At 43.8% G+C, this 72089-nt stretch overlaps 1 long non-coding RNA gene and 1 pseudogene across 1 annotated transcript; both read right to left on the bottom strand.

The window, feature by feature from the left end:
* Positions 1-484: 484 nt before the first annotated feature.
* LOC142852216 (uncharacterized) lies at positions 485-46099 on the bottom strand. The gene is made up of 4 exons (XR_012910941.1): positions 45795-46099; positions 19548-19657; positions 14592-14717; positions 485-2122 (listed from the first exon to the last, which is right to left on the bottom strand). It is a non-coding gene; the product is annotated as an uncharacterized LOC142852216 (long non-coding RNA).
* Positions 24025-25702, bottom strand: LOC142852208 (dnaJ homolog subfamily C member 7 pseudogene; annotated as a pseudogene).
* Positions 46100-72089: the final 25990 nt, after the last annotated feature.

Below are 72089 nucleotides of genomic sequence, written 5' to 3' on the forward strand. Positions count from 1 at the left end.
AACTTCCAGGCTCTGGGCTTTGATTCTGCTCCAGGAATCAGCAGGCTCCCTAGATGTCTTTTAGGAAGGTACATGGAACTCTACAGGTGACATCCTTTCTGGTCTCCTCCAGGTATGGAAACTCTGTCCTGACTGCGAGGAGGATGAAGAAGTGAAGAAGTAAGTGGGCTTGACAACAAGAGAAAGATCCTGGCTCTCCAGAGTGGATGAGTGGGCTCATTTGGGTTCTAAGGGTAAGGGATGGCCGATGCTTGGGTCTTACACTCCTGATTTCTATACTATACTGAGGTCTAAGCATTGCCTGGAGGGTAACAAGAACTGCATGGGCCGGGTCCTTAGAAGTGGGGATATGGTGAAAGCCTGTGGCATCCGGTGCCCCTGTGAGACTCTCCCCTCATCTCAGTCCATGTCATGAAGGTGGTGGACCCTCAAGTCCAACTACCAGGAGGAGTCACCCCAAGAGACCGTCTCTCACACCACAGTTGATGTAAAAGCATGAGGATTTTTATTAATTTTGCCTTGACAGGGTCTTTCAGCATTCAAGAAGCCAGAAAGACCCAAAATAGCTGGTACAGGTTACTTTTAAAGCAAAAAGCCACAGAAACAAGGGGGAAGTCTGGGAATTGTTCTTCAACTATCATGATTGGATTATTTAAAGGGCTATTACCAATAATTGGCTGGAGAGTGGTTGCTAGACCAGTTGAGGTAAGAGGGAAACATCTGAGGGTTACTTTGCCCCTTTCCCAGGGACTAAGTTGAAACACCAGGAACTGAGTCAACACCTAAGGGTTATCTTGCCCCAATTCCAATAACTGAGTTCTATTTGGAGAACATTCACAAGGACTCAGGGAGATGGAAAATCTCCAACATTCTAGTACGTGCATGTGTAGTTGTTAGGTCTCAGAGTTTTACAAAGGCTTGGTCAGCTGTGCTCCATTAGAGCCTGAGCAAGGGGTGTGTGGATCTCCCTGCTCCCATGGAACTCACAGCCCTGCACACTGTACTCATATGAGTAAGGGCTGGATATCTTCTTCCTGCAATCTCACATGAACGGAGTCTGGAAAGGGTGGCAAAGGAAAGTCCAGGCCACCGACTGTACTGTCTGTGCCTTTCCTCCAGCACCATCTGTATGCTCCTGGACGCCTGGATTGATGAGTTCCCTGAGGATTCTTTCAAGACCTCAGACCTGTCCATTCTGAACAAGGGAAAACCTACGTGATTTTGAACAAGCCCTACTAGATCTTCTTGTTCATGTCCATGAGCTTCATTCAAGTTGCAGGCAGAAGTGGCTGGTGATTCAGAGGAAAGTGGATGAGGAAGCCCCAGGTAGGTGACTGACACTCTGTGAGGAGGATTCAGGACCTGAAGTGATCGGGGGATCCTTGAGAGGCTCCCCCTTGCAGAAGCAGTCACTGGACCCTAGCCTGGGCACATGTCTTGTTGTACGATGGGATCTGGGAATTCAGGTGGACATGGTCTCCCCTGTGTTTGGAAAGACTGAGAAAGAGGCCTCATCCTGGGCACGTTGTTTCCTCCTGTCCCTCCACTGCCACTTCCCCTCCTAGAGATGCTCGCATCAGCAGCACATCTGCCTCCATCCTTAGATCTGGAGAGCTGTAGACAGAGTTGTACATCGGCAGATCTAGAGCTCCAAGTCTGTTAAGCAGCAGTGAAGATGGCTACGCTCGAACGAGAATCAGCTTGTGCACTAAGCCAGACAGATGTGTGTGCAGCTGGAGCTCAGACACAGTGCAATTTTGTCTGGGGGGGGTCCTACATCCCCAGAGAATGGCCTGGACCCCTTGCTTCTCTCAGTGTCCCCTATATTTCCATTCTACAGACAGCACCAGTTCTGTTGTTCCCCACAGAATCACCCCTGAATTCAACCCAGAGGCATTCCCAGACCCACAGCCAGCTTCCCCTCCCCAGAGGAACAGCCTTTTTATTCTTCTGGATGTTTTGATGTTGTGTTAGTTTAAATATTGGTTTTAATAAAAGGTTCTTGTTTGTTCTTCATTGTGTAAGCTGTGGTTATGGTGTTCAATCAGCATGCTTGTACAGGGCCTAGCAGCTTCCCCAAGAAGATCACACTGGTTCTGGGAGAGGCTATCTGGAGACAGACCTGGAGAAAGATATGTGTCCAATGAGTAAAGTGTGAGGTTGGTAAATAAAGCATGAACTCTTCCTCATGCACCCCACAAAATGAAACTCAACAATAAGTGGGGTGCTTGAGCACCCTCACTCCTATAGACTGATGCCACTCTTGACAGCCTGTTTCCTTCTGATCAGAGCTATCACTTGGCTTTTAGTAAAGGATCTCCACTCTTGCAATTTCTGCGTGCCTTTATTTCATTTTTGAAGAACCTGAAAACAGCGGTCCAGATTCCTGAACTCTGGTAGCACTAATATTGTCTGAAGCTTATGGTTTACATTGGATTGCACTTGGGGTCATTTATTCCACAGGTTTGCACAAGTGTTTAATGGCAGTCTAACACAGAATGCTTCCAATGGTCTAGTTCCTCCTTTTTATCATAGTCTGAGAAATCTCATAATATCTTGCTTACTGTGCTTTGATTGGATGTGCAGAGATCCTAAATGGAAAATTCAGTGTAAACTAATAAGAAGGTAGAGGTGCCCGTGATTCACACCTGTAATCTCCTTACCTGGGAGGCATGATGTAGGGGGATTGCCTGGGTTGGAGGCCACCCTAGGCTACTGTGTTAGTCACTGTTCTCTAAAGAAACAGAGTTGATGTAACAAATAGATCCATATGAGTACACAAGGGATTGGTTAGAGCAGCTTATAGGATGTGGTCTGACTATCCCAACAATGGTTATCGCCCAATAAATCCAAGAATCTAATAGCTGTCTGGCTTACAAGGCTGACTAGCCTAGCTGCTCTTCAGCGTATTCTGGAATCCTGAAGAAGTAAGCTCTAATACCAGTGAAGGAATGAACTGGTCAGTGAGAGCGAGAGTAAGCAGGCAAAGAGCAAAGCCTCCTTCTTCCTGCCCTTTGCATAGGCTAAGGAAGGGAAGTCTTCACACCTCAAGTACCCAATCAAGAGAAACCATATTTAGGAATACACATACCTTTGGTTTTCGACTTTTCAGATATAGTCAACTTGACAACCAAGAGTATCCAAGGGAGCTACTCAGTGAAACTGTCTCAAAAGGGAGGAGCTGGAAGAAGCAGTCGTTTTATGTTGACTGTCATTTTCAGACCTTTAAAGAAAGTCCTTACCAGCAGCACCGATGCTTGAACCTTGAGGTTTTGTGTTTTGTTCTTGTCTCTTTAACATATTTAATGTTTTTTTAATATGTATGGGTGTTTTGCCTGTGTACCACCTGCATGCCTGCTGTCCATGGAAGCCAGAAGAGGGCTCAGGTCCCCTGGGATTTGTGAACTATCAGGTGAGTTTGAAGAATTAAACCTGGGACTTCCGAAAGAGCAGCAAGTACTCTTAACCACTGAACCATTTATTTAGCCCCCACCTGTACTTTTATAACGAACATATTTAGATATAAGAGAAGGGTCTGGGCCAGAAGATCTTTCACACAAATGGTACGTGACAGGGAACGACAGGAAAACTGTAATTACAAGTCCGACCATGCCGATCTTGCAGGTGTGTCTTATCCCCACCTTGTTTCTTCACAACTTTATGTTTTCTGGCTAATGTGCCACACTCTGTTCAGGGATCACACCACTCTCTATTTTACTAGTGAAAAGGTGCGTGTGGAACAGGATTGATGGGGTGAAAGTGCTAGCCTGATAAGCCAGCGAAGCTGAGTTCTACCCTGGTGCCCAGGGTGGATGGAGAGAACTCAGCTCCTGAAAGCCGTCCTCTTGATTCCACAAACACACGCTGTGACACGTGCATGCACACACACACTCTCACACGCACCTACACATGATAATTTCACATATAAAAACTTGAATCGAATGTAGACTATATTGTTATGGTGTGTCCTCCAGAGAAGACCACTTAGATACAGGCTCAAGTCTACAGGAAGTCTTTATTAGCTGGCTGCGACCACACTGGGTAGTCAGAGTCACTCACAACCCCAGTCTTTCTCAGGGTGAGTTTTTGAGCACAAAACACATATCATGGGTTGACATACTTCAGGTACAAGAACAGTTAGCCAGATGTGGAACTCCAGAATCCAAATAGCAAGTTAGGACAGTTAGCCAGATGTGGAACTCCAGAATCCAAATAGCAAGTTAGGACAGTTAGAGACTTCCCCAGAACTATGTACTTTGATGGATTAGGTGGTGAGTACTGTGTAATGTACTGAGATTATGGCCCGAATTGTACTTCCATCGTGGAGTCAGTTGTGCTAAGGTCTGGGCCCTATTACAGTGTTGGATGATTTTACCCCAGTCTACTCTAATGAAAGTGTCCTGCAGCGATTGAAGGCAGGACAGAGTTAGAGATAGTGCCCACGAGATTAGATGGATCCAGTGCTATTTCAACTTACACTACTTCATGTTGTGATGGATTTGTCATGATGCACTTTTCTCCAAAGTCAAATAACAGTCTTACTCTGATATTTTGTCAAATCCGTGACGCTGCAGTGGGTACCTGCTCATATTGTGACCAAACAACCCTCAGGGTAATGGCTCCTAAGCATGAATTTTTATATCTAGTTATAGCATTAAAGGTGCAGGGCCAATGTAATCATAAGGAACGGAGGTCTAGAGGTCCTGCAACAGCTAACAGTACAGATTCCAGCTAAGAGAAACCTGATTATGAAAATGGAATCCCTGGACTGCCTCCATGCGGTCTTTCCTGCTTCTATGAGTTGTTCATGCAGTACCCTCCATGGTCTGTATGCAGTAGGTTAAGAGTTCTACCATGTTCCAAGACGACCTCAGCTGAAGAGCCCACCTATTCCTCTGACTTTGCAGTAGACTTTTCCAATGCAAGTAAATCCTGGGTTTCCTGGCATCCTAAGGTCCTGGAGTTAGAGCCAGCCATGCTGTGCTGGTTGCACCAAGAGTGTCTACAGATGTTCCGAATCCTAAACTACTGTGAGGGCTATAGGCATCGGAGGGAGTACAAGGGTTTTCCATTTTGAATCCCAAAACATTAAAGGCGACAACATAATCAGACATAATTGCATATAGCATAATCAGACACAATTACATATAGCATAATCAGACACAATTACATATAGCATAATCAGACACAATTACATATAGCATAATCAGACACAATTACATATAGCATAATCAGACACAATTACATATAGCATAAGCATTAACACATAATAGAATGAAAACCGAGTCTGTCTTCTCTTTAGTTGGCCTTTCCATGTCTGCGGATGGTCCACCTCTCCGGAGCTGGATTGAAGGCTTCCCCTGCAACTGGGCCTTCTTGTCCCTCTGTGATGCCCTTGATTAAATCAGGGAGTGGTGTATCTAGGTGTGGATACCATCGACCTTGACAGCAGTTGAGGTAGTAGTAAGCATGACCAGGTAGGACCCTTCCTGCAATGTCCTAAATCCTCACTTCCATGTCTCTTGATCCACACCTCACCTCCCGTCTAGAAGGGGTGGAGATGAAGTATTGGACTCTGGAGGGTAGCATTAACTGAGGAGACCACAACCTGAGATTGCTGCAAAGCCTGCACACATTGAAGCAATTGATTAGTAATGCCAACAGCTAGTTCCAATTCTATCTGCGGGTGGATAAGAGGAAGCCTCTCAGAAAAGGAGTTCAAATAAAGTCAGTCCTTTTACACGAGGAGTACAGGGATGCCTAGGGAGGGCAATGGGAAGAAGCCCCACCCAACTTTCACCAGTCTCTAAGGTTAATTTAGTTAAGGTCTCCTTTAGGGTCCAATTTATCCTTTACTGTCCTGCACTTTGGGGATGAGATGCACAATGTAATTTCCAATTGATCCCCACAACATCAGAAATACTTTCACTGACCTTGTGTAGAAAGGCTAGCTTGTTATCTGACCCTATGGGCAAGGGTAGTCTCGACCTAGACATTGGCTCACTTAAATGTTCCCTAGCTGTATTCTAAGCAGTCTTGGTGGGAAATCTCTCTACCCATCAAAAAAGGTATCCACAAGAACAAGCGAATATGTGTATGCATATTATTCTGGCCTGACTTCTGTAAATCTACTACCTAGAATCTGCCTGCTCTTGAATGATATCTAACCCCTGGAGGTGGCACCATTCCTGAGGAAGCATTTGTTTGTTGACAGGCTTGTCATCTGGAAACAACTTCTCCTATCATCTGGTCCATTCTTGTGAAAATGAATCCTACCTTCCTAAGTTCAGTTAACCTGGCTTTTCCCAGGTGAGTCCCCTCATGGATTCCATCAGTCAAGTGTCTTCCAAAGCAATGGAACAATTTTTGTTTCACCAGTGTGTTTAAGCCAACCTTGAGGGGCCATGTTCTTTTGTATCCAGGTTGACTTCTTTTGGGCGATGTGGCATCTCAGGCTGTCTGGGTTCTGGGATACAAGGAGGCATTCTACCACTTTTACGATAGTCTCTTCTGTTGCCTTGTCAACCATTCTATTGCTAGTTTCCTCTAGGAATCTCCTTCATGTTGATCAGGATGGTGTATGTTAACAACCTGTCTTATGGTTGAAATTGTAGATTCCCAGGTCCAGTATCACTGTCTTATTTTTGATACCATTTTCCTCTGTTCCTACGCGGCCCCTCTGCAGGTAGGCAGCCCATGCGCATGTGCAGTGGCAAACGCACACCTACTGTCCGCACACGTATTTATAATCTTTCTTCTTCTCAACTGCACACCAAATTCTCCGTTCTGAGATGAAGTCCCTGGGGAAAGAATCTCTGTCCAAACAGTGTGATCTGTCACGTCACCTGCCCCGGGAGACCTTGTTCTTTCCTAGATGAAACTGTTACCACCTGAAAACATTACCTAGGGTGATTGATGAGAAGGGACATCTGTCAGGTCGTCCTCAGTTCCTGAATTGTGGTGATGACCTCTAAGCAATCACATTGGATGGCAGCATCTTCAGTTCTGGAAGTAAAGTGCCTGGACCCAGGGCAGTTGACTGATCAAGTTTGATTCTTGGTTGGGCTTGGATAAGAACTGATAAAGGGTTATAGGATAAGGACTGATAAAGGGTTAAGGAGAGCTGGTCCTACATTTGTGTGGCATCTTCCTCAAGTGACCTTCCCACTCATGTGGGGACATGATCAAGACAGCTTACCCCAGAGTCAGGTTGTTCACTTCCTGTGTTAGGAGAGCCTTGGTGGCTACAGCCCACAGACATCCTGGTCATTCTGCTGCTACTGGATCCAATTTCTTAGAGAACTTGCCAACAGGACATTGCCATGATCTTAGTTTTTGTGTTAGGAGCCGCGACAATGCATTTCCTCTCATTCACAAGCAGCTGAAATTCCTTCCTTGGCAATGTCAGGCAGGGCTGATGTTGAAACCAAAGCCAGAGGCTGCTTTAACTCTCAAAGGCCTGTCTCTCTGCTGGAGACCAGACTAAGCTTCTCCAGTGCCCCGAGTGGAAGAGTGGAACGTATAATGGCTTGGCCAACTCAGCAAACCTGAGTATCCAGAGCCAGCAAAATCCTCCAGTCCGAGGAACTCCCAGATTGTCTCTGTGTCTCAGGGGCCTGCGATCTGAGTAATTTCCTGGATTCTGTGAGGGGGAAGCAATCTCTTCCCTTCCTGCTGTTCTTCCCCAGGTATGCTGCCTTAGGGATACGTGCAAAGACCCGATACCCCTGGAGTTGCTGCGTTTCCGGTACTTGCTCTGCATTGTGGAGACAGTCCTCCTCAGTCTCTGCTGACAGCAGGAGGTCCTCCATGGATTGCAGGAGTGTGACATTTTCAGTGTTGGACCGGAGTGTTTGCAAGTCTCTGTGGCGGCGTCATCAAACAAAGTTGAAGAAGTTTTTAAACCCGGAGGTAATCTAGTTCATTATCCATTCAGAGCCCAATATCAGTTAGCTCCACTTAGCCAGAGGAAAACGGAAGAAGTCATCCTTCAGATCTAGCAGAGCTGACCTGCCTTTCAGGGTGGAGGAGGTGAGAAGGGAGCGAAGAGAAGATTATACATGCATTAGGAATCGTTGGCTGAATGTCCTGTGCTCTCTTGTTCATCACCTGAAGATCTTGGAGTAGCCTATAACTCCCTGTTCCTCGTTTTCTGACATGTGGGAAAGGAGTTTTCCAAGGGAAGTGGCAAGGGACCAATGTGCCTGTTTCACACCCCCTGTTATTGTGGACTTTGATTCCACGATTATCTTCCCAAGTCACAGGGTATTGCTTTACCCTGAGAGGACTGGCATTGCTTTCCAGTTCCACTTTCACAGGGGTTTGGTGGCATGCTAGTCCTGGTGGGTGTCTTTCTGCCCAGAAAGAAGGGATTTTTAAAAAATTTTTTTATTGTAAGACTTTTAATAGGTCTGACCCTTAATCCAGAGTGGTTGTTTAATAGGATGTATTTGTCCACCAGTGGCTTGATTAGCAGAACTCTGTTAATTTAGGATCCTTCCAGACGAGTAGAACCTCATTCTTTTCGCAATTTGTTTCTGCCCTTAGTTTATGACGCAGATCACTTCTCGGAGAGTGTATGGACATTTAGGCATTACCAGGAAAGAGTGGCTGTCTTCTTTTGCAAATCTGTAGATTTTGGTGATCCAGGGGGCAGATCTTTGAACTAGTAGCTGCTCATATTATTGTTTTTCTGTTATTATTGGCTTGCCTGTCCATTTTAGAACTGAGCAGGTGACTCCCATGTCTTCAAGAAATTTAACAGGAGCACTCACTCACACACACACACACACACACACACACACACACACACAACACACCATCAGACTAATACTGGGATCCAGGGGTGGCGGTGTCTGGACGCCATCAGTCTGTTTTGGCTGGAACCCAGATGCAGCCCTGTGTTCTCAGGTCAGACAACCATTTCTCCAATTGCCCACTTCTTGGCAGGATGCACACCAGCAGCATCATGGGTACTTGTCTTCCCAACGGTCTGCTTCCTAGCACTGTGCACATTGGTTTTCCCTAAAAATGGTTATTTCTTTCATGTCTGTTTCCTTCGATCTTTGCCCTTCCCTTGCAGATTCTCAAAGTCAGGATACTTGTACTTGATAGGTGGCCACCATAATCTTGATAGTTTCCTAGTCTGTCTGCCCTCTGCGCTATTTTTCTTATTGAATACTCTCAGCTAACTCTGGCAATACTTTTCCTTCAAACCTTTCTATGGCCTGAATTAACTCCCTAGTTTCTGTCTGGTGCTGACTGGGAAACAGAAGCCATATCACTAGCCCTCTGGTTTCCTGCGGCCTCCAGGTCAATTGGATTGAAGTCTGAAAGCTCTCTAGGAGGCACTCCAGAAAAGCAAATGGGACTCATCTGAGCCCTGAGTTATCTAGCTTCCTTTAGTTAAATTTGTGGGCTTCTGCGTGTTGCCCAGAGACCCCCTTACAAAGTCTGGTGAAAGTGGTTGAGAGACTTCCTACCTTCACCAGAACTTAGGTCCCAATCCAGCTGTACGACAGGGAAAACATCTTCAATAATCACAGGGTCATTTCCAAAGACATATTTCTCGGTTTCTAAATTATTTTCCTCTCCTTGGCTGTGAAGAGGGCACGAAGCAGCTGCTGACACGATGCCCAAGTTGGCTTGTGTCTGAAAAACATCATCTCTTGTAGAGTATTCAAGCTTTGGGGATTTTACTGGGGAAGAGAGTATTTTGAGATTTCCAATTATATAGATCTCTAGTAGAGAAAGGATCGTGTATAATAAAATGACTGGCGACTTTTCTCATCCGGTCCCCCTCCCTCTGGGTTCCATCCATGATGGCAACTTTTCTCATCCGGTCCCCCTCCTTCTGGGTTCCATCCACGAGAAGGCTTCTCTCAATGAGACAATGCCTGGAGCAAGGAACTAAGGAGAAGTCTGCTGGGGAAAAGCTAGGGAAGCACATCCTGCTGCAACCAACCTGGGGGCAGTGGATCATGTCTCTCAAGGGGGAGCACTGGGAAAATCTATTATGACTATGAGTGTGGGTGGGGATGGGTTTCTGACAAAAAATTGGAGGGACACTGGGAACCAGAGTCAGATAGAAGTGAATGATCAGGACACTGGGGCTCATAGTGGAATCTGTCCAGGTGTGCACAGGACACGGTATTGACTCTGATTGTAAATCTCTCCACCTGTTCAGCCTTGGGGCATAGGATAACTTAACACGTGACTGGGGGAAGTGAGAAGGGCCTGGGAGCCTCTCCGTTGGTTGGCTTCACTTTATGACCTGTACTTAAGGTACATAGGGTGGTAGCACACTTCTTTCTCTTCTGGCTGTACTGACATATTACGGTCAAGACTTTGTTCTACCCTCTGAGTTCATTTATTTCTTCTGAAATTAAAGGTTGGCATTGGAAATACTTTGGATTCTCCTTCTTTATCAAGGATAGGGAGTTCTCTTCGGGAATATCCAGGCCAGAATGTAGGGCAGTTTGACCACACGCCCTAGTTAACTAAACTCTACATGTTGTACCCTCTAAATAAGACAAGGCTAAAGGAGCCTTCAGCCGGAGAGCCCACATAGAATGAAGGACAACCAGAGGAACAAAAGTCAACTGGTTTCTTACAAAAACGTGTTCTCCAGACGCCTGCACTTTCCTCTGGAAGTCCTTCAGGTGAGATTTCATCAAGTTCAGAGGGATCTCCTGAGTGAGCTCTTTTGACCCATCACTTCAGATTTTTTCTCGAAAATAAGTAACACACAAAAAAGCAGAGTACCACACAAAACAAGACAAGGAACCGAAATGTGGAGGCTGCCGCCTCTTCCAGATTTGGTCCTCTGGACTCCCACGAGTCCCCAGAGTCCCCCGAGTCCCTCTGGTTATGGAAATAACGCTGCTTTCAGCTTTTCCACGAGACTCAGGACTGTGTGCGACTACAGGCCGGTCACTACCCAGCACTCCAGAGACTTCCAGGTGCCTCCTTTTTCCTTTTCTGTTGTTGGAAACTTGCTGATGCCCCCTGCAAACACATGGCCTCTCGTATTCTCTGCCCCCACGCCAGGAACTCATCAGTGACATCCACAACACTGGGCCTCTCTCATCTAGGTTTTGGCCTGAGACTGTCAGCCCTCAAGAACTGAAGGGCTTTGAAGTTTAGGCATTGGGTACTTGCCTGAGTCCCCCAGTGACTAAGCCTTTCTGATTTGTCAGTCACCAGGCTGAGAGTACCCCGACAACAAGACCCGTCAGAAAAAGCTGGCAGCTACTATCTGAATGCACAGATCTTTCGGGGTCCTCTAAATGTTTTAGATCTTGGGTCATTCAGAGATTCACCAGTGTGGCTGAAGTTTTGATTTTTCTAAATTAGAGACTTTTAATAAAAATGAGACTGGGTAGGACAAAGCCAGAAAACATTTGCTAGATAAGGCCTTAGCTATTCTTAGTCCACAGACTATAAAGGTAAAACCTGGGCTGGAGAGCTGACTCAGCAGTTGACGGCACTGTCTGTTCTTCCAATGAACCCAGACTCAATTCCTTGCACCCATGTGGCTGCTCACATCTGTCTGCAACTCCAGTTTCAGGGTATCCTCTTACCCCACACAGATAAACACACAGAAAAAAACATCAATGCTTGTAAAGTAAAAATGAGATTATTTTAAAACGGAAAAACCCTCAAAGACAGAATTTTGTGGAGCCATATTAAATTGTATGCTTTCAGGGTATGGGCAAAGATTGACTTTGGGACAGATGTCCAGCAGAGGACTCAGCCATCCAAGCAAGCCAGCCAGCAAGCCAGCCAGCCAGCCAGCCAGCCAGCCAGCTAGCCAGCAAGCAAGCAAGCAAGCAAGCACTTCACACAAAAGCAGTACTTGGCAGTTAGCCTCTTTAATCGTGTGACCCTGTAGGAGTGGCTGAGGCAATTAAATCATTTGTTAACAGTTAGCAATTTTGTTTGTTTTTGTTTTTCGAGACAGGGAAGTCAGCAATTTTTTTTTCTTTTTTTTTCTTTTTTTCTTTTTTTTGAAGTCAGCAATTTTTAAGACCACAAGAAAAGTATCTATTTTCTATAAAAGACAACAACAAAAGGAAAAGAAAGAAAGAAAAATGTATCTCTGTGTATAATTCTCTGTTCAGCAGAGGGGAAGGGACATGTGTATAAATCCTTCCAAGGATACACACCTCTTTCCTAGATTACATGTCAGAAAAATCAAATGAAGTGTATCAGCTGCTCTTCCAACATTTTCTCCCTTTCTGGAGACGGAGCTCCACTTTTGCCCCCGTGAGTTCTGATTGAGCTTGGGTTTTCTTCAGTCTTGGGGACAGGTACAGACCAACAGAAACTCCAGGGGTGGAAAAAAGTTTTAAGACCCTTGACATAGATGATGGTGACAGTGCCTCACCTACCATAAAATTTTATCATGAATTAGGAAACTACACCAAAACCAGCTATGAAACCTGCAAGCCTATAGCCAGGGCAAGAACTGGGGCACAGAGCAGCTGGTCCTTGGCGGGTACTGGCTCAATGTGATTTGACAATAATGGGGTCTACAAAGGCTCACTGTGCCCTGGAGTCCCACTTCTCCAAAACAGTGCCTGACTTCCATGGAGCATTCTACAATGGGCCTGCTCAAATCGATAGATACACCAACTGAGAAGTACTCATTGATGTTGTCAAGAAATGCAAACTCCACTGATAAAGAGGAAATCTGAGCTCTTCACCCAGTGGTTCCTGACACTGAGCTAAGATGTCCAGAAAGCATAAGACATCTCCTATTGGATTAAGTGATGCTCCAGCCATCTAGAGGACAACACAAGCACACCCATCGAAGAGTCCTGCTGGCTGGGACATTGACTTGGAAATCAGAAAGCTGTACCTCAGCCAGCACCTGAGGAGAGCAATCCAAGAACCACATGGCAACCTCACCAGCAGCAGGAATCACAAGCCCTGAAAAGCCAGGGAAAGCTCAAAAGAGGAAATGGCAGGAAGAGAGAGTCATCTATGTGTACTCTGAGGAGCCAGCCAAGCTTTGGAAGAGGTTGAAACAGAGACACGATGAAAAAGAGATTGGGTATGAAGACCCTAGTAGTGGCCAGATACGGAATCCCCAGGAGAAGTGTTGATGACTGTTCAAGAGGCAAGAGTGTGCCAAAGATTCTCAGGAAGAAGCTGTGATGAGGTGACATTTGAGCATGGTCTTAGTGGGCACAAGCTCACCTACGGAAACACAGGGGAAGGTGTTCAGAAACACCACAAGGAAAAGTAACTAGTGTCTCGGAAGACCTTCTAACTGGCGATCATGTAGATTCTGACCCTCACAGAGCTCACACAAGACCTGTGGACACCTGTAAGAAGACCAAAGACTGTGTGGCCTTTCCAATTTAAGTCAAAAGAATCTCCCTGCACTGTCAGAACAACACTAGTGAGTCAAAAGTGAAAAGAGGTTTCAGAGGCCAAAACTTTGGATACATAAAAGAGCAATGATCAGAAGGGACCACCACTCCATGCCTGAATTTCTGGGAGGAACCTATTGCCCAATCTGCATAGACAGTGTCGGCAATGGCATCCTCAACTCCAGCATCTCACTACCAGTTGCCGCCATGAAAAAGACTTCTGAGGACCAACCAACCAAACACCAAAGCCCTGAGGTAACAGCAAATGTGGAAAAGGAAATTAGAGTTGCACTAGGCCCAGGGGAGGGCCATAAAATGAGATTTTAGGCCATGATTTGGACCTGTGAATTATTAGAGGAGTCTTGTAGACACTAAAGGACAACCAATGGCTCAAAGTGAAGTCATCAATTATGTGAATTTTCAGATGTCAAGCAATCAAAATGAAAGGTACCCAATTCATGCATTTAGAACTTTCCTTTACGCCAACTTATAGTCAGTCAGAGATGAACCCAGGAAGTAAACCTCTTTGCAAAGGAACTTACACTAATTCATCTAGATGTAAACTGGAGATTGATAGTAAAAGACCACCCCCAATGAGTATTGTCTACCTGGATTCCTAGGTACAGAAAATACCTGATACTGTTTAGATGAGCCTGCAAGTTCCACTGAAACACCTGGGAGACAGAAGGTGGAGGTGAAAGGTTTTTAACAGCAGACAGGAAGCCAATAGGATGAACTTGTGACGAGCCACCCTTTTCTAAAGAAGGACAGATATTTAGAGGTTTTGGTGAAGTGGACCTCTGGTGACGGTCCAGACCCCAGGCATCCACTCTGACATTGGACTATAGACATCAACTCAGACCCTGGCTGACGCAGGGCTTTGGACCCAATCATGACCCCTGGCAGCAGTTTGAACCAGATGTCATCGTGTCTCACAGTAGCAGCACAGTCTACTCAGGTCAGCACGGTCCCAATACCGGCAATGCAGTCTGACACCAGAATGACCACAGTTTGTGAAACAGACCTCAGGCCTCCCCATGGCCTTAGAGGCAACGTGGGTCATAGACATCAACAGAGGCCCCAGTTACAGCAGGACCATGGACCCAGACATAGCCTTAGGCAACATGGGAAAGGTCATAGGGAGGAGAGGATGAGGATGTAAGTATATGTTAATTGAAACTAAATTAATTTTTCAAAAGAAGAGAGTACCACCTGAGCAAGTGCTGTTCCACAGCCATTCTTGTTCCGCTCTGTTGTAGAGCAAGACAGCAAGCCGCAGCCCCGCTCAGCTCCTGCTCTCGGGTCCTCGCTTGGTTTCACTGGATGACTGAATGCCACCTGTAACCCAAATAAAAGATCTCCTTCTAGTTGCATTTGGTCAGTGTATTATCACAGCACCAGAGAAAAAATTAACACAACTTGCTTCTGTGTACATCCTGTCACTGACACAGAGAAGCAAGCATTACACCATATGAAAAATATCATTTGTTACAAGACGGGGAAACAGAGGCAGGCACATGGAACAGGTCCTTTTCCCCCATCCTCTATGTGTTTACATATCATATCAGAGCTATCTACAGAAAAGCTAAGTGAGGTTTTGGTGGGGATAGGCACTGTTGTGTTTCTCCTCTAGCTCCGAGCACTATGACAATAGGAAACGTTGCAATTGAGTCATAACAAAACTACACTCTGGTTTACATGTAGTGGCGCAGACATCTAATCCCAGCTCTCTGGGGTGGAGGCAGAAATGTCACTAATGTGGGGTCAGTCTGAGATGTTATGAACAATTTGTCTTAAAACTAAGATTCTGACCCTTCCCACCCCAAACCATCTTTCCCTCTGTTGTGGCAACTCCACAGCATCTTCCAGTCACCAAGGAAGGAGTCCCTCGGAACTGGTTACACAGCATCCATGGATTTCCTGCAGACATTGACCCAGTAGAGCTGGTATGGCTCTATGCTTGTATCCTTGGCTTACTGACTCAAAGTAGCATAGCATTCTAAATATTTGGGTGAGTTTTCAAGGAAACAAGTACAGTGACTAACTTACTTGCTGTATATAAAACTGATTGGAACTCGATATCTAATTCATTGTCACCTATTCATGGAGGATTTAGAAATTTAGACAGTATGCTAAACATCATGGTTGGGGAGCTATGAAATTTTAACCCATATTCTAGACCAAATAATTTATCTGACAAATAAGACCTTCTACACCGTAACTTGTAGTTTCTTTAACTGAGAATTAATTTTATGACATCCCCTGTTTTCTGCAGAAGAAATTTGCTATTCCGTGAGAAAGTCTCTTTACTGTTTTAAAAGCTGAGAAAGTAAAATATGAATTAAAAATAAGACTATATCAATATGGATACATGAAGGGTAACCAAAAGAGAGGACACTCTCCACATTTCCTGGTTTGGGTATCAGGCAGACTCAGAAGTGTGGATTCATAGTTTCATTCTAGTACAGGACTGAAGTTGAATATATATTGTTAATTTACATAATAATTTTTAGTGTGATCCTGTGTGTGATTTTGTGTGTGTGTGTATGTGTATGTGTGTGTGCAAGTTACAGTTAAGAGCCCACAAGTGGAGGTCAGATGAGGACTCACAGGAGTGGATTTTTTTCCTTCTCCTTAGGTGTCCAGTGACTGAACTCAAGTAGTCGGGCAATAGGCCTGAGTGTGTCTAAAAGTCCGAGGTTGGGGCCTGAAAAAGGCAACGTGGTGTTGAGCCTGGCCTGAGAGAAGGTGCTTGGCCATGGCAGGGGTAATGAGGCAGGGCCTGAGTAAGGATGGAGGTGGGGCCTGAGTGATGCTTTATTCCTGGGAGCTGGCCAGCACTGGAACTGAGTGTTGAGGCATGACTCAGGTCCAGGCTCCCATGATGCACGGTGTATCATCAACCTCCTTGACTTATCCTGAACTCAGATTCCCAGGCTACTTCTTACCATGCAGAGAATCCACAAACTCCCCAAACCTGGGACAAAGCCGCCATTGATAAGTTAATGAAAAGAACAAACCATGCAAAAGCAAAGTAAAATCTACTATGCTAGCACCAAGTTCAGAGGAGTATAGTCACCAGTGTAGAAGGAAGGCATCTTAACAGTATTCAAGTTTAGATAGTATTTCTTTTTCCTTTCCAGTAGACAGACATTGTGCAATGGCAACCCCTCTTGTGTTGCTCAGCTGATTTATTGGTATGTAAAGGGTAGACTACGTTAACATCATTATATTATTGAAACACATGTGCCACCTGGATTTCCTCAGTCTGTGTAATAAACTGTTCTCGATGCTCATGTACAAGATGTGTCTTCCGTTCTTAACGGCCAAACAAGTTTCTGAAGTGCTGAACACAGCAGTGCTAAGCCACATTCCTCAGTACAGGACCTTCTCACATGTTTTAGCATGCTAGTATCCAATGTGAGTGTGAGATGAGGGGATACAGTATATAGCTGACAAATTTGATCACCAGGTGGGGTGTATGATGATGCTAGGAACATTGATGTTCAATAACCTGCAAATGATCCCATCTAATCAATAAATATGTCTTGGCTAATATTCTGTTACTATGATAAAGGCAGCTTTTAAAGGAAGCATTTCAATGGATGTTTGCTTACAGTTTCAGAGAATTAGTTTCATCATGGTGAAATTGTGGAAATAGTGGCAGGGAGGCATGCATGGCACTGAAATAGCAACTGAGGGCTCATAGCTGACATGCAGGATAAAGAGAGACAGAGACAGAAAGAGACAAAGAGACAGAGACAGAGAGAGACAAAAAGAGACTAGGCCTGCCTTGAGCATTTGTAATCTCAAAGCTCACTCACAATAACACACTTCCGTCAACAATGCCACGATTTCAAATCCTTCCCAAAGAGTTGTACTAATTGGGAACCAAGTATTTAAGCCCATAAGTTGACTGAGGCTTTTTGCATCAAATCACCGGAAATGTATTATAAATATAAACACAATCCACATTTGAAAGTACATGCCTGTAACACCAGCACTTGAGGGAGGTGCAGAAAGAAGGATTATGGTGAGTGAAAGGTTGGTTTGAGCTACTTTGTGAGTTTGAGACCAGCATGTGAGACTTGGCCTACAAATACATAAATACAAATGTTGTGATTTGGAATGATATATTCCAAAACAGTCATGCTAGTTATCTTTGTGGAGAAGAGAACTTCCTTTCTGATTTACCCAGTTCTGTGTTTGTAGGATGCAGGATGCTTTCATATGACACCTTGAAACACCTTTCTTCACCTATTCCAAGATGGCTAGTCAGAGAAACTACACGCCTCTTCTGACAGGATTAATCAGGAAGGATTGCCCTTCTATATAGAAATTTATAACTATGAGGAGATGAAATGCCTTAAAAACCTGTATGTGCCAAAGAGCCCCTCTCTCTGACTCTCCCTTTCCTGACTAGAAGGCCCACTCATAGTAAAAAGAGACAGGAGTCTGACTATGGTTCAGGTAGAAACAGACATAGACTTCCTGGAGCCTTCATGGGAGCTGCAAATGTCTTTGTTGCCTCTGCCCGTTCCCTGCCAACACCTCCCTTGCCCTTGAAGACTGAGCCCCATCCATCTGTTTAGCTCATGTGGGGTTCAGCACCTTGCTCCTTGCTGGTTATCATGCTGAATGTGCATGTCTCATGTATGTTCTTTGTTGCTGTTATTCTGCCAATTGTTTTCTATTAAACTCTCAATTACCAAAATTTCATGGTACAGAAGTTTAAGGTTTCCCTTCACTGAGTTTTAATAACCTTGGAACTGGGGGCTGGAGAGATGGCTCAGCGGTTAAGAGCATTGCCTGCTCTTCCAGAGGTCCTGAGTTCAATTCCCAGCAACCACATGGTGGCTCACAACCATCTGTAATGGGGTCTGGTGCTCTCTTCTGTCCTGCAGGCAGACACACAGGCAGAATATTGTATACATAATAAATAAATAAATATTAAAAAAAATAACCTTGGAAGTTATATGAGTGAAGCCAAGTGTTACACAGTCCACGTCCGCAGGAGGTGGGGGAAAGAAGTTCAGTAATTCAAGGTAAGCAAAATACATATGCCTCTCTCTCTATATGTATATACATGTATATATGTTTTGCATGTATGTATGAACATATGTATTGAGTTCGGCTATGATGGGATCATAGTAAAGAATAAAAAGAAAGAAAGAAAAAGAAAAGAAATATAGAAAGAAAGAGAGGAGGCTAGGGAGGAGAGACGAAGGAAGGGAGCAGGAAGAAATAAAGAGAAGGAAAAGAGAAGTTAAAAAATGTTACATGTGAGGGACATTTGGAAACAGACGTCACATTTCTTCAGTTTAAGTATTTCTGTAACTCAGGCTAACTCTTCATTGGAGTCCCTCAGGTTGTTCCTGCTCCAGGATCCTGTCTAGGACACAGGATACACTGGGTCCTCTCAGTGTGTTCCCCTGCCACAGTCTAGTGTAACCTTAAGACTTCTGGGACCAGAGGTCACTAGCTTGGTAAGGCACTCAATAGTTTGTGCAATTAACCAGTGTGTTAGTTAACAATCCATTTTCCCAACAATACTCTGAGGTAGGTATGATTTTCATGTTTTTATCAGTCAAGATCAGATTATGGAAATTACACAATCTTAAACTGCTGGAAAGGGAGGGGGCAGGATTCCCACTCTAGCAATGTTGCTCTGAGGCTGTGCTCTGAGCTCCTGTCCTCTACACAACAGGTATAAATCTTGGGACGTTTCCTTCTTGTAGAGAGTCCTACCATGTCGGAACATAGTATCCACTCTTCAGAAAATGCCAGAAACATCCAAAACATGAATGGTCACAGAGACAAAAGGAACTAATGTGTAACATAGCACAAAACATTCTCAGTCAAAGGAACTTCAGCAGAAATGAAATGCCCAACCCAAACTATGATATACTCCTGGCCTAATCATAGAAATTTTACATCATGTATTTGAGAAGAAATCTAGGATTCTTTCAAGTAGAGATTAGTGTGGAGGAGGAGGAGCTACTTGTTGGTCCCAGCTGCCTGGCTAGCTTAGACCCTAAATAATCACACAGAAACTGTATTGATTAAATCACTGCCTGGCCCATTAGCTCTAGCTTCTTATCAGCTAACTCTTATATTAATTTAGCCCATTTCTATTAATCTGTTTATTGCCATGTGGCAGTGGCTTACCGGCAAAGTTTCAGCATGTCTGACTCTGGCGGTGGCTCCATTGCTTCTCTCTCTCCTTCTTCCTTCTCCCAGCATTCGGTCCAGTTTTCTCCGCCTACCTAAGTTCTGCCCTATCAACAGGCCAAGACAGGTCTTTATTCATTAACCAATAAAAGAAACACATAGACAGAAGGACCTCCCACACAGTTAGTGGAAATACATTTGGAAGTACCCCTGAACACTACAAGAGCGATTGCAGCCGAAGCTCAGGGAGCCATGCACCGACAATCTGAAAGCATTCATTAACTCCCCCTCATCTACCACTACAGTATGACACTGTCCTTCAAAGGGGGAGAAAAACTTAGGAGTCTCTGTTCCACATCTGCAAACACACCACTTTCTGTACCACATTGCCAGTAAGGAGCCACCCACTGTCTGCAATGCCGAAGAAGGAAAGGAAAAGAGTCAAATCTAAGCAATGAACAGAGTCTCCACCAACCCTTGCATGAGAAATCGTGTGAGCTGCATAATTGAGCACCCTAAATGAGAAGGGTGAGCCCTGTGTGGGTGTGTGGAGAGGTGGTAGAACTGAGAACTAGTGCAAGGTCACTGGAGCCTTTACACGGGACCGACCTTGGGTTAGTGCCTGAGAGAGGCTATGACAAAAGGGAAAATCATCTTCCATTTCCGCTTTCTTATCTAGCAGTGATTTCTTCTTACTGTACACAATCCTCTGCTCCTCACAGTGAGGCCTTCCTCATGAGCTCCTCTGTAGAGGAGACTTGAGACTTCAGGACTGTGAGCTCAATAAATCTTCTTTCTTCCTGTAGAAGGCATTCTGAGGCATTTCATTATAGGTACATAAAATTGATACAATTGTGATAGAATTATTTACACTTGCTATTTCTTCAAGTGCTTGTAAGAGTTATAATATTGTAGGAATATGTCCATTTTGTTTAAGTATATTTTATAATATCATATTCTCCTATAGTAAAAATACAGACCACTATGCATTGAGTATGAGCAGATTGTATGAACAAAGACATCCACAGTAACAGATAGGAATAAGGGGTGGGAATGTGTAAGGTAACCACAAGCTATGAGACTGATGAAGAAAGGAATACAGAGCTGAACAAATACTGTCTTCTAATGCAGACCAACCTCTTAGGAAGTCCTCAGAAGACCAGATGAAAAGTCTGGATGGGTGCCTGAGAGGACAGCTGTTCAGCTTCTGTCTGCAAAGCCAGTCTTGCCTGGCTAAGGGGAGTCCATCATAATTACCCCAGGGAGAATCTTCTCTGAGTCAAAAGGCCTTTCTCTGTCCTTGGAAAAGGAAGATCACCAGAACCCAAAGTAGCTATTCTATGGTGCTTGGGATATCATTACGACCCCCAGCGAAATGGCCACAGACTGACAGAATAGCCAGACATAAGGTCAATAAATCAGCGTTGACTTCCTCCCTTCCTTTTCTTTTCCTCCTTGGTGTGGGTGATCTTGAAATGTGGCCCAGGATGGTTTAAAGCTCAAAAAAAATCTGACTTAGCCTCCCAATGCTGACATTACAGCTGTGCACCTCATCTGGTTAGAATTCAAATCTCTGGGACAGAAACAACCTTCAAAGAAATCAGATGAACACTAGTGAGAAAGACTGGGTCAAGAAGTCACTTTAACACAAGCATATGGAATGTTCAAATGTAAAGTGAAATATTTTAAATAACTGAAACATTTCTAACCTCAGCACCACAGAGACCTCGGGAAGAAGACAGTTGGGATTTCAAGACCAACATAGGCTATGACATGACTTCTAGACCCTCCTGAGCAACAGTGAGACTGTCTCAAAATAATAATAATAATAATGACAGTTATGATGATAATAATCATAACAGAAACCTGTATTTTAGGTCACTTTTTATTATTGCTATTACTATTAATACTACTAATATTACATACAATATTGTTATTTAGGTTTGTGGAGATTTGTGGGGGTTTTTTGTGTTTAGTTTTTTTTTTTTTAACACAGGGTCCCTCATGCACACTTGGCTATCCTGGAACTTGCTATGTAGACGAGGCTGGCCTTCAAACTCACAGAGTTCTGTCTGCCTCTACCTCTCCACTGCTGAGATTTAAGGTCTGCACCATCTCATCTAGCTTTCTTTCTCCATAGTATAACAGTATATCCTGTGCATTAACTAGTATATTAGTCAGTTCTATGTGTTTTTCATAATCGTTTTGGTATTCTCATTCTCCACTGGTAAGAACATAAATACTGTAAATTAGCAGACACTTATAGCATTTGGTAGGTTATTGTTACTCGGGACAGCAAAACTAAAAGCAGCTCAAATTTAATATGCAAGACAAAGTAGCTTCTGGTAGTTTCTTGCACTGGAATACTATATATCAGAGAATATTAGTGCAGTAATAAAGTTCAGGCTACTGATATTATTTTAAATAAAAAATAGAAGAGGGAAAATACATATTTATTTTTTTCCCATGCTAGAGGTAGAAACTGTGTGATTGGCCATGTCAGACACACCCTTTACCACTGACCTATAGTCACACCACCTTTAAAATTTATCTCATCATAATTACAAATATATATATATATATATGCCCAGAAAATATATTCAACAAAATTATAGAAGAAAATTTTCCTAACCTAAAGAAGGATATTCCTATGAAGGCACAAGAAGCTTACAGAACACCAAATAGACTGGATCACAAAAAATCCCATCGCCATATAATAATCAAAACACAAAACATACAGAATAAAGAAAGAATATTGAGAGCTGCAAAGGAAAAAGGTCAAGTAGCATATAAAGGTAAACCTATCAGAATTACACCTGATTTCTCAATGGAAACCATGAAAGCCAGAGGGTCTTGGATAGATGTGCTGCAGACACCAAGAGACCATGGATGCAAGCCCAGACTACCATACTCAGCAAAGCTTTCATTCACCATTGATGGAGAAAACAAGATATTCCATGACAAAAACAGATTTAAACAATATGTATCCACAAAACCCAGCCTTACAGAAAGTACTAGAAGGAAAACCTCAACCCAAGGAAGCAACAACACCTATAATAGCACAGACATTTGACATCATAATTCCAAACTGGTGTGGGATTGTTTTGTGACTTATGCCTTCACCTATCTTCTCCTATCTTAGCTATTTCTCATTTGGCTCTTTGTTAAACCAATTAGAAAGTACCTTAGGAGCATGAGGTAAAACCTAGACATCTTCACATAGTGTGAACACAGTTAGTTGAGCAAGAACATATTTCTACTGAGGCATGCAATAGTATCTTTCTGATCTCAACACTGCAGAGGCTGAGGGAGGAAGACAGCTGTGAGTCCAAGACCAGCATTGGCTACCGTGTGAGTTCTAAGCCCTCCCAAGCTACAATGAGAGTGTTCAAAACAACAATGTAACTGAGATTGAAAATGGTAATAATAATATAAACATCTTAATTAAGATATCTTCTTCCCTGCTCCCATATCTGCCCTTTTAGGGTTGGCAAGAAGCTTGGCTCTAGAGGGGTTCCTAGGTGTCCAAGGGGATGTCCCCAGCTAGGTCCTTGGGCAAGTTCTTGGTCCCCTCAGTATGATAGCCAGCTCTCAGCTCTTAGGCAGGATGTGGTTAGTAGCATGGGTGGGGTACAGTGGATGGGCTTGCACTTTGGGGGACCTAGCTGCAGAAAACTCCCTGCTGGCTGGCTAGAAAAGTTGGGAGTTGGGGAAGGGCTCCTGAGTTTTGTTCCACTGGGAGGTCATAGAGAGAGGGGAGTCCAGCGGTGTGGCTGTTCACTCACCTCTTAAGTCCCCTCAGATTTGGAGCAAGCAGAATTTCAGAGTTCCACGGGAGATTTCAGGAGAGTAGGCGGGTTTGGGGGTGTGGTGTAGGTAGTAGTTTGAATGGGCTGGATGGGGTGGGGGGAGAGCCAGCCACAGGAAACTCTCTCTGCTTGGCTAGAAAAGCCAAGGGAGTTGGGGAAGGAGTCCAGGGTTGTGTCCTACTGGGAAGGTCCTAGAGAGTGGGGTGTCCCCGCGTGTGGCTGTTTACTTACATCTTAGGTCCCCTCAGTATTGGAGCCTCTGAAATTTTTTTCTCAGTCCCCTAAGGAATGTCCTAGCAAGCTTCTTCTATTTTGTGCCGACAAAGGAAACATTTCACCCAAGACTCTTCTACTTTTTATTTCATTTTATTGTATTTTATTACTTTAAAAAACTATGACATTTTAAAGTAACAAAATATTTTCCAGTACAGTCAGTAATTGTATAATACACAGGGGCCTGATGATCAAGTTCCTGCTTTTCTTATTCTCTTGGGTCCAGAAAAAAAATCATTATATTTTTCCTGCCCTTTTATTTATTCCCATGTGTTGTATATAGCCATATATAGGCCTATAGGAATTTTTCTTCAGAATGTATAAAGATTTCTTTTTTTATTTCCTTTTTTAATAAAGTTAAACAATACAACAAAAATCCGCAAGCTGCTTCAATGTCTACCCCTGGCTTCCCTCCCCTCCCCAGTCCTCAGTGCCGGCTCCCTTTCCTTCACCCCACTCATACAGACACAGGGCACCCAACTGAGAAAACGAAACTGCTCTAAGTACATGGGGACATGATGGAGGAGGTGAACCGTCCACATTCATGGTTAAACTGAGCGAGTCTGCATTTTCTGAGTTCTGAGTAGTTGCCCTTCATTAGCCAAATTGAAAGAAGAAATTCCCCGGGCCAGACGCTTCAAAGCTGAGGCCCCTGGGACCACCGAAGAATGCGGTGAAAATGTTGTTTGCATCAAAATCGCCCATATTCATGGCCTCCTCATCCAGGTCCTGTCCACTGTCATAACGAATCTTTTTCTTGGGGTCAGAGAGGATGGTGAAGGCCTCTCCCACTTCCTTGAATTTCTTTTCCTCCTCCTTCTGAACCTCAGCACTGGCCCCACTGTGCCCATTTGGATGGTGCGTCAAGGCCCGTTTCCAGTAAGCTTTCTGGATCTCAAGCTTTCTTGATCTCGTCCTCAGAGGCATTCTTGTCGACCCCCAGGATCTTGTAGAAATCTTTCCTCTTCTTCAGCTCCAGCTGCGCATTCTTTAGGAGCTGTTTGTGTTCTTTTGTTTTCTCCGTCTGATACACTTTTTTAGAGTCCCGCACAGCTTCTTCAAACTGCTCTGTGTCCGTGTAACACTGAGCTCTTCTCAAGTAGGCCTTTATGTAGGTCTCATCAAGTTTCACCGCATTCGTGCAGTCCTCTGTGACGTCATCTAGCTTCCTAAGCTTGGAATTAACCGTACCCCAATTACAGGAGAGTTTAGCATTTGTTTTTATGTTGTTGGGGTCTATCCCCAAGGCTTCCGTGTACAGTTCATATGCTAGCTTGTAATTTCCTTCCTTAAATGCTTTATTCCCATCTTCTTTCTTGGCTTTAAGGGCTTTGGCATTTCTACAAGCAATACAAGCCTTCTCGTGGTCAGGAGCCATCCTGAGAGCCTGCACAAAAAACTGAACTGCTTTTTCAATACAGTCTTCATAATAAAGGCAAAGATCCCGGACATACAGAGCATCAGCATCGGTGGAATCCATTCGTAAAATGTCACTGGCCACAAACTGTGCTTCTGGGTATCGACCCAGCATTGCTAAACATTCTGCTTTGAGGATTTTGAAGCGATGGCAGGCAGGGGCAAATTCTAGGGCACGGTCCATGCAGATAACTGCCTTCCGGAAATCTCATTTTTCAAAATCCATTTCCGCTATTTTCTCATACTCCATGACTGCATTGGGGTTCTTGAACTCCTGTTGTGCCTGGGCATTTTTATGATCCAGTTCTAGGGCTCTTTGGAAACTGCGACATGCTGCCATTGCATTCCCCAGTGAGAGGTGGCACCACCTTCTCGGAGGTGTCCCCGGACAAAACTGTCATCCAATCTCACTGCTGCGCGTCCCCAAGAGCTTCCCGGACCGCCCAAGCATCATCAGTGTAGCCGCTCGATCACCGTAATAGCTGGCATTTTTAGGACACATATCTATGGCTTTTGTATAATAGTTGTAAGCCTCGTTGTAGTCCTTCTTAGCATAGTATGCATTCACTTGTTCCTTGAAGGATTCCGCTTCCCTCTTGGAGTCTTCGGCTTGGTCCCCGCCATTACCACATCGCACTCCGCGGTAGCCGCCATCTTACCGCCGGGACCAGAGAGCCGGGTGGGAGGCAGGCGCTGAAGTAAAGATTTCTTATAACTCAACACTAAAACGACACCCCAGTGACACAGAGGGCAATGGATCTCATCAGATATTTTGTTAGTATTCAGGCACACCCTGGCACAGCATGTCACACCCTATGCCTGCCTGCATAGCAAATGACACCCTGTCCCTTTTAGAGATGCTCTGCCCATTCCCAGTCTCTCTAGTGCGTGCTCTCTCTCTGTCTCTCTCTGTCTCTGTCTCTCTCTGTCTTTCTCTCCCTCTCTCCTTCCCTCCCTCCCCTGGCACATTACTGCTGGAATTGTAGGTTAAGATAGTGCAGCCACTAGCACCTGAGCATTTATAAAAGAAAAAAAAAAGGAAGAAACCCCAATTACCTACTGCTTGGTGAGTGGGTAAACAAAGGGTAGTGTGTTAATACTGTTGTCTAGTTTCTAGCCATGGAAAGGGGTAGAGAACTGATACATCCCATGACATGAATAAATATCACAAACATTAAGCTCAGTTGAAAGTAGCCAAAGGACTGAAGAATGAGACACTTCTTTATTAGATGATTTAATTTCTATTAAATGCCCAGAATGAGACACTTGAAGCAGAAAGTTAGATTGGTAACTGATAGGGGATGAGGTCTGGAGGAATGAAGAGTAATGAATACTACTAATGAATAAAGGTGTTTTTTCCCAAATGACAAAAATATTTAAAAAATAAATAGGGTGATGGTTACATAATTTTAAGAACATACTAAAAAATACTTACTGGGTTGTACACTTTAAAAGAGTGAACTTACTACATAAATGTATGACTTCTCAATATTTATAGATCACATTTATTTCATGTCTATGTATGTTTTGTCTGCATGTATGTATGCTCACTGTGTGCATGTCTGGTGACTGCAAAGACATAAGAAGGTGCTGGATCCCCTAGAAATGAATTTACACATGTCCAAAAGCTTCCTTCCACGTGGGTGTGGTTGTAGGATGAAGGGTTTGTGCTGAGAGGTATTGAGGACTACTTTTCTCCTCCAGGAGCATGCAGAGTACCTTCCAGTACCGTGAACTCTGGTCAGTAGGTGAATAATCTAGTTAGACACCAGCACAACCTCTCCATGTTTAATGACAGAAGTGTGACCTCCAGAAACAAGACCTTAACATCAGGTTGTGTGAGCAACAAGAGCCTGTTCTATTGGGTGGTGTCCATGAGTCCCTTTTATAATAACTCAACAGGCTGTAACCTGTTCCTGGCACTGGAGGTTTAATTTGGTGGCACAAGATGCCTACTTGAAGCCTTCTCTCCTCAGTTTTTTTGTCTCCCTGTGGGTTTCTTTCACATATGTATAGGAAGCTCCTAACGTAGTCTGTTCCCATAGAGTTTTTCAAAGGACCTTTAGTATTGATCGTCCCTTCCCGTTTTCCCGCCTTTACCTGTCTGTTCCATCCCCCTTTCATTAAACCAACCAACTCTAGTTTTCCTTTATAGCTACATAACACTATAGACTATTTCCTTTCCTTGAGAGATACTCTGCTCCCTCCTGGTCCCTTAGTAGGTACCAAACCTCTGTGGTTATTCAGATTGTAGTTCCCATATCAGAACCTTAACAGGGAACATCCTTAAAAGAGAAAACATACCATCTTTGTCCACACGTGCTGAGCACTGTAGGCTTTTGTCACTGGAGTCTGACATGGGCATGCGCAGAGCACACAGGGTGCAGTCGCTGAGAACCGTGTGTGCTCACAGCACATCACTATGCCCATGGAACGGGGCTGCTAAGGATGAAGCAGAGTTCAGCTCACACTGAACCAAGGAGCTGCCCTGGCAGGACGTTCTTTTGGATCAGTGGGGAGACTTAACCAGTGTTTTGAACATTTACTGTTGAGTTTGGGAGGGTGGAGGGTTGCAGTGTCTAAACAGGAAGGCAGGAAGGGCCGGGAAGGCCTGTGGAGCCTTGAGGCTCAACATGCAAGAGGACCTTGATTACGATGCCCATACTATTAGAGCTCCTCAGCGGGCTGGTATACCCGCCTCTGGCCCTCATGCCTGGGTCATAGGTGCTTGGGTCGTAAAAAGCAGGATTTTCCCCTCTATTTAATCCAGAATGACTCCATGGGACAGCTCCACCGTGCGGCCAGTGTAGGTAATATGGCTTCCAACACTGGAAAAAACTCATCAACTTCAGTCAATACCACGTGAACGAATATGACAGGAGTGGCAGGTAATGGGGCCTGGGGAGGGGCAGGAGGAGCAGAAACTCTTGGGGACAGCCAGGGTCTACCACGGAGAAACACACCCTTCCAGAGCTGCCCGAGGGAGGGCAGGGGTCATGCTTAAGCCTCTTCTTTCATGGAGACCACTGGGTTTTGTGCTTGCTTTAGGCTCCTAGGCATCTGAAACCTGCACACCTTGGAAGGGCAGCTCCTAGGCTTTCTTTAAGAGAAGCAAAACAAAGAACTTCAGTTAGTTTACAAATCCTTTTACACTGTCTCCTTTAGAGCAGTTTATTGGGTGCTTTAAAGGGATTTAGCTAATAAAACCAAATACATTTTTGAGTGTTTTGCCCGCATGCATTTTCAGTGTACCACACACGCATCAGAAGAGGGCATTGTATCTTCTGGAACTGGAGTCATGGACAGTTGTGATCTGCTTTGTGGGTGCTAGAAGTCAAACCCAGGTCCCCTACAGGAAAAACTAGAGTTCGCAAATGCCAAGCCATCTCTCCAGCCCTCAATGCATATTTTTTAATGCTATGTTATATGCAACACAAAAAATATATCATGAGTTAAATTTTTACATAAAATGACAAGTTGAAGCCAAAAGAAGAATCACCAAGAAATCTTACGTCTATGTGTTTCATGTTTGCTGAGGAATTTCATAAGGAAATTTTCAACATGAACTATAACTCAGTCTTCAGCCCCTTATATCCATGTTCTGTGTGCTTTGGTGCACACATGAAGGCTAGAGGTCGACAATTTATTCGTCAATTTCTTTTCCTCTCATTAAAAATATCGTGTGTGTGTGCACATGTGCCCCACACCTGCCAAGTAAGTGTGTGAAGGTCAGAAGAGAACAATATTTGACAGCTGTGTTCTGCCACGTTGTGTGTTCTGGTGATTGAACTCAGGCCATTGGTCTGCCAGTGGGTGCCCTAATCTGATGAACCACCGTATGGTCCCTATACCTCAGCTTTTGAGACATTCTCTCACCCAAATCCCCACTGTGTTTTACTGATTGTCTTGGAGTATACTGATTCACCTAGACGTTCAGGCAAGCAAGCTTTGGGGATCCTCCTGTATCCACTTCTCCAAGTTTGTCAGGGTGCTGGGGGCTCTGAACTCGGGTCTCAGGCTTGCAGGGCGAGTGCTTTATCAACTGAGTTTTAACAGTCACTGCAGCCCTCTTTCCTAGTCCTTGTTTCTTATTTCTCACTAGATCATAGGCAGGAAACCAAGACCCTCAACAGTAGATTCTCCATAGCTCACATGCTCCTTGATCATTCAAGTTCATTCGCAATGTACTTCCAGCAATGACACTCTGATCATTTTCCACATTCTGAAGCTCAAGCAGTCTCACTGAATCTGTTCAGAGTCAAACATTTTTTTTTCCAAATCTGTTTTTCATAGATTTTAGAGGTAACTTAAAGGAACTCAGCACAGCACATTTTGTTTCAGATGTGGGCTTTACTTTCAAATTGAACAAGTAAAGGATTTGGACACACACATAATTCATATGTTCACAAGCAATAAAAAATTATTTTGAGGTAATAAATGTCTGTAGACAAAACCAGAAATCTGTGCAATTAAGAAGCTATTGATGTGGTTTGTCTCTCAGAGATGAGGCTAGAGTAAAGGTCACAGGCACACAGGCAAATGCGGAAATTTGATCATTGAAGAAAACATACTAAAAGGACATTTTTTAATTTACTTTTTCAAATTTTCTGTGTACATAGTGAAGGGGCCAAAATGTGACTCCATCTTAGACAAGGAGCAACTTCATTGTAATTAATGACCTAAGCCTGAATCCAGGGAGTTCCCCAGTCAGGTTTAGTCAATCGGCTAAACAGTTCCAAACCTGTCCTTAAAAGGCTGGGAGACCCAGAGTTGCTGGATCTGGCTGCTACTGACCATGTGACAGAAAAATCCCACAATGGATGAAAATGTTACTAGCCCTGTCCAATCAACATGCGCCCCATGTAACTGCTCCCCGACTGCCCGATTATCACAAAGATACTTAGAATTCCCCAAATTCCCTTTAAAAAGGCCTGCATGTCTTTGTCCCTGGTCCTCATTAGCATTTTATATAGGTGATGGACTGTTGCATCCTGGCTATTTCTGAAGAACAAGCACGCTTTGTGTTACATACCATTAGAGTCTGGGGTCTACCTCCAGCATTTTTTGGAGCACTAAAACAGGAAATGATGTTTGGTTTGGGAGATAATTTTTAGTTTAGGGAAAAAATAGTTTTGAAAAACAGATGGAGAAACTGCTCCAGAGATGCCACTTGAGTTCAGTCATTCAACAGAAGCACACCAAACCTAACTGCATGTTTTAGGGTTGGGCCAATGGAGTCATATATTTGTGGAGCTAAGAAGACTGGAACCAGCGAGTGTTTGTGGAGATGAGTGGTGTTCACGGGCAATGTTGGGCAGGGGAAGGTGTATCAAAGGGAATGGAACCCTTGTGTATGTAAATCTGTAGCAAGGGCTGAAGGAAAATCTATTCTTTTGTGACTCTTTTTGTTTACAAAATCTGTGATAAAATTTCAGTTGAGAAGCATGTCAATTTATGAAATGAAATTTCTTTCTTTACAGCCTGGGTTGACACCATATAAATTTGCCTTATATGAAAACCAACACGAGATAGCAGAGTTTTAATTTTTTTTATTTTATTTTTTTTGATAGCAGAGTTTTTTTTAAATATTTATTTATTATTTATTATGTATACAATAGTCTGTCTGTGTGTATGCTTGCAGGCCAGAAGAGGGCACCAGACCTCATTACAGATGGTTGTGAGCCACCATGTGGTTGCTGGGAATTGAACTCAGGACCTTTGGAAGAGCAGGCAATGCTCTTAACTGCTGAGCCATCTCTCCAGCCCCGATAGCAGAGTTTTTAGTACAGAATGGTGCAGACGAACATTCAGAGCTTAAGCCAAATAGCTCCTGTTTCTTTTTTACACTCTTAGCACTGTTTTTGTGGGTGACAATGCTTAAGTAATGAATACTAAAATGGTAGATAGAATATGGCTTCAACTCAGAAGCTCATATTGAGAAAGCCTAGCACAGAGGGTTTGTGAGCTGGAAAAGAGACTGTTCCAACATAAACAAAAGAACAGTGTGTAGCAGGGCTCAGCTTCCCATTTAAAAACAACAGTTTGTCATTCCTAATCTGATTGATTGGCAATTTTCTACAAGTTAAGTCAACTTCACATTAATGTTGCTTTTTGCAAAGTCTCAGCTTTCTTTTCTACAGTGAAATTTATAATAATTTTAGTACTTTTGTTCTGTTTCTTATATATTTTTCAAAGTACTATGTTGAACATAAGCAGTTTTTTAAAAACATGTTGTCTCCTTAATCACTCACTCTGCTTTAAGTGATTTCTGAACAATCGAATACGTTAGGTTGTCCATCATGACAATGAAATGATATTACCAGATGTTATTTTTTTTCCTGTTCTGTCTGTAATGTCTTGACAATGTGTTGGTCAGATGTGAATCTGTGCACCCAAAGTCCTGAAACAGCTAATCTGGTTAGGGACAGTTGTCCATGATGAGTACAAAGAACTAAGACTCCATAAGAAAATGCCTCCTTCACAAGATGTAGTTGTAAGGCATTTTCTTAATCAGTGATTGAAGGAAGCAAGCCAGTAACAGCTCCCCTCCATGGCCTCTGTATCAGCTCCTGCCTCCAGGTTCCTTCCCTGTTTGGGTTCCTGCCCCGACGTCCACTAATCATGGACTATGATATGGACACATAAGCCAAATGAATCCTCTGTCCCCAAGTTGATTTGGGTCATGGAGTTTCTTCACAGTGAGAGCAGCTCTACATAGGACACTTGGTATTCAAGATGAGTTCAGCTTTCAACAGCAAATGATTCCTATCTTTTTGTCCATTCATGTAGGTTTAAAGTCAGATGAATTAAAAAGTAAAACGTGTGTGTGTACTTTATTTTTATTGAAAGTACACTTTTGTACATTCCATATATTCTAAACATGGTCTAGCATCCCTCACCTTCACGTACTTGTTTTTGTGTCAGAGGACATGCATGCCATGATATTCCCATCCCAGACACAGAACAACCCTGTGTGATTACTTTGCCTTATTTCTATTTTTACTTGGCACTTGGCCACTTACTCCAGGTGAGCAGGCTGGGAAACCTCTTTGGGATTTTACTATCTCCACCTCCCATGAACTATAAAAGTGCTGGGATTATCGACACATTACACAGTGTCTGACTTTTTCCTTATTTCCAGGTAATCAATTTTCTGCCCTAAAACACACAATTTTAAAAGAAGACTTTGAGCCTAAATTAAAGAAGTTGTTATAAGCAGATTGCTCTTAATTATGGAACTAAGGCTTCTGTGTGAAGAGCACATTCAATTAGACTTGTAATCTAGTTAGAGGGCCTGTGGTTTTCTCTAATGAGAGCCAGTTAATGTCATTTATTCCTCCCTTAATACAAGACAAACTGAAATTTGTAAGCTGACACTTCTGAAGCATACAGAGAAAGTATGCTTGTGACTTTGACATGGTATAGCACAGTCTTAGGAAATCACGACTAGGAACATGTCTCAGGAGTAAAGTACTTATCACACAAGCCCATGAATTCAGAGTTCAACTCCTCAGAACACAGAAAGGGCCTCATGTGCTAGTGGGCATCTTTAATCTCAGGGAACTTGGAGGAACCTGGGAGTGGAGACAAGAGACTGTCTAGAATGTTAGACTTTAGTTAGCCTGGCTTTTACAGCTGTTAATGACAAGAAACTCTGCCTCAAAACCAAGTTAGGAGGAAAGGACTGACAGTCAAGGATGTCCTCTGACCTAAGAGCATGCACCGGATCAACTGACAAATGTGAACAGGAACGCATATCAAATATGGAGATAAAAAATAAGTTTGTTTAGATCTTTGATCTAATAAGACTGGGGATACTTATCTGCTAAAAAGACATTGAACACAGTGGTAAAGGTTGAAGGTTTTCCTACAGTTTGTTGGAGATCACTTCAGCAGCAGTGCTATTTTGGACAAGGTTCACACTGCAGGTGAAAAGTCCCAACAACAAGTTCCAAGACCGTGATGACAGCCAAAGCAGAAACTAGGAACATAGAACTGCTGGTCCAGAGTATACTGTCAATAGTCCCTGAAGTACAGGAGTCTTAGCTGTGACCTGGGAAGAATAAAGCTGACAAAGGCGTGTTGCTTTCTTTGAGGTTTGAAGTCAGTTGTGAGTTATAAAGACTCAGGATTACACAAAGAGGTTTACTGAAAAAAGTAACAGCCAGGCAGTGGTTTCACCATTCACACATGAATGAACTGTTAAAACTATCTGACAGTATCACAAACGTCATGGCTTCTGAGAATGTGGCAGAGGAATGCTTAGAAGCAAAAAAAAGTTCCTCATATACTGACCACTGAGAGCATAGCACTCAAAGAAAGGCCTCCAAAGTTTCCAGTCTCAAACTATATCATCTGAAACATGTTAACGTGAGCCTCTGATGCGCATGGTATTTTTGTATAAATAAAAAGACCTCTAACTAGTCCACAGTATGTGTCCTCTATAGTCATATAACAGCAAGTTTGCTTGCTAGAAAATGGAATTTTTATAATAAACACATTATATTTATGCTATGCATTATTATATACATCTATATCAATAAGGTGATCATGTTAAAAAACCCAAAAATATAGTACTCAATTACTTTAAGATTTTGAGGACTAATGTAACTAGGTTTTTCTGGGTTTCCTTCCTTTTTCTAATTTCTCAATTTAGACATATTAAACAATTCACATATGGTTTTATGTTTATCTTTAATTATGCCAATTAATCTGAATATATCTTGACAAAATTCTTGACATAAGAAATTAAGGCTTGTTCAATTATTTAAAAAAATGAATTGATTTTGAGTCCTGTAGGCAGTGCTGGGGATTGAACACTGCCATTATAAGCATTCTAGGCTAGCTCTCACCCTACTGGCTATACCGCCAGCATCTTTCTTCATTGTTTTTATTTGTTAGTGTAGGATATGGTGATACTTGGTTTACATGCGAATAGACATACTTTCCAGAACAATTTTCCACAGTAGGAGAAGGCTGAGAAAAGAGCATCATTCTGCAGTGGGCGGCACTGACTGGTCCATTGAGTCTGGATAAGATTCTCAGGGAGAGAGGAACACTGCAGAGTTTGGGCTTTCAGTAGCCGTCGCCCCAGTGTCTTTCACACCGACCTCGCCTATGGAGGGCACAGCATCAAGTGAATAGGAGTACATGGAGTGTAGAGGAATCTGGAAGACCCTCTTCCCATAAGAGATGGGGTGAAAAGAGTCAGTATTATTGTAACGTGGGTGACTGTCCTTTACATTATTTCTTTGTGGTGAAGAGGGTTGTTTCCTCATTATCTGAGAAATAGCCACACTGACATCCAACAGGGCTGTATCAGCTTGCATTCCCACTAGCAATGTCTATCACAGTGTTAAATGGAAATTTGGTCAGAGAAAAGGTGGTATTTGTGAACCATTTTTTCTATAAATTCCATTGAGCAGTAAGTCCTTGCAGCTAGCATGGCCCAATAAGAGCACGAGCTGGAAACACAGGGAGTGGAAGATTGAGTGCAGTTCTCATATCATAGAAGGGGCCTGGTGCTTGACCAAGGATGGTTTGCAGAAGTAAATACATATTAGACTGATTTTAAAATGACTGTGGCAATGCACCTGAATACATTTGAAAGGGTCCAGTTATTGCAGTGGTCCAGGCATCACCCAGGTGCCTTTTCCTTCAGCATAATTGCAGGTAGATTTACTCTTCCCTGGGAAATCCCTATTTCAGGATCACATAGAAGAGCATCTCTTCTGTTTGTCTTTTTGCTCCTGTGTTTACACTAACAAATTTAGCTATTTGTAATCTCTTCAACCAAGTTTTCATTGTGAAGAGAATGTGTGTTCTATTTGATTCCACTAAGAGGACATTGAAAACTCTCCCTTCAGTTACAAAGAAAGTATTTTTCCCCAATTAGCCAACAGTTGTTGACATTAAGATTTAATTACCGTTTAGTAACACTTCGATTTATGGATATTTGTTCTGTATTTGACAATAATATACACTCTGATTCTTTGTGACATGTTCACACATTTACAATATTTTAGGGTTGTAATTAGATATTAATCTATTCATAGTAAAGGCGACCTCATCACCGTGAGCTGCTGGAGGTTAGGAAACCTGTTTGTAACCTGGAGCCCTAGAGTAAGGGTTGGTGTGAATCAGAAGTCGAATATTAATGACTTTTGAATGTGACTCAGTGGAGAAATGGGTTTCTATAAAGCACTTTCACAGATACTATGATATGGAGGACACTAGTAACTGAGAGTTTATTTATAAATGGAAAATAATATGCATTTTGCCTCCCAATCATAGAAGACAAACACTGATGATGGGGGGCTATAAAATTAATAATCATCTCATATATAAGGTTTAGAAATTTTAAAATATAGCGAGTTCAGTTTAGTCTCAGTCACAGAGAAAGGCCAAATTTCTCAGTTCATGATTTTCTCAATCTAGATAGGAAAAATATTTTTTACTTCTTGATGATATCATAGTGATTTGTAACTAGATAAGCTCATTAGAAGATATTTTACTTTTAAGTAATGGTTTCTACTTTTCATGTTTAAACACTCTGTGCCTGGTAAGTAATAAAGTAGTTTTGAAATTGTGTACTCCAAAACAAAAGAGTTCATTTCATAATCAAACCAGGAAAGTTAATCCTCTGTCTTTTCATTGCAGAACATATGGAAACAATTTTTATAGTCTGACAAGATCTCCACAGTGAAGAAGAGGGACCAAGCAGTTCTTAGAAAATCGGTGATGAACCTAAGTTCTCTGGGAGAGACGATGCCTGAATACTGTGGAAAAAGTCATGCTTGATGGTGATTCCCACTAATGTGAAAAGTAACATATTTGCTTGTGAGGGGAGTGATGCCTTTGTGTTTCTGTATCTGTATAGTTGCAAACAGTGTCAGAGAAGAGGATGCCAGCCTCAAACATATCCTCCACCTCCTTCATACCCTCACTCCTGGGATAGCCATGCTAGCTAGTCACCTTGTAATGCAGTAATTCTCAATCTTCCTTATGTTGTGACCAGTGAACTGACTATTTTCACATGATGCGCTTGAGCAGTTTGGACATACATGTAGGATGTCTACTTCCTCATCTTTTTCCTTTGACAAGCATTGCTTCTTAAGCTATTTTGTTTAATCATCTCCACGTTACATTGTTTGATGATGTTGGGTAAGCTTTGGAATGTTTTGAGTTTTTCACATAAGTAGCACAAAGTCTCCTCAAACCTGGTACAGAAAGGTAAACATAGACTGTTAAGTTAGGAGGCTCCCTGAGATGTCATGAATGACAACGGCCTAAAGTCATTATTTGTAACTGGAATAAAAGTTGATGAGGCTCCCTTCCTGACAAACAGCATCAAATGCATTTTCAAAACTGACACTTCCTAAATGTATCTCATTAAATCAGTTGGTGTTCTATGTATCCAATCTAAGCAAACATTATGAAATTGTTTCAACTCTTTTGGCATAATCCACTATGAAACACCCTTTTAGCACATCAAATGAGGCCTTCAGGCTTTGTCCATGTTACTCAGACTGTGATTGGATCATGGTTATATTATTTTCTATTGCTGTAATAAAACACCATTCCCAAGGCAACTTCTAGAAGGAAGGGTTTGTTTGGAGTGGGGCCTGTGGTTCCAATGGGATACACACAATTTCATCACCACCATGGTTCAGGCAGGCAGTCATGGTGCCCAGGTGAGAGCTACGTTTAACTCATAAAAGAAACCAAGAGCTCACTGGATATGGTACCAGTCTTCTGAAACCCAAGGCCACACAACTCCTACAACAAAGCCACACCTCCTAACACTCCCCCAAGTAGTTCCACTACCTGGAGACCAAGCATTCAAATACATGAGCCCATGAGTCTGCTCTCATTTAACCTGCCACAGAGATGCTGGAACAGGTGATTAGCAAGCATCCATCAGCCACAGAGATGCTGGAACAGACCATTACATCCATCAGCCATGTATAAGAACAGTCACTGCTAGGGAGTGAGAATTTAGAAGGCATCTCCCAGAACCCTTACTTCAGCTCCACAGCTCCCCTCTGCTGTGGGTAGTGGCACAGTTTATTCATGCATTTCAAAAGTCACCCTCACTGTTCTGTTATCCCAGGAACCTAATGGGCAATTGTGAAAGCCATGGGAAAGCTTTAGTGGGGTGCAGAAGAGAGAGGTTCTTTTGTTCCCAAAGCCCCTGATTGTCACATTCAACTAATCTGGCTGGAATGTAAAATCCCGGTCATAAAAACAGGAGAGGACACATTGTATCCTTTTCTTTTTACATCTTCCCATTACAGAGAGGATGACAATGTCAGGTAGCAAAGAGCAGTAGAAAAGAAGGCAAAGGGCTGAGCAGGTCCCCTTTTAAGATTTTCAAACTCAGGGCTTTGACTCAAACAGAAAGGAAGCAGAAGTTACAGGATATCAGTGGTTAGAGTGATAAAATTACCCTGGACGAACAAACATTTGGGGACTATATCTCAAGACCCTCACATTAACAGATAAGTTCTAAAATGAATAAAAATCAGCAAAAGTTTTAATGAAAACTAACATCTCAAAGTTTCCTTAAAGGTTGAAGAAAAGACGGCAGAATGTTTCCTTCATGCTCCTGAGAAGCATGGCATTGTGCCCCAGCCTACTGCTACACTGACTTGACATCATCTTCACGTGCAGGCGACAGAGGTGACACTCTTCAGCATCTGAGGAAATGACAAATCACAACACCACCCTATATCACACATGTTCTTTAGGTACTTACACTGGACATGCAATGAGGAGACCACATGATGACCCTGAGCCTGCTTGTGGTAACCACACTGGTGACACCATGGACCCTTTGCAAAATGCTGACCCTGTTCTTGAAACTTGCTTAGAAGAGAACAGAGGTGTGGTAAATTCACTATTGATCAGGAATCTGCTCTTGTTTGTGTCCCAGGTGACGCTTTGGACCCTCCTGAGAACGCTAATGTAAGTGTTCATGCTGCAAATCCAGCTTACTACACCTGCTATACAATGAATACTAACTCCAAGTTTCTTCTACTTTGGGCAGCAACTATGTCAAGGTTACTGCTAAAATCCTCAATATGGTTTCTGAAATTCATGTCATCAGTGATGATATGGGTATTTAATGTAATTTGGCACTTTGGGCAGCAACTATGTCAAGGTTACTGCTAAAATCCTCAATATGGTTTCTGAAATTCATGTCATCAGTGATGATATGGGTATTTAATGTAATTTGGCACTTTGGGCAGCAACTATGTCAAGGTTACTGCTAAAATCCTCAATATGGTTTCTGAAATTATTGTCATCAGTGATGATATGGGTATTTAATGTAATTTGGCACTTTGGGCAGCAACTATGTCAATGGTACTGCTAACATCTTAAATATGGTTTCTGAAATTATTGTCATCAGTGATGATATGGGTATTTAATGTAATTTGGCAAGTGCTGTGCAGTTAAAAGTACCATGAGCTTAAGAAGGTAAGTTAGACAGTAGCAATAGTTTAAAATAGATGAAGATTTTTGCACTAGAAATACAGTTCTCTTTGGTACTAATATGTACGATAGATAAATTTTGTGCTGTGTTTAGGACCCTTTGGGCATTATCTAAAACTAGAAAAAATGCTCATATTTTCCAATCATACTGAAAATACATCACATTAAAGTAACAAAATCAGTTTAGTCCAACCAAACCGGTCAAGTGAAGTTGGTAGATTGACAGTTGTCTCCTATGCTGGAATGGGGGAATAATTTTCACTTCTAATGTGAAAATTGTGTCTTCTAAATGGCTAAGCAGAGAAATGTAATTGTTAGGCATTAGTTTCTATTTTTCTGTGTCCATACACTGTGACTTATGTGGATAGCATCATTTTGGAACCAAACACCCCCAAAGAAGCAGCATCTGAAAATAAAACCAATGAACTAAGACTCCACATTCTTAGCACTTCTCAAAGACAAAGATATTCATTGTGACATGACACTACATAAGAGTCTACTGATGATGCCTCTGTTTACTGCTCATCCTGACGATGCCATCAATGATCTTAGTACTGCTGATAGTCATTCTTGTTTTTCTTTTTGGTTGCTGCTGAAGCACTTATGAGAAGCTACTGACATCAAGTGACAATCTGTCAAGAATATTTTACAAAATATAGAAAATTTAATGTTAAATATTTCTCTGAAAATTGACACAGTATATATTGAATTCTGTATATAAGTTTATAATAGTTTTCCATTAAAATGTGTTATGAAAATATTTTAAACTGTTTCTTGGTATTGTGCAAACTGAAGACATGACCTTTTGGTGATGTGTTTAAAGAACAATGTTCTGTTATAGCTATCAGAGATAGAAGAGATAGAGACACATCGAATCACCAGAGCAGAAAGAGATGTTGACTGAACATAGCCAACCACTCCTGACTATGAAAGAAGCAGAAACAGAGCAGCGAGGCAGAGGGAAAGACAGAGGAGAAGACACACAGAGAGGGAGAGGAACATAGAGACAGGAGGAGACAGAGCTAGGTTTAGAAAGAGAATGAGAACCTGGGGGAGGGAGGCTTCTGAACTAAAGGGAGTTTAGGGTAGAGGAGGAGGGTAGAGGCCCTACAACACCAGCATGGACGTTCACAGGTACAGCATGTACTTGTGCTGCTGAAGAAGTCTAGAGGCGAGTCTAGTCTGTACCTTATTACGGTAATAGACACCTCAGGTAGCCAGTTTTCCTACTGCCAGTGATAAGAGGAATGACACCTTTGGGTAGAGGAACTAGCTTCACAAGTGTTTAAGGAATGTTGGCTTTTATTCACCCTCCCGAAATCCTCTGAAGTCCAGGTTGAGCCCATTTCTGGCTATCTGGGCCATTGCAGTTTTAGAAACTGGAGCTCAGTAACAAGCACCAATGAATGTTAGTGGATTTTCCACGTCACAAACCAGCCTTGTTGAGATTTTCATACTTACACTGCTCTCACATGGGTAAAAACACCACCCGAACTGCTCTATTGGCCTCAGCATCCACAGAGTTAAAGTGTGGCTGCCTACCTGCATTTCCTTTTCCTTTCATTTTTATGACGTCCCATGCCCCAGCACACATTAACTGGACAAAGTCCCTCACTGAGGGTGGGGCCTTATGAGCCCCTTCCTGTGTATGATGATCACTGTGTCCTGGACACCACTTCACAGAACCTATCTACAACCTCCGCCTCTCTCCTCCAAAGTAGTCCCTGAGCCTTGGAGGGTGTTGTGGTTCAGATGTCCTGCTGTGGTCTGAGAACTGCACAGTTATGCATTCTCTAAACTTTGGCCAGGTGTGAGTCTGTGCATTCACCAGAGCCCACTGCCTAAGGAAGCCTCTCTCATTGGGGATCGCAGTTGCTCAATGTCAGCATGAGTACATAGAAGGCAGTTTTAACAAGACACAACAGAGGGCCTATTGTGTGTATTCAACAATCAGTGATTAGCTCAGAGTCACCAATACTGCTTCAGTGTGGCATTAAGGAAAGAAATAAAAGCACTTCCATTGGGAGTCATTTCCAGGTTTGCATTTTCTACATGTTTCCTGTCTTCCCTTCTCTGTCTGTTGCATGAATCTGAATCCATGCCTTTCTGAAGAAGTCTGTCCCTGTGTCTGTTTTTGTGTCGGAGTCTGTGTCTGTCCCCATGTCTGTCTGTCTCTACATCTGTCCCTGTGTGTGAATTCCTGCCCCTTTTGTTGCTCTCTCTTTTATTGAATTTCCCCATAAGAATCACGTGGAGATGGGAGTGGGATACTTTATAGAAATCATTCATGGAGTCTTACAAGGGATTAAGGTAATGACTGCAACTGACCCCAACTCACCCAGACAACAGAAAGCATTTCAAACACCATGTTTGCCCAGTAATGCAGCTGTGTTCAACTTGGTGGATATTTATTTGAGAGTGTTTTCAACCTCTATATTTGCTATTTTATACAAATGATATACATTTGTTCTGAATCAGTGAGCACAGAAGAGAACGTAATTTAAGACTACTGTTAAGTTTTAGTTCAGTTTGTAGAAGATGGCTATGTAGGAAGACCAGAGAAAGTAGTAGTAATTGTTACGTACTCTTAAAAGTGAGCTAAACAATCAGTTTGAGTACACAGTAGGGCAGCAGCCTTATGTCTTAGTGACCTCAATGTATGTTATGAACTCTGGCTGTGATGTCCAGCAAAGTTTTTAGTCTCTAGAATCAGAGAAATTTCCATATTACATTACCCGGGCCTCAGTCACTGGGCTCTGAACCAGGTTTACAGAACCAGCCAAGAGTTTCCTACTGTGTGGTAGATCTAAAATCAAATCACAAAGTTCATTGTTCCTATAATAGTCAACACACCTTGCCAGGCAAGTTGTAACATGCAGGGTCTACAGATGGGTAAAATCATTGCCAACTTTCCTCATCCAGTAGCTTGCATAGAAGCTTCTAGTACTACAAAAGCTAGTTAGCATGGATACAACATGGCTTCTAAATGTTCTATATGCCAAGTGTATAGTGTGTTCAGAATAGTTCTACAATCTAATTCTCATGTGTAAATGAGGACATTGGCAGCAGCCTGTAATGTCTGACTGGAGACCCCTTGCTTCACAGCTCAGAGGGATCTAATCTCACAGTATTGGGGTCTTTGTTAGTCAACTTAGTCTTCTGGGAGGAACGTTATCCATGCATGCAGGGCTCCTTCATTCAGTTGTTTTACTTAGACTTTCAAGGTTGCAGCTCCATTCATTAGACTTGGTGGCAAACCACGGTCCATGTGGGGAGGTCAGAGCATCATTTTCTGGATCATTTTCTTACCTTCCACCCTGTGGTTTCCCAACATCAAACTCAACAAAATATGGTTGGCATCAAGCATCTTTACATGCTAAACTATTTAACCAGCCCCTCAAATGGTTTTAAATGACTTAAAATGTAATATTTTTTCCAAAAGGATTTTTCCCTCCATGCTTAGCTTTGGTTAACCCTCCCCCCCCACATACTTCTCCTATCCCTGATTAAACCTTTCCATTGCAAGACTTCCTTACCCTTCCCACAATGAATTTCTTCTGCCTTCCCACTTCCCTCCATGCCCGTTCTCTTCTTCTCCTCTAATGGTCCACTTTATGCTTTCTGGCTTTCACAGGCACTCTAAACTAAAAACATCAATCTGAGAATTCAAAGCTTGGAAACACGTGTAAGACAGAAGGGGCACAGAAACATTCAGTCCATACAAAGAGCCAGCTTTTCTTCTGACTCCCAGGCCCTAGGTCATTGGTCCTCCAGGTAGAGCTGCTCATAGTTCCTAGAAAGGAACAGAGGGTCTGTTGCTCCAGAGTCTTTGCTGGTGAATAGAGGTTTTATTTATTTATTTTCAATTTTTTAAAAAGATTTATTTAGTATGTATACAACATTTGGCCTCCATATATACCTTAAGTGCAGTATTATTTTTTTGTATTGGGGATCCAATGGGTTTTGAACATTTGACTAGTATTCTCACATGGAACTACATCCCAAGGCTCTCACATGTACTTAGGGGTAGGTGTAGGGATAGTCCAGGACACCCTGGCCCAATGATTGCCTTCTCATCTATAGCAAAAGTATTACCGAACCAACCATACTGTGATGACCATGGGTTCAGACTTCCAGTATGAGAATGCCAACATGTGGTTCAAAAACATGGACAAGCTTATCCGCCTGGTCAATGAACAGGTCAGTGTGCCCCTGTGTGGCAATCAGCTTTCTATCACTGCAGTCAAATGCCTGAGGTAAGTGATAAAGGGAAGAGAGCCATGCATAGTGGTGCATCCCACTACTGGGGATGCTGAAGACCAGCCTGGGACACACACACACACACACACACACACACACACACACACACACACGAGACCCTGTCTCAAAAACAAAATCATACACAAAACCAAAATAGAGAAAAGTTATTTTTAGTTTTAGTTTCCTTTTGATTTTTCTTTGAGACAGGGTTTCTGGTCTAGTCCTAGCTGTCCTGGAACTCACTCTGTAGACCAGGCTGGCCTCAACTCACAGAGATCCCTCTGCCTCTGCCTCTTGGGTGTTGGGACTGAAGGCATGTGCTACCACACCCAGTATAGTTTCAGTTTTGTAAAATTGTAAATTGTGTATTGCATGTGTATGCATGTGTGTGTATGTATGTGTGCATGTGTGTAGGTGCACATGACCACGTTTGTTCTTGGAGGCCAGGGGAGGATATTCAGTGTCCTGCTTTATTGGTCTCTGTCTCATTCCGCTGAGAACTGAACCTGAAGCTAGCGAGGCGGCAGCCAACAAAGCTGCACGGTCCTCTTGTCTGGGCCCTCCGCAGTGCTGGAGTACAGGCTCATAGGTGCTAGTCCGAGTGTTTTATGTGTGTTCTGCAGATTGAACTCAGGCCATTACACTTGTATAGCAAGCATTTTTACCTGCTGAGTCATTTCCACAGCCACTTTAGGTTTTTTTTTAAATTCTTTTATTTATTTATTTATTTATTTATTTATTTATTTATTTATTATGTATACAACATTCTGTGTGTATGTCCGCAGGCCAGAAGAAGGCACCAGACCTCATTACATGGTGGTTGTGAGCCACCATGTGGTTGCTGGGAATTGAACTCAGGACCTTTGGAAGAACAGTCAGTGCTCTTAACCTCTGAGCCATCTCTCCAGCACTGAATAGAGGTTTTAAAGAGAGTTTTTTTTCCTGCTTTGTCCCTCATTGTTTCTTCCTTTTATTATTTTGAGACAAGGTCTACTGATGCCCAGGCCAGCCTCAAATTCCCCATGGAGCCAAGGAGAGACCTTGAGCTCCGAAGCTTTGTGCCTTCCACTCCTCTAAGTTCTGGGATGACTGGAATGGACCATCAGTTTAATTTCAAGTCTGTGAACAATAATCTATCTTCATAATTCTCATGAAAACCCTCTCTACAAGGGAGACAGAACCATCCATATCATGGTCCTAATGGAGCCAAGTACTCACATTAATGATCAAATAAAATGACATACCTAAATATAAAGAAGTGTTCAATTGCACCTGGACTTATCTTCAATCATTTTTCGCCAAGATAGACTCTGTTTAATATAAACCATGAAATCATACACAAGGCTTTCTAATCTGGCTGCTAAGTGATCACTATGAAAGGCTCGGTTGCTTCTTGTCCACCAAGAAGATGGGGCCAAACTTCAAGTGTGTTTTGGCCACACCCTCTACTTATCCTCTCCAAGTCACAGTTTCAATTCAAAGAAGCCAGAACCAAATCAAGGCCTTCATGGTGTCTGCACCACAAATGACTGTACCAAACCTGGGCAGCCTTTGGCCTGAAGAAGATGTGAGGTCACCCCCTTGTCTTGTGTGATTATGTGCTATATTTACTTCAAGCGATGCAAGGCAAGATGAAGACCATTATGAGTTAGCCAACCCCAAATCCTCTAACAAAGATGAACTAACTGTACCAACAAAGTTTGGTGATCCGATGAATTAAATCCAATATATTATTTTCACAATAATATAGTGGAGGTTACATATCATTTTCATCCTACATGGTCAACATTCTCAAATCAGGGGAGTCAAGACCACATCACAGTCTTCATGTTCCCTGGGTCACAACTGGATATTGAGTACCTTGGAATCAGGATGTGTAGGGTGCACCCAGGAACACCCTAGGCCTAGGTATTTTTTGGACAGCCACAGATCAAGAACAGTAATGTAATGTCAAGTGTGACCCAGGCCATAGACACAGCTGCAGGATGACAGGATGCACTTTACCTCAGGAGGAGGTGGTCTGATGAGTAACCTAAGTGAAAGGCCATAAAGGGACATTATTGGCAGCGTGGCAGCTCCCTGATTACCAAGGAGTCTGGGGCAAGCTTAACTTCAAGGGCGTATGAGCCTCACAGTCATTTCACTCGACCCAGGAAAATCCTAACCTCAAAGGATCCAGGACCACACCATGGCATGCAGCAAGACAAAGACTCATTTTAATGACCAAACAACATGGCCATGACTTAATATAAAGAATGCATAGACAGCTCCAGACCTTGTCCTGACATCAGATGATATATATATATATATATATATATATATATATATATATATATATATATATATATTGCCATGTCAGATCCTATATAGTTTGAAAAAATTTTGTGGGCATCTAACACGTGAAGAACAAAGAAACTTTGGAGCATCAGAGGAAAACACCATGAAAGAAGGAGTTACAACGGGCTAGGAGGATAATATCATGGATGAGAGAATTAGAAGGGAAACATCACGAGTAAAGACAGTGTTAGAATGAGAGATGGGGGAGGGTAACAAAGGAGCATCAGGAAAGCACCACGAGAGAATAAAGAAGGAATCATCGGAATAGGTCCGAGTGTTCACCTCCAGTTGGGGAAGACATCAAGCTCCACACTGAACTCCAGGAGCACGAAACAAGCAGGCAGCTGCTCCCTTCCTTACCCTTGCCTTGACTTTCATGCTTGGCTTTGATCTCCTTGTGGTTTTTATACCTGCCAATGGTGGACATTCTCTGGCTGCTCCACGCTTGCTTTCTAGGGGTAAATTTTGTCCTGCAGTCACCAGCAAATCTCCTTGGAGAGGCTGAGATTGACTCTGCTTGGCCCAGAAGGCAGAGGCATTAGCCCCTGGAGGGACCGGAGGACCTAGGGGAATAGATGGGTGGGAGACCGCAAAGGAGTAGAGAGGGAAGCAAAAAGAGAATCAAACGCTTGCCCCGAGATCTGGCTTAAGCTACCTTGGGAGTCTTCAGGCTGCTTCCTCCGCAGCCTTGGGGTGGACGCGGGATCGCGCCGGTGCTGCACACCGCTGTTGAGACTCAGGCAGCGATAGCGGCCAGCCAGTATCCAGTGCCTCCCGACCTGCCTGTGCCCTGACTGGGGTCTGCAGCCGCGGCCGAAAGAAATCCGTTAGCTCTGAAGAATGGCAGTTATCCCACGAGTCCCTTTGGAGAGTCTCGAGTGCATCTGCGGTTGCGCTCTGAAGGGCCCGGTTCAATCCAGTCAGTGTTCTCTAAAGTTAGGCTCCGCGAGGGTTCTCTGCAGCCCTGACTGCCAGGCGCCTAAGAATTTACAGGTCTCCCACTGCCGCTGCTGACCCCTGGCGGCCATGAGGAGAAGCGCACCAGGAGCTTTCTCCCCACCCTGTGGCGATCAGTGCCGGGCATAGCACAGCCTCTCTGGCAAGTGAAGAACTGCTATAGCCTGCCTGTTAATAAAAAAATCAAAGGATGAAGCTCTACAATTGCGGCAGGGAGAAAACCTTCTTGCACACCATCAAGCTCTCTATGCCAGACCCAGCTCACGTACTAGGATAACAGGGAAACCATGGTTTATTAGGGTTCAGTCACACTAGGATGTTGCTAGCATTCCCCCAGCTTTGTTAAAATGTTAGGCACCTTTCTTGGATCCTCTCAACTTTCTCAAATGCTGTGGTCCTGATTTATCAAAGTGATATGGCAAGGCCATATCTGATGCCAAAGTATTTACACTGCAAGAGCTGAAGACTGCAAAGATTTTTAACTCTGAGCATTTACGCCCATGTCAGGGACTTAGTGCTGATCAAACACAAGCTGAGAGCAAAGGGAAGTAACAACAGGAAACTATCCAGAACGACCTCTCCATATAGTGCAGACATGAGTAGTTAAAGGCAGTGTGATAATTCTGTAGATAAAAAACACTCCTGCAGGTACAGGGCTTGCGGAGGTGGAGGGAAGGAGAAAAGGACTGTGTGCGTGAGGCGGTTTGGTGAGTGATAAGTCACAGAAGAATAGGATTTCAACAATGGATTGTTAGTTTGCAGGGATGGGCAATTAACATATGGCCTCATAGGTGCGAGACTGCCCCCAGCTGCACCCCCAGTTCCTATGCTTAGGTGTTGAATAGTAGTAGTTGGGGAGCGCCCTTAGGAGGACCAGATGAATTCCAGAAAAAAAAATCTTAGTCTGGGTAGCTACAAATAATGTTTCCAGAGATCCACTCAAATGTTAGGAATACGAGATGGTGAACATACTTCACAAATTTCACACCAATGCAGGTGTCAGATTATGCAATTAGCATCTTTGAATTGCTCATTGCACTCACCACCCGTCCCAGCACCCAAACAGGCTGAGCTGGGGGGTCTTATGGCCCTGAGGAAGGGAGGAAGAAAGGAGGGGGTTCCTGGGTGCAAACTGGGGTGGGTTAGGAAGAGGGAGGCCATATCAGAGGGGAGCAGCCCCTACAGAATGACCAGGGAGTTAAGGGGGTCTGGGAGTGTCTGTGTTCCCTTTCCGGGCTCCTGCCGTGGGTCAAGAACACACTCACCCCTCTGATCTTTATTTTAGTTTTGCGAGTTGGACTGTCTAGGTGCTTGGCTTTATAGTCTAAGTGGGACTACTTCTGTCATGAAGGCAGTTCTGCTAAGGTCTCAGGGCTTATTAAGCCTAGGACCCTGTTACATTCACCAGTGATTTTAGTGTTAGTGACTGATTTATGGACTCATCCTGCTTTCGAAAGCATACATGCTCCTAAGGACCACCAATTTTATTGAACTCATGCATAATTCTCCATATAGATTAACTTGCAGGGCCCTGTCTCTAAACCTATCACGAGAATTAAAGGCACAGCCGAGGCTGATAGCCGAGAGCTGGGGGGAACAAGAGAACAGGAACTGGGATCAATTCTTTGGCTTCTTTCTCTGTCTCCCCCCCCCCCACCTTCGTCCTATCCCTCTCTCAGGTTTTTCCCAACCATGGCAAGATTTTCTCTAATGACTCCTGATTGATTATATAAAGACAACAGGTTTCTCCTAAAGCTATTGCATAGTTTCTTTATCTAATGACAAGTGAGTCAGAGCCGCTCCAATTTTACAGGACCATTGCTGCAAGAAAACTGACCTATCGTTTTAATTTAAAAACAAAGGCTTGTAATACCTCTAGGTCCGGAACAGCCTGTCTACTTAGTTTGGAAAGCATCTGAAAAGGTATGTTTAGTAAATCCATTAGAACATGCCCACCAAGTAATATTGTTGTTATCAGGATGAGTTAACCCATTAGCCAGAATAGCAAGCATCAGCATAAATGGAGGTGCCTAGGTTAAAGACCTAGAGTAATAGGCAAATGCCTTGCAATCCTCTAATGTTGATTTGGGCTGCCCTGATTCACAGTGAGTTTTATCACTCCATGGTCTGACAGGTTCTTTAGTTCCTAACCCTATGTACTTCAGGGGCCTGGCAATCATGGCTGATTTCTATCTGAGACACCCAAGGGTGTCTTCCTGTGGCATAGAGTCCAGGTTTTCCCTGTCTTCCAAAGGCCAGAATACATTATTAAGGGATTTCCTAATTTTAATTTTTTGGCCAATGGATTATATTTTCCTATTGTGTATTTTTGGGAAGGGGGGTTTATGTATGTATTTTTAATTTTTAGGATGCCTATTTTACAACCCCAGTTTTTACATTGGAAACTCCCTTGTTTCTGGCGCCGTGTCCACTGGATTAGTTCACTGGGTCAACAGCCCCAAGTCCTTACAGCCTGCAGGACAGGACCACATGCGTTGACTTGGTTTTGCTGACTAGGCCGGGATTAAGTGGTCTAGCCTCTAGTTGGTCCCACTCCCCAAACCCTTCAAAGACAGTCACCCTCAACTGGTCTAGCAAGCATTTATCTGAGGCAATCTGAAATCGCAATATTTACATAACCATCAATATAGAACCAGGTGGAAACAAATTTTACAAGGTGATTTCTTTCTTTTTTCTTTCTTTCTTTCCTTCTTTTTCTTCTTCTTCTTCTTCTTCTTCTTCTTCTTCTTCTTCTTCTTCTTCTTCTTCTTCTTCTTCTTCTTCTTCTTCTTCTTCTTCTTCTGGTTAAGAGAAGAATTTCTACTGTGGTTTAGATATTCATAGTCAAATAAATTGTCGTGACAGAATCTCCTACTGTGTGAATATCAAGATAGCAACTGTGTCTCAATAATAGTTTGATAGGAGTCACAGAATGTGAAGGATTGGACAAGAGCCAAAGTGCGTGATTTTTTTGTTTTGGAATGGGGGTTGGACATTTATGGGACAATACCACTTTGTAGCTCACACTCACTGTTTCTTGAACTCTGTCTACCTGGAAGTTACTGACCTCCTGTTTAGAGAGAGTAACCACAGTCTGAACATAGTCTACACATGGCAGCCATCTGATCATCTTGTCCTTCAGTGGCTAGTGGAGTTCAAAGATGGTGGTGTTCCCATGGTTGCCATGCACATGTCCCTGTACATGTAAATCCTGCTGAGAGGATTTATACTTCTGTCCTTGTGGACTTGGATTGTCCCAGGGTGGCTTTGGACAACTCCACTACCTGGGATGCAGTCTTTCCTTCTTCTTGTCAAGTAGTCATCTTGTCCACTCAACTATTTAAGGGAAAAGCCTTGATAGCCCAGTTGACATGGCCACAGAGGGGTCAACGTGGCCAATAGCTCTGGCAATGTTGGTCTTGTGGGTATTGGCAGGTTCATCAGGTCCGATCAGGTGGTGTCTCTCCTTTCACAGAGGGGTCAACGTGGCCAATAGCTCTGGCAACGTTGGTCTTGTGGGTATTGGCAGGTTCATAAGGTCTGATCAGGTGGTGTCTCTCCTTTCACAACCCTTATTCTACTAGGATGCTGAGTCACAGCCATTCAGTTAAAAGAGTTGATTGGAATGTTCATCACTTACCCTTTTATACCCACCACGCGGTGAAAGATAAACCACTAACTGTTCATCTCATTGGCTATCAATGGCAGCAGTATAAATGAAGTTGCTCTAGAATTTTCCTGCCTCCTGAAAGTTTTCCCTTGTTTCCAGGTCATACACCCTGACCTACCATGGACTCTCCAGAAGGAGAGGAGTCATCTCTTCAACCATTTTCTCACTTGCTCTCTTGGCCTGGCCCCCCTTAGAATTCAAACTGAAAATATGGGAAATATACACATCACATATATGCAGTGTTTTCCCCATATATAAGAATAAAACCGCCACATTGATTTCCAAAGTGGTTGCACAAGTTTGCATTCCCACCAGCAATGGATGAGGGTACCCCTTCCTCCACAACCTCTCCAGCAAAGGCTATCATTGGTGTTTTTTATTTTAGCCATTCTGACAGGTGTAAGATGGTATCTCAAAGTTGTTTTGATTTGTATTTCCGTGATCACTAAGGAGGTTGAGCATGACCTTAAGTGTCTTTTGGCCATTTGTACTTCTTCTGTTGAGAATTCTCTGTTCAGTTCAGTGCCCATTTTTTAATTGGCTTAATTAGCATTTTAAAGTCTAGTTTCTGCCCTAACCTACAGCCATACTGATGAATATCTTGCATATCACCATAGAACCTTCATCTGGCAATGGATGGAGATAGAGACAGAGACCCACACTGGAGCACCGGAATGAGCTCCCAAGGTCCCAATGAGAAGCAGAAGGAGGGAGAACATGAGCAAGGAAGTCAGGACCATGAGGGGTGCACCCATCCACTGAGACAGTGGGGTTGATCTATTAGGGAGCTCACCAAGGCCAGCTGGACTGGGACTGAAAAAGCATGGGATAAAACCGGACTCTCTGAACAAGGCAGACAATGAGGGCTGATGAGAAGCCAAGGACAATGTCACTGGGTTTTGATCCTACTTCATGGGAGCCTAGCCAGTTTGGATGCTCACCTTCCTAGACCTGGATGGAAGAGGGAGGACCTTGGACTTTTCACAGGGCAGGGAACCCTGATTGCTCTTCGGACTGGAGAGGGAGGGGGAGAGGGAGGGGAAGTCGGGACCACGAGGGGTGCACCCACCCACTGAGACAGTGGAGCTGATCTATTGGGAGCTCACCAAGGCCAGCTGGACTGTGACTGAAAAAGCATGGGATAAAACTGGACTCTCTGAACATGGCGAACAATGAGAGCTGATGAGACGCCAAGGACAATGGCAAGGGGTTTAGATCCTACGTAATGTGCTGGCTTTGTGGGAGCCTACCCAGTTTGGATGTTCACCTTCCTAGATATGGACGGAGGGGGAGGACCTAGGACTTACCACAGGACAGGGAACCCTGACTGCTCTTTGGACTGGAGAGGGAGGGGGAAAGGAGTGGGGGGAGGGGGAGAAGGGTGGGAGGAGGGGGAGAAGATCTCCTCCTTCTGCTCCTCATTGGGACCTTGGGAGCTCAGTTCAGTGCTCCAGTGTGGGTCTCTGTCTCTATCTCCATCCATCACCAGATGAAGGTTCTATGATGATATGCAAGATATTCGTCAGTATTGCTATGGGATAGGGTCATTTCAGGTTCCCTATCCTCAGCTGCCCAAGGAATTAACTGGGGACCTCGGCTTGGGCACCTGGGAGCCACTCTAGGTTCAAATCTCTTGCCAACCCTAAGGTGGCTCCCTTAACTAAGAGTTGTGCTTCCGTGCTCCCCTATCCAACCTTCCTTTATCCCAATCCTCCTTTTTCTCCAAGTTCCCCCTTCCTCCCCTTCTCCCTTTTCTCTCCCCATCTCCCCTTACCCCCACCCCACCCCACCCCCAAGATCTCAGTTTTCTCCCCGGCAACTTTGTCTACTTCCCATAGCCAAGAGGATAACTATATGTTTTTCCTTTGGTTCACCTTCTTACTTAGCTACAATCACCAATTGTAGGCTCCGTGTCCCTTATTTATGGCTAGAAACCAATTATGAGTGAGTACATCCCATATTCATCTTTTTGGGTCTGGGTTACCTCACTCAGTATAGTGTTTTCTATTTCCATCCATTTGCATGCAAAATTCGAGAAGTCATTGTTTTTTACCGCAGCATAGTACTCTAATGTGTAGATATTCCACACTTTCTTCATCCATTCTTCCATTGAAGGGCATCTAGGTTGTTTCCAGGTTCTGGCTATTACAAATAATACTGCTATGAACATAATTGAGCAAATGCTCTTGTCATATGATAGGCCATCTCTTGGGTATATTCCCAGGAGTGGTATTGCTGGGTCCAGGGGTAGGTTGATCCCAAATTTCCTGAGAAACCGAAACACTGATTTCCAAAGTGGCTGCACAAGATTGCATTCCCACCAGCAATGGATGAGGGTACCCCTTCCTCCACAGCCTCTCCAGCAAAGGCTATCATTGGTGTTTTTTATTTTAGCCATTCTGACAGGTGTAAGATGATATCTCAAGGTTGTTTTGATTTGCATTTCCCTGATCGCTAAGGAGGTTGAGCATGACCTTAAGTGTCTTTTGGCCATTTGAACTTCCTCTGCTGAGAATTCTCTGTTCAGATCAGTGCCCCATTTTTTAATTGGGTTAATTAGCATTTTAAAGTCTAGTTTCCTGAGTTCTCTATATATTTTGGAGATCAGACCTTTGTCTGTTGTGGGGTTGGTGAAGATCTTCTCCCAGTCAGTAGGTTGCCTTTTTGTCTTGGTGACAGTGTCCTTTGCTTTACAGAAGCTTCTCAGCTTTAGTAGGTCCCATTTATTCAGTGTTGCCCTTAATGTCTGAGCTGTTGGGGTTACACATAGGAAGCGATCTCCTGTGCCCATCTGATGTAGGGTACTTCCCACTTTCTCTTCTATTAGGTTCATTGTGTTCTGACTGATAGTGAGGTCTTTAATCCATTTGGACTTGAGTTTTGTGCATGGTGATAGATATGGGTCTATTTTCATTCTTCTACAGGTTGACGTCCAGTTATGCCAGCACCATTTGTTGAAGATGCTTTCTTTCTTCCATTGTATACGTTTGCCTCCTTTATCAAAAATGAGGTGTTCATAGGTTTGTGGGTTAAAATTCGGGTCTTCTATACGATTCCATAGGTCGACTTCTCTGTTTTTATGCCAGTACCACACTGTTTTCATCACTGTAGCTCTGTAATAGAGTTTGAAGTCAGGGATGGTAATGCCTCCAGACAATCCTTTATTGTATAGGATTGTTTTGGCTATCCTGGGTTTTTTGTTTTTCCATATAAAGTTGATTATTGTCCTCTCAAGATCTGTGAAGAATTTTGATGGGACCTTGATGGGGATTGCATTGAATCTATAAATTGCCTTTGGTAGAATTGCCATTTTTACTATGTTGATCCTCCCAATCCAAGAGCAAGGGATGTCCTTCCATTTTCTGGTATACTCCTCAGTTTCTTTCTTCAATGCCTTAAAGTTCTTGTCAAATAGATCTTTCACTTCCTTGGTTAGAGTTACCCCAAGATATTTTATGCTGTTTGTGGCTATTGTGAAAGGTGAAGCTTCTCTGATTTCCCTCTCTGCTTCCATATCCTTTGTGTATAAGAGGGCGACTGATTTTTTGGAGTTGATCTTGTATCCTGCCACATTACTAAAGCTGTTTATCAGCTGTAAAAGTTCTTTGGTGGAGTTTTGGGGGTCGCTTATGTACACTATCATATCATCTGCAAATAATGAAAGTTTAACTTCTTCCTTTCCAATTCGAATCCCCTTGATCCCCTTATGCTGTCTTATTGCTATTGCTAGAACTTCAAGCACTATATTGAAGAGGTATGGCGAAAGTGGACAGCCTTGTCGTGTTCCTGAGTTTAATGGGATGGCTTTGAGTTTCTCTCCATTTAACTTGATGTTAGCTGTCGGCTTGCTGTATATAGCTTTTATTATATTTAGGTATGACCCTTGTATCCCTAATCTCTCCAAGACTTTTATCATAAAGGGATGTTGAATTTTGTCAAATGCTTTTTCAGCATCTAATGAGATGATCATATGGTTTTTTTCTTTCAGTTTATTTATATGCTGGATTACATTGATAGATTTTCGTATGTTGAACCAGCCCTGCATCCCTGGGATGAAGCCTACTTGATCATAATGGATAGTTTTTCTAATGTGTTCTTGGATTCGGTTTGCCAGTATTTTGTTGAGGATTTTTGCATCGATGTTCATGAGTGAGATTGGTCTATAATTCTCTTTCTTGGTTGAGTCTTTGTGCGGTTTTGGTATCAGAGTAACTGTAGCTTCATAAAAGGAATGTGGCAATGCCTCTTCTGTTTCTATATTGTGAAATACATTAAGGAGTATAGGTATTAGCTCTTCTTGGAAGTTCTGGTAGAATTCCGCATTGAAACCATCTGGTCCTGGGCTTTTTTTGTTAGGGAGGTTTTTGATAACCTCTTCTAATTCTTCGCGACTAACAGGTCTATTTAGATTGTTCACCTGGTCCTGATTTAACTTTGGTAAATGATATTTATCTAAAAAAGTATCCATTTCCTTTACATTTTCCAGTTTTGTGGCATATAGGCTTTTGTAGTAAGATCTAATGATTCTCTGAATTTCCTCTGTGTCTGTGGTTATGTCCCCCTTTTCATTTCTGATCTTATTAATTTGCAAATTCTCTCTCTGCCGTTTGATTAGTTTGGATAGGGGTTTGTCAATCTTGTTGATTTTCTCCAGGAACCAGCTGTTTGTTTCATTGATTCTTTGGATTGTTCTCTGTGTTTCTATTTTGTTGATTTCAGCCCTCAGTTTGATTATTTCCAGTCTCCTACTCCTCCTAGGTGAGTCTGCTTCTTTTTTTTCTAGAGCTTTCAGGTGGGCTGTTAAGTCTGCAATGTGAGCTTTCTCTGTTTTCTTTAAGTGGGCACTTAGTGCTATGAACTTTCCTCTTAGGACTGCTTTCATAGTGTCCCATAAGTTTGAGTATGTTGTTTCTTTATTTTCATTGAATTCCAGGAAGACTTTAATTTCTTTCTTTATTTCTTCCTTAATCCAGGTATGGTTCAGTAGTTGGCTGTTCAGTTTCCATGACTTTGTAGGCTTTCCGGGGGTAGCATTGTTGTTGAATTCTAACTTTAATCCATGGTGATCTGATAAGACACAGGTGGTTACTAATATTTTTTTGTAACTGTGGATGTTTGCTTTGTTACCGACTATGTGGTCGATTTTCGAGAAGGTTCCATGAGCTGCAGAGAAGAAGGTATATTCTTTCCTATTTGGGTGGAATGTTCTATAGATGTCTGTTAAGTCCATTTGCTTCATTACCTCCATTAATTCTCTTATTTCTCTGTTAGGTTTCTGTCTGATTGACCTGTCCATTGGTGAGAGAGGAGTGTTGAAGTCTCCTACTATTAGCGTGTGCGGTTTGATGGCTGCCTTGAATTTTAGCAATGTTTCTTTTATGTACGTGGGCGCTTTTATATTAGGGGCATAGATGTTCAGGATTGAGACTTCATTCTGTTGAACTGTTCCTGTTATGAATATAAAATGCCCCTCTCCATCTCTTCTGATTGATTTTAGTTTGAAGTCAACTTTGTTAGAGATTAGTATGGCCACACCTGCTTGTTTCTTAGGTCCATTTGCTTGATAGGCCTTTTCCCAACCCTTTACTCTGAGTAGGTGCCTGTCTTTGTGGTTGAGGTGTGTTTCTTGTAAACAGCAGAATGTTGGATCCTGTTTTCTTATCCAATCTCTTAGCCTGTGCCTTTTTATAGGTGAGTTGAGTCCATTGACATTAAGTGATATTAATGACCAGTGGTTGTTAACTCCGGTCATTTTTTTTTTTAGTCTTAGAGTTTGTGTGTTTCCCTTCTTTGATTTGTGTTGATGAAGGGTCTCTAGATGTCTGAGTTATTGTGGTCATTGTTGGACTCCTTGGTTAGTGATTTTCCTTCAATTACTTTCTGTAAGGCTGGATTTGTGGCTGCGTATTGTTTAAATTTGTTTTTATCCTGGAAAATTTTATTTTCTCCATTTATAGTGAACGAAAGCTTGGCTGGGTATAGTAATCTGGGCTTGCATCCATGGTCTCTCAGTTTCTGCAGTACATCTATCCAGGACCTTCTGGCTTTCATGGTTTCCATGGAGAAGTCAGGTGTAAGTCTGATAGGTTTACCTTTGTAAGTAATTTGGCCTTTTTCCTTTGCCGCTCTTAATATTTATTCTTTATTCTGTGTGCTTTGTGTTTTGATAATTATATGGCAAGGGGATGTTTTTTTTTTTGATCCAGCCTATTCGGTATTCTGTATGCTTCTTGCACCTTCATAGGTATATCTTTCTTTAGGTTGGGAAAGTTTTCTTCTATAATTTTATTAAATATATTTTCTGGACTATTGAGCTGCACTTCTTCTCCTTCTTCTACTCCTATTATTCTTAGGTTTGGTCTTTTTATTGTGTCCCATATTTCCTGAATGTTTTGTGATGAGAGTTTGTTGGACTTGCTGTTTTCTTTGATCATTGTGTTTATTTTCTCTATGGTATCTTCAGAATCTGAGAGTCTTTCTTCTATCTCTTGTATTCTGCTGGTTATGCTTGTTTCTGTAGTCTCTATTCGTTTACCTAGATTTTCCATGTCCAGCTGGCCCTCTGTTTGTGTTTTCTTCTTTGCCTCCATTTCAGTTTTCAAGTCTTGAACTGTTTCCATTATCTGTTTGATTGTTTTTCCTTGGTTTTCTAGGGTATCATTCACTGATTTATTCAATTCTTCAAACTTCCTGTTATATTTCTCATCCATTTCTATAAGGGCGTTTTTTACATGCTGCTTAAGGGCGTCAATCACTTTCATGAAGTCAGTCTTTTCTCCTTCTTGATTAAGGTGTTCATGTCCTTCCGTTGTGAGGTCGCTGGTTTCTGGTGGCTTCATGTTGCTTTTCAGCTTGTTGGGCGAATTCTTGCCTTGGCGTCTGCCCATCTCTTCTTCCAAATGCTCCCTTATGGATCTTCTTTTACCGGATCAGGTCTCCTTGCCTACCCAACGCGGCCTCCCCAATGTTGGCTCTCCTGGCGCCGAGGGATCAGGCCTCCGTGCTGGTTGGGCAGCTCGCAAACAAAGCGCCTACCCCGCTTGGTGCAGGCAGGCCACAGAAACAAAGGAACTGCAGCCCGCCCGGGCGCCCCGAGGACTCGGACCCAGCGCCCAGACAGGCTGGGCTGGGCGATGCCACGCGCCGAAAGAGGGCAGTGGGGCCGAGGTGGGGAGGGCTCTGGACGGAAGCTGGGTGGGCCAGGAAGAAAGAGGCAGCCCCCAGGGAATAGAGGCCCTGCCGAAAGCCCAAGAAGGACAGGGGGCCAAGAAACCCCCGAGCTCCCCGCCCCAGGCTGGCGCAGCGGGCCAGAAACTCACCCCAAAGCTGGTTCTCCTGGCGCCGAGAGATCAGGCCTCCGTGCTGGTTGGGCAGCTCGCAAACCAAATTTTCTGTCTTTTTAATCCCTGTATAAAGAAGGACAAACACAAACAAAAGACTGGAAATACAACCTCAAATGCTAACAGTAATTCTGTGTAGCTGACTTGTACATGATATTTAACTTTCTTTACATTTATTTCTTTGTTCGCCCCTGACTTCAGTTTTCAGTATTTATGTCTTATATTTGCAATCAGAATGGAAAAAATAGCAAATAATATTTTTAGAAGAAATGAATACAATGATAAGGAGGCAGCCAGGAGTGGAATCTTGGAAAACCTCAAAACTAACTCGCCGAGGGCACAAATACTGTCTGCACTGACATATTTAGGAAGCTGTCTGGACTCCGTGGGCTTCTCCACTTGGGTCCTACGTTGACTGAGGAACACTAACTACTGCACAGCTCTGACTAGGTGGCTGTGCAGACTTGGGTGTGAGAACTTGCCGTCACCCTCACTCCTCACCCATACAGCCCCGCCCACCCACTCTCAAGCAACACCAAGGGTCTAGACAGGAGAATAAGGTACCTTACTTCATCCCCTCTACTTTGAAAGAAGCCTACCCCAGAGGCTTACATAGGAGGGTAGGAGGTGGTGTTCTTCACAAAGCTCCAGGGCTCTGCAGGCTGTGGTGGAGCAAACCTCAGGGAGCCAAGAGGAGGCTTGGCAAAGGGGACTCCCAGGAAGACGGCCACAGGCTGTGCAAATCCTTTTAAACTGATGTACTTCCCCAGGACTTTGCCATGAACAGTGTTCACCACAGGTGGTGAGGACAGGTGCCCTGTTGGACAAGAGAAAATGGGAACACACCAGTAAGGAAAAGGCAGACCTGCATTCCTGGTGAGTTTGTCACTTTAGGACCGATGGCATTGATAAAATCATTTGAACCCTTCTGGAACACGCTTTTAATCCTAGCACTTGGGAGGCGGAGGCAGAACGACATCTGTGAATTCAAGGTCGGCTTGGTCTACAGAGAGTTTCAGGACAGCCAGAGCTACACTAAGAAACCCAGTCTGAGAAAAAAAAATCATCCAGCTGAAGTCACTGCAGAAGGAGGGACAGAGAGGGCATGAATATGAGCTTTGGCTTCCACTAGAAACGTCCACCTACTGGGATCCTGGTGCAGAGCTGCAGACTGGGTGCGATGGTGGGCTACGGTGGTCCCTGCCTGCAGGAGGGCTCACCTGGTGGGAGGGCAGCAGACACTGTACCTACTGCTGAGATGATGGACTACGGTGGTCCCTGCCCGCAGGAGGGCTCACCTGGTGGGAGGGCAGCAGACACTGTACCTACTGCTGAGATGATGGACTACGGTGGTCCCTGCCCACAGGAGGGCTCACCTGGTGGGAGGGCAGCAGACACTGTACCTACTGCTGAGATGATGGACTACGGTGGTCCCTGCCCGCAGGAGGGCTCACCTGGTGGGAGGGCAGCAGACACTGTACCTACTGCTGAGATGATGGACTACGGTGGTCCCTGCCCACAGGAGGGCTCACCTGGTGGGAGGGCAGCAGACACTACCTACTGCTGAGATGATGGACTACGGTGGTCCCTGCCCGCAGGAGGGCTCACCTGGTGGGAGGGCAGCAGACACTACCTACTGCTGAGATGATGGACTACGGTGGTCCCTGCCCGCAGGAGGGCTCACCTGGTGGGAGGGCAGCAGACACTGTACTTACTGCTGAGATGATGGACTACGGTGGTCCCTGCCCGCAGGAGGGCTCACCTGGTGGGAGGGCAGCAGACACTACCTACTGCTGAGATGATGGACTATGGTGGTCCCTGCCCGCAGGAGGGCTCACCTGGTAGGAGGGCGGCAGGCACTGTACCTACTGCTGAGATGATGGACTATGGTGGTCCCTGCCCGCAGGAGGGCTCACCTGGTAGGAGGGCAGCAGACACTACCTACTGCTGAGATAATGGACTATGGTGGTCCCTGCCCGCAGGAGGGCTCACCTGGTGGGAGGGCAGCAGACATATTGAATTTACTGCTGAGTGCATGAGGTTGTGTCCTGAGATGGCAGAGGGAGTGGGGCCTCCTGATTGGTCACAGGAGAGCTGTGACTTAGAGCATGGGGATGAGTGAAAAGGGGAAGGTGGTGGGGGTGGGGCTGATAGAACAGGAAGGAGAAAGGGGTGGGGCTGATGGAACAGGAAGGAGAAAGGGGTGGGGCTGATGGAACAGGAAGGAGAAAGGGGTGGGGCTGATAGAACAGGAAGGAGAAAGTGCTATGGCTCACAAAAAGCATGGCACCTGCCTGAGACGGGTGGGTTTTCTATGCCTGCCCTCAGGAGGGGCCCAAGGGAGGGAAAGATAATCCTGGATGAGAAAGTGCCTACGGGGAAGGCCCTGAATGGCCGGAAAAGGGGTTTTAATTAGAGGACAAATAAATAGCAGAAATAGTTCTGTGGTAAAGCAGACAATAAGCTTCTAGAATATTCTTTTTATGGTTCTGAGCACACTCTTCCAGAGGGGAGGGACTGGACATCAAACCATCTCTCCCACTGTCTCCTTTCTTGTAGAAGAGACAGTTTCGGCAGCTTCCTCACCTCTCCTATTTCTACCCATTGTGGGACCTGAACAAGCCAGGCTGCTCTTTTCTTATACATCTGGTGAACTTACACACACTTGATCATGGCCACTCTGATTCTTCTCTCAAGAAGAATCAAGGTTTTCAGTTTGTCAGAACAACCCTTATTGGACAGGCCCTCCTCTTTCATTCTTAATCTGTTTTCCTTTGAATAGATATGTATAAACATCCTCTACCTTAGGATATTCTAGAAGACCATGGAGAATGGGTGAGAGGCTGACAAGCATCTCCAGCAGTTCAAAGAGGTGAAGGAGGGTAAAGTCTGAACAGAAAGAGCCTGGGGCCCGTGTTAGCTTGGCAATGACTTCTACCCTGGAGTGGTTAGAAACAGATCAGCCAGGGTCGAATGCCTCGTGTCTAGTGGAAACACAACAACGACACCAACATCATGTAGTTATGTATTTAAAAGTTATGTGATACACGACATGCGTTACTGAACACTTGCTGTGTGCTCCAGCACCATCTGTCTCCTTACACAGTTCCTCAAAGAAGCCTTGCCAGCTGCCTACTCAACAGGGGAGCAGGGAAGATTTCAACATGTTCCCATCACCTAAAGATGACAATGGGATTGTTTTGCAGGGTAGCCAGCAGCGAGGGAAATTTCCACTTGGAATTTCTGTCTGTTCTTACTCTGCCCTGCCTTTTGGTTCAAGCCTTGCACTGTTGCACAGACAGAAAGAAGATATGAATCTAGACAGAGCTTTCAGGGTTCTGACGGCCGAGCACTGGGCTAGACTCCAGAGTCAAAAATAGACTTGGGCATTTGCAACATTAGGGAGTTGCATTCCCAGGTTGCCTCAGTCTTTCCTCCATGTAGGGACACAGGCATATGCCAAGGCCCCTCATTCACCTCAGTACTGATGGTGGATTTTACTTTCTATATCTGTTGCTTTGATTCATGAGGCTCTGCATATCCTGAGGGACCTGTGACCCCCATGGTCTAACTAATACAGTTATAATAATAATAATCCAGTTTCCTCCCTTTATCTAAGTGTCTTTCCTCGGTCACCCCACCCGTCCTGGTCTCCAAGATCTAAACACCAAAAACCTGAGGACAGTCATATAATTCCCAGATCCCTGAAGAGTTCCAGGTTGCCATCTCTAGGCCAGCTAACTCCTCCTCTCTTCTTTTCAACTGAAACTATAGTGATTGTCCTTGCCCTTGTCCCTCCACTGCCCTGGTTCTGACTGACCCACTGTTTCCTCTTCTACACCATCCCTGTGATCTGTCCCTGTCTCTTAAGAGCTTGAGGACAAAATCTTCATTTCAATAGTCTGATGTAACCAAGGCAAAATTTCTGCTAATGCATTAAGTTTTTACTCAATCTTTTTGCATATCTCTTGACCTAACCTCTTGCCTATCTCTAGAACTAGGGCATCCTAAATGATGTAGAAACAACCACAAACAACCTCCTATTTTGTCCTCAGTGAAGAGGAGGCCCTGGCATCTCTACTGTAGAGGGGGGTCATCTGGACACTGCACCATCTAGGCACCCACAAGTTAAGGACATAGACTTGGAGTTGGGTATAGACTTGGAGTTGTTGACTGGGAGTCAGTCTTGTGTCTGGCTCCTGAATTTATATTTCCAACATTTATTTTTAAGTCTTTGAGATACATCACTAGGTTGTTTGTGTTTCCATTTTCATTTGATTTTAAGAATCTTTTTTTTTTTGATTTTTTGATTTATTAAAGATTTCTGCCTCTTCCCCACCACCGCCTCCCATTTCCCTCTCCCAATCAAGTCCTCCTCCCTCATCAGCCCAAAGAGCAATCAGGGTTCCCTGACCTGTGGGAAGTCCAAGGACCACCCACCTCCATCCAGGTCTAGTAAGGTGAGCATCCAAACTTTAATTCCTTAAAAATAAGAAAATTTCAACTGATTCATTTTGGAAAAAGTTTATGAACTGATAAAATAATAGATACTCTATAGATCCGTGGGGGACTATTCTGTAAGTTGAAATCCATTGATGCATATCCATATCCTTCTAAAATGCAGGCGGTCATGACAGAATTCCTTTGTCCTGAGTCCCGTAAGCCGTGTTTCCATTTTCATTTCACTGAAGGAATTTTGCAATCTGCTCCCTCTTCCCTCTGTTTCTTTCATGAATCATTGTCCATTGCAAATTATATTGTGCCATTTTCATGATTCATACCTGTCTGATTTCTTTACAGTTTCATTCTCTATGCTCTGACACAGTGAAAGAAGTTATTGCAACTTCCATATTCATATTTGTACATGTTTTATGGTTTGCTAAGACTTTATTGTCTAAAATGGGACCTGTTTGGAAATCATTCCATAAGATGATGAAATGATTATGGATTTTGCATCTGTTATGAAATATTCTGTAAATTTCTGTGGGGTTTGTATGATGTGCTGGGTAATTTAATTCTAATATTTATTGCCTTTTTTATTTTGATGATCTCCCTATTGGTAAGAGGAGGGTATTGAAATCACCTATAGTGTTTGTGCTAGAGTCCTGATATTACTGCTGTTGTGTTGGCACTCTAACATTTTATGAATTTGCAATCATTGTATTTTGGAATGGGTTTGTGTATTTACCAATATGTCTTTTCTGACTCGTTTTGTTATAAAGTCTGTTGAATCAGGTATGATTATAGCTTCTCTTGCTTTCTTTCAGATTCGGTTTGGATGTCTTTCCCTTCTGTTTGTGGAAGTTTTTCATGGTGAGGTGAGTTTCTTGCAAGTAACAAATGGTGAGTGCACCTTTAGCAATTTAATCAGCTAATCTGTGTCTTTTATTTGGAGAAATTAGACTGTTTACATTCTTTGGTTTTTAGCAGTCTGCACTAGTTCTGCTGTTTATTGTTTTCTTCTACTTGTTTTGAGTGGGGTATGCCTGCTTCTTTCTCTTCTGTTTTCCAGAGCTTTGGCTACTCACTGATTTAACAATGCTTGATTTTTCATGATCTTTATTTGCTTATTTTCTCTGTCCTTGTGACTTAATCTTTCTTCTCTTGCCGTGGCTGGTTTTTATCTTACTTCTCAAATGCTAGCTCTTTTCTTAGAGGCAAAACATTTCAGTTAGTGAACAAAATAGCCCTACCTGCAGAAGAATCCAAAACTATCCTATGTGAAGAAGTCTCCAAATGAGCCTAATTACAGAAGTATTCAAAATAACCCTATGTACTAACATATCCAAAATGACCTATGTGCAGAAGTATCCAACTGGAGAATGTATAAGCTCAAAGCAATATTAGGCTTGCTGAAGAGTTACAATAGAAGAAAGAAGTTATAAATCTATAATTGTTACATATGAAAAATCATAGTAGAATTAAACTAAATTAGAAAGATGAAAAGTGTTATATGACACAAATTAGCAAAAGAGAAACAAGAACACACAGCGGGTGGAAGGAGAGATGTTGGATAGCAGGTAGACAGAAGCCAATTGGTAGATGCATGCAGAGATTAATAAAAACATTGTGGGGGTACTACAGAAATACATGTCACAATGTCCTCCTTGGATTTATCTGCACTTTTCCTTATCTCTAAGGAAGAAAAATCCCTCTAAACATTCAGCTGCTGAACCAACACATTTGAAAATATGGTGATGAGGTGAGGCTCTGACCAATTTCAGGGAGCTTGAAGACCACTCGTAACGCTTAGAAGTTTCCATAGATTCCCTCGGTGCCTTCTGCTCCTCATCTCCACACCAAGAAGACTCCCCAGGCCGTCAGAACGTATCTGTGACCTACATTCTCTGTTCTGACTCTCCCTGTGGCAACGTCTGTCCATCCTTCTTCCCGGACACCTCTCCTTTCCCAGCTGGACCCTCAGTCCCAGATACTGCTGACCTTCTAATTGGGTTTTCAGAGCCATGAGACCATCTCAGAAGACCCCCTGACAGATCCCAGTGCTCCAGTTCCCTCTGTGAAGGTCTAGCCTGGAGCCAAACAGTGAACCTGCTCAGCTACATGCACACCCTTCCCCTTACCGCCTTCGGTTTATTCCCAACACTCCTTGCCAACATTGGATTCTACCCTAGTATGAAAGAGAAAGAGAATCCAATTCAGTGAGAAGAGAAATAATACACAGCAGGAACTTTTTATGGTGGGGCATAAAGTGCCACCCAGGAGCCAAGGAGGGTTTGGCTTTAGTGTTCCACTGTCTAATGCTGAGAAATAAAAGAATCAACCTAAATCCAGATACTGAAAGCTAAGTTCCCATGGCTATATTGACTGATCTCCAAGAGACCTTAGCAGTGCTATCATGCCTGGATAAGGCCTGGTGTCAGGATACTTAGAAGAACAGAGACACTTTCACCTCCTGTTGACTCTCGAAGATTGTCACAGAGCCTGGGTCTCCTCCAAAGTTGGCAATGTTGTCCTGGACCCAGTGTGGTGCAGCCACCTGGTCCAAATGACCCCAATTCCCCAGGCTGTGTTCATCTCCTGTGCTGCAAGGAAACAGAGCGAAAGTAGATGCATCCTGGCTGAACTCTCAGAGTGAGGGAGAGGCGGGGGCTCTTAGTGAAACAAGCTGAGCCCTGAATTCCCGACACATGTCCTCACTACCTTATGTCTCTCTAGAAACACTCTATCTGGGACTCTCCGCTCATCTTCCAGAAACTGCGTAGCCTAAGAGTTAGTGAGGAAACACGACAGACAAACTCTTCAACTTCTGAGTGTATTCAGTTCACACAGCAGAGCACAGGAAACAGGAGCGAAGAAATTTTAGTATCAAGGGATGAAAGGGATTTGAAGACTAAACCAGCTTACAAAAGATGTAGGGATAGGGACTACAGGTGATATTTTTCTATTGCAGGACCAAGAGAGGCCTCTTGGAAAAAAGGGGGCATGAGTAAGTACCTAAACAAAATGAGCATGGAAGTTTATGAATATCATAAAATATTATTCCTGTTCAAAGAAGCAGCAGGTGTAAAGACCTCTGGGAACAGAAGTGTGAGGGTTGCTAGTAGCAGACGCAGGCAGAGCAGGTGCTGCGAGCCTTGGTAAGTTCTTTATCGTTAAAAGTGAGTGGGAGCTGTCTGCAGAAACAAGATATGATTCAGCCTGTGTCTCTCACAGAGCTCTGGCCACTCTGAAGAAAATACATGTCTTAAAAGTAATAGGTTCATTAAAAACAAAGCAGAACAGTGGCTATAACAATAATCCAGTCCAAACTGTAAGACTCTGGTTAGAGTGGAGCAGGGACTAGATGAAGAGAGGACAGAGTTTGTTTGGAAGGTGGGGTCAAAAGGACTGGCAGGTTGATTAGATGTTGAGTGTAACAAAAATAAATAAATAAATAAATAAAAATAAAAAAAGAGGAGTCCCAAATGTTCCCACGGCTTTTATGTTGAGCAAACAGGAAGTGGAATGGCCAGCACCTGTTCAGCAGTTGCAGGAAAAGGAGGGAGGTTTTGTTCTGTTCTCTCTGCCTGGAATAGCAGAAGCTTGGCATGACTCAATCTACCCCTGAGAGCACGGTCACCACTCACCTAAACAGGCTTTGAAACTGTTACATAAGTTTGGGACAGCAGAGAGAACAACGCACAGATCTGCCCAGAAGCAAGTGTAGCGAGTGGAGAATTCATTGACAGGTGAGGTCCATTACTGAAGGACTAGGAGGCACTGAGAAGGAGCCTAGCAGAGACCTCTAAGATGCAAGCCATTACTGGAGCGGGGTCCTGGCATCTTTGACCTGGAAGATGTTACAGTTTGGATGTGCACATGTGAAAGGATCATGGAGCAGCAGATCCTGTAAAATGTGAGGTCCTGTGAAATGGCATTAAGACACTGTGTCCACACTTCCCTTGGGGGTGTTGAGCTCACTGGGCTAAGGCTAGTTCCCTAGTGAGCCAGTTATGAAAACAGCAAGACTTCCCAACTCCCCCCTCCAGCTTGGTGTCTCATCATGCAATCTCTTCTGCTTGTTGCAGATTCCATTTCTGTCCCTCTGCCATGCTGATCTCAATAAGGGACCTCACCAGACTGCAAACAGAAGAAAGAAATGTATCCTGCTTGCTAGCCTCTTAAATCCTAAACTGAATAAATATTTTTCTTATAAATATCACAAAATCTGGTGTTCTGATATAGAATCAGAAAACAGACTATTGTGGGGCTAGTGTGTAAAAAAAAAAAAAGGTCAAAACTCTACCTGAAGAATCCCCAGCTTTCCAGATGGTATTGAAGGACCACCACGACCACATTTTCATGGGTAGACAGGCCAGTCCATCATAGGTGGATGCCCCACCCAACACTAGTCCACCTCCATGAATCCACACCATCACCTGGAAAGGACACAGCAACCCAGGTTATCAGAATCCTCCTCTGAAGGGCCACAGCAGTTGTCTCATTTGGTTGCCTATATATAGGCTGAGTGGGGCATCTCCCAAGCCACAGAAGCACCTAGCAAGGCTGTAGCAGGCAGCCTTTCCTCGCCAGTTCCCTCAGCCGGGGTGAGTCATCTTGCTCATCACTTTTCACCTATCTTCCAATACTCATGGGCCCTGTCTTCACAGGGCTCCTTAAACTGAAATCATCACCATGGAAACATCCAAGGCCAGTGGTGTCATGCTCACGCAACACTCCATCCTCTTCATGTCAGTGTTCATGTGAATGGCTCATGTTTAGCTTTCTCAGACTCTATGTCTGACTGTGCATATGGTGACACTGAGTGCCACAATAGGATGAATGAGTGACAGTCCCACCCTGTGCCTCTACCTTAGACCCAATAAAAGGTCTTTCTCCTCTTCCCTTCCTCCTGACTTCCTCCCCTTCCCCATCCTCTTCTTAATTTCCTTCTCCTCCTCCTTCTCTTCCTCTCCCTTTCTGAGATAAGTGTATGAATGTTTGAAAGGACAGTGTAACCATGGATGGCCGGTGCTTGTTGTAAAGTAGAAAAAGCAGAAAACTAGGACTAGCCCAACATCTAAGCACATTTTCAGCTAATATATTAGTTTGTGTTTAGGGGAAACATCTACCTTCATTTTTCAACCAATTCCCGTGATCCCTCAAACTCTTACAAGAATGGAGGGAAGTGGCCATCTTCTGGTCCATTTGTCCCCCCCACCACAGAAAACCCATCAACTGTTAAAAAGTATTTAACATGCCCTGCCCAGTACCATCAGGACCAGGAAGGTGATGGGCACCCAAAAGCCTGCCTGGGGCCACCTGCCCTGGGTGAGCCGAAAAAACCACAGGAGCCATCGAGGTGAGCAAACATGTGGTTGGGGATGGGAGAGAGGGGCAGAGTGGTTTATGTGCTGTGGAGGAGAAGACAGGGAGGAACAAGTGCGGTAGGAATCTAGCAGAGCCACTGTATCTAGGTGGAACTCCAGACAGAACAGCTGGTTTCTAGAAGCACTTTGAAGAGTCATTGTGGAAAACAGTGACTGTTCCCTGTGATTTGTAGAATTGTTTTTTCTGAGCGAGCGTTACAACCTTTGCATGACTTTGGTCCCAAGATGACTTTGGTCACACCTGAAGCTCTTGGATTATTGTGCACTGCAAATGGATGGCACACAGTAAGGACTAAAGAAGCAGGGGCGTGTGGTGCTGTCCTTCAGAGAGACATACGAATTAGCATAGGGAACTTGGTATAATTGACCTGGAAAGCAACTTGGTGCAACAATCAATAAATACACCTTTGTATGGCTGTTCTAGGTTCAGTTCATCAAAGGCCTGATTATCACTGGCGGCCATGGTGTTATCCAGGACTGGGCTACAGATCCATGGCCTCTGCTGTAGCTGCAGGCTGTGTTGATGTCTGTGACTTCTGTTACCCTCAAGGGCTGTGAATATGTCAGGGGGCTGGGCCTCCAGATGTGGCCACGTGGTAATTAAGGTTCATGCCACCACAGGGGCTGTGCCAATCTGAGTGGGCTCTGTTGCTACCCAGAGCATTGGTTTTGTCTGTGTCTGATCTGCTGTGGAGGGCCATGTTTGGGTCTGTGGCCCCACTATAACTAGGGTCTGTGTTGATGTCCACAGCTCCTCTTACCACTCAAGGCTGTGCAGATGCCCAGGGTCTGGGCTGGCAGCTGAGGCCATGTTGGTGCCTGAGGGTCATACTGCCACCAGGGCCATACAGATTGGGGTGACCTGTGCTGCCACCCAGAGCCATGTGGATCTCCAAGTCTGAGCTGTGGCCATGGAAATGTCTGGATCCATGGTCCTACATAGCCAGGGTCTGAGGAGAGTTGTCCCCTCCACTAGAGAGCTGACCTCACCACACACAGGCCCTGAGATAGTGACCCCCATAAGTCTCCATGACTTGACTTGATATGCAGGATATTCAAGAGGAGTTTCAGTGAGGATCCAGTATTGATGGTGTATCAGACCAGAGGCCTTGAACCTGACCAACAGCACATTACACAATGAACACTCACAAGAGAAGCTGTTTGGACAAACGTGTCTACTGTACGACACACAGCAGCTCCCAGTGTCACTAAGATGAATGAAGAAGCAATAGAGAGGTGGGAAAGGTGAAGGCATGAAGTGGGGTTTTAGTTGTTTTAAAGTTAATATTCTTAATTTTATTCCTTATTGATATTTTATTTATTTATTTATTTTTTTGGTTTTTCGAGACAGGGTTTCTCTGTGGCTTTGGAGCCTGTCCTGGAACCAGCTCTGTAGACCAGACTGGTCTCGAACTCATAGAGATCCGCCTGCCTCTGCTATTTTATTTTTAATATTTCCCTTTGGAGGATCACCACAAGGGTGAAGAGCAGATCTGGAGGCTCTGGGAAATGAGTGTGATTATGGTGCATGAGATGAAATTCCCAAAGAATCAATAAAATTATGTTAAAAATCATTATATATTTGTGAATTATGCTGAGATATCAAGAAGAAACAAATAGCTAGGCAACCAAATCAGTGCAGAAGGAAACTTCTTTACTGGGTTTATCAGGTGTGAGTCCGAATGTTTGAAAAAAATAGTCAATAAAATGAACGTGCTTAGATCTAGAAACTTAGGTGGTAAAGAGTCCAGTTCAACCTGCCACTGTAGGAGGGCACCTGAGAGTCACCAGGGGAGTAGGAGTCACTCATCCGAGCAGGATACATGCTGGCCACACAGGGAGACGCCTGTGCCCTCGGGGGTGAGCTCTGAGCATGAGGATTTCCCTCACAGTGGTATAAATGTTTCCCAGAGTAGAGGAAGTGACTGTTGAGTATTCCTCACCGCTCTGATACTCTGGAGGCAGAGGTTCCCCGCTGACTTCTTCACCTAATGATTTCCCCCACACCCTCGGAGCTGCAATCCTGCAGTTTCCTTAGGACAAGTCAGGCTATTGCCTCCTTCCTGCCTCTTCTCCCATCTTCCCTTCGGAGGAGAGTGAAGCAGAGCAATCAGTGGCTTTTCCCAGAGCAGAGCAATGGCTCACACTGGAGCAGAATTGTTAAGGCTTTCCTCCCGGGCTGGAACAAAGCTCTAACACTTCAGCTGGGAAAGCTGTCCCTTCAGAGTTGCTCTTAATCCCGCAGTTCCTCTATGTCCGCCTAGCTCTGGGGACCCCATTCCCAACTCTTTGCTGTGGGTGAGACCCCTCCTCCTGGAGCTCAGTTTTTGTCCTCACCCTCCAGTCTCTACAAAAGCCCTGGTACCAGGCCCCGAGTATCTCCACTGTCTTAGCCAGGCTAAGGGCCTGACCCTCGGCGAGTGTGGGGACAACCTACTGAAAGACTTGGTCATTCCTGAGTACTACACCCACAACTACAGTCTGCAGTGACATTTTCCTTCTCTCTCATCCATGAGACTGATTCTTCCATAGCCTCTCTTTTCCCCTTGGATGCTTCTTAGAAAACCTGTAGCCTCTACACCTGGCACCTGACCTGAAGGGTCCTAAATTTATTTACTTTTGTAATCAAATTTGGCTTCAATAACCCTTAGATAATCAATTCAAAGGGCCACCTAATGGCACCTTAGATCCTACTATTGTGGGACCTTTACAAATACTGTGAGTGATCCGCGAAAATACAAAGAAATTCCCCATTTCTCATTTCTCATTCCTCAGCCCCAAGTGCTGTTTTTGTCTAGTCTCCGCACACCATGTAAATGTCCTATCTTTCAATTAACCAAGGACGAGTCTGTAAGTTTGTTGCAAAGTGGGCCCAGAAGCCGTCACAGCAGGAGCTGAAGGGCAGGCCAGTTTTATCTGGCACACACCCTACACTGGCTCTTCACAGACTGGTGCATCTCTCAGCTCTCTCCCCAAGCGTCCTCTGTCTATAGCCAGAGCTGAACTCCTCCTAGCTGAGAGGCCCAAACCAGATGATTCTCCCTCTATTTTCAACCACACTCACAAGCCTCCGCCTCATCCTCTTGAACCCACAGTCTCTTCTTTTTCTCCAGTCTCTCTGGTTTCCCTTTCTCCCTTATCAGCTACAGGCTGCCCATCCAGTCAGTGTTGAGGTGTTCCCTGACAGGCTAGAGATCAATTTGTAGCTTACCTCCTCTCTGGTCTTCAAAATGCCACACTTCAAACAGTAAATTAGGAAACAATCCAAGACATCCTCCAGGACAAACATGAAAATCCAGCGCAATTCCTAGACTGCCTTACAAAAGCGCTCTTACAATATGCCAAACCCAGATCTTCAGACTCCATGCAGAAAATAACTCCTTGTGTCCTACTTATCCCAGAGTTTCCCAAACATTAGGTCCAAAATTAAACATCTAGAGAAAGGACCGCTGACTCCACAGGTAGAAGTCTTATCTGTGGCCTGCAAGGTGTACCACCGAGGAGATGAAAAAGCCCCCAAACAAAAATACCTGATGCTAGTGAAACCCTTTTAAGAATGAATCTTCTGAGACCTTTTCTTGCCCCCTTTCCCTTGGAACTGCCTGATCTATCTCTCTTAATACCCTCCTGGGCCTATCTGTCACCATGTTCCTGGCCTCCCAGGAGCTGCCTACTAAGTCCTGCAGCTTCTATTAGCCCTCTGGGCCTCTCTGACCTAGTCCCTCCTGTCTCTCGGCTGCACCTGGAAGTCTCAGAGACTCTCTGTGCCCTCCTGGGCTTCTCTCTTGCCTCTTAGTTGCCACTTGGACTTAACAGAAGCTGCTTCAAGCAGAGTTCATTTTGTGACTCTTCCTCTCTTCCTCCATTGATTGGGGTTTATTAAAGCCTCACTCTGTTACTACAAACAGAAGAGAGAGGTGGTCTTTGTCTCCTCCTCGGGGAGGAATATTGCTTCTATGCTAAGCAGTAAGGTGTAGTAAAAGACTAGATCTGGCAACTCCAGCCGGATCTTCAAAAACATAAGACACAGCTTAATGCCTCTAGTCAGTGGCGCATTGACAGTCCAATATGGAATTGGGTACTACCCTTATTAAACCCCTTTCTCCTCCCTTTCTTAATCACACTGGCTGCACTGTGCCTTATAAACTTCTTGTCTAGATTTCTTCAACAACAGATTCAAAAATTTACTCATCAGACTTTCAATCAGTTGCTATTACAGGATTACTGGCTCCCAGCTACAGAGCCGGAGGCCAGAGACTCCCAAATACACCCTGATGGTGAGGATCAAGTTTGCCCAAAAGGGCTTTGCCGCCCTGATTCAACACTAAGTAGTCTAACAATAACGTTGCTCCTCTTTCCCACGACATACTTGTTTATCAATAATAAACAACAAAAAGGGGGGAATGTGAGCCCCTCAAGTCACATGACCTCCAACTGCCAGGTTCCGCCCACAGGACACTCTAACTGCCTTAACTGTTGAACCTAGTCCCCACGCCACAGAGTAAGAAGCCCAATCTCTGAACATGAAATCCCACCAATCTCCACCCTGGAAGGCTCTACCCTCTCCCCAAGAAACTCTGTATAAGCCCCGTATCCTGTTCAGATTGCTGCTGTTTCTCAATTGCATGCACTGGCAGTCGGCCTTCTGGTTTTTCCTGTCGCCAAAAATTTCTTGTGTGAGGTTTGTTGTGTGATATTACTTTGTGGTATTCCTTGGCTCCTGACTGCCAGGAAACCTTTCCATCCAAGCTTTAATGCTTACAGTGGGGGCAGGCTTTGATGTTTCCCATGCCCAGGATACTGCCCAGTGTCTCAGTTGACTCCCTGTTACCTGCAAGATGTCCAGTTCTCAGCTGCGTCTCCAGCACCACGTCTGCCTACACGCTGCCATGCTCCCTGCCATGATGATAATGGACTGAACCCCTGAAACTGTGAGTTGCCGTTTTTAAGCAATGGAAATTTTAGCTAAGACTAATGTCTTTTAGAAACTGTCATTTGTGTATGGGTCATCGCTGTCTTCTCTTTATCCAGAGGCAGTCATTTGCCCCCAGGGACAAATACCTCTTCTCCCTCTCTTTTGCCCACCTTTTCCTCTCTCCCTTATTCCCTTCCCTACTCCCTTGTCTTTTATCTCCTACCTTCAGTACCGTGAA

The sequence above is a fragment of the Microtus pennsylvanicus genome, chromosome 6, assembly GCF_037038515.1.
Source record: "Microtus pennsylvanicus isolate mMicPen1 chromosome 6, mMicPen1.hap1, whole genome shotgun sequence".
In the NCBI taxonomy this organism is placed as follows: Eukaryota; Metazoa; Chordata; class Mammalia; order Rodentia; family Cricetidae; genus Microtus; species Microtus pennsylvanicus.